Below are 72,089 nucleotides of genomic sequence, written 5' to 3' on the forward strand. Positions count from 1 at the left end.
AAACTAATATTTCTGTCTCTAAAAATAATTCTGTGATTTAGAATTTATCCTAAAAACAAGTCATTTAATCCTATTTGGTATGTGCATGTGCATGCAACAATCAATTAGCATTAAATGTGGCTAATAAATAGGTGCAAGTAAGGTCATTTTAATTACCTCCTTGTTTATATGTTCTAAAATTCATACAATGACTTTTTTTTTGGACGTGGAAGTACACATTAGAGTATTTTACTTTTGTGATAATATAATGTTTAATTTTATGATAACCTTTGATGACATTTACCATTATAGGATAGTTATGGTGGTATATCATAAATTTTCAGACAATTTTGTAGCTGCAGCCATGAATATCATTTGTCGCTGTATATATGCACATGTGGATGCATATATGATTCTTGGGATCACTTAATGCACCCTATGTTTTCTTAAGTCATAAACACAAAGGCATATAGCACAAAAACTAGACCGGTCCACTGCTGAACCGGAAAAACCGTGTCCAGTTCAACTGAAAGACCAAACATGCATTTGGACAGGTTCGAAGTTGGTTGAAGCAATCGGTTTTGCGGAGAACATGTGAACTGGTTTTCTAAGTGAACCAGTTATCGATTGTGATGTTTGGACGACATTAGACTATTGCAACATTGCTATGTTATCTCATCTATTATGTCGTATGTGATATTTGGGTATATTTTATTACATATATTTTCCATACAAGTATAAGAAATAAATAATATGCTAGTAAATTAAAATCACGTTTAATCTCCGCTCCAACTTTTCCTTCTATGCACACATGACTAAGTACACGGGAGGGCAATCGATCAGGTCCACTACTGCGAAATGACAAAAGCACGTAAAGGCACAGAGTGCTGCATAGTAGACCTAGCTGCACATGGGGCAGTGCCTTGTAATGCATGAAATATAACCATGCATTGCGTGCGTAGTTTTACGGCGCCAAAGCTTAGCTAGACCTCCGGCCTGTTCATCAACAGTACTGCGTGCTCGATCATGTGCACCGTGTACTGTGCAGTGAGTGAACAGGACACAGTGGAGTTGATACTGTTACCACTAGCTTGCAGGCCGGCCACCCATATGGGGACGGGGACTGGCTGGGAGATCAGATCATCATATGCAAGTTGATGATGCCCTGTCGATCAGGGCGCCCTGGAACGGGCACATGCACTGAACTTCGCCGACACCCAGGTCCAATAAGCTCCTGCATGCCCGTCAGCAATTATTTGATCCGATCCAAGGCAAATGCCCAAGCTTAAAACTCGCTATTATTTGAACGGCACAACCTGGCCTGGAGCGGATAGGAGAGCAAGCAAGATATTTCCTTGTGCGGTTCAGCATACTTTCCAAACGGTTCGCAGTTGACCGGCATGAATTTAAGTATCAGTTGTCTGAAAAACGTTTGGATTCTCTGGTAGTAGTGAGAGGAAGATGCATGTTTTTGTTTTTTTGGACAGATAACATAGTAACCTCTTTCTGCTAAATTTTTCTAATTTTCTTTAGTATTGATTTTATAGAATCCCCTCCTTATTTAATCCTTGAGTTGTGGGATAGTGATTGTCATTTGAAAATTTCCAAGAACCTTTTTTTTATCTATGAATGCATTACAATACAGATCTACTTAATGAATTTTAGGTACACAAATCAGGGGCATTCACAAAATTTATTGAAACATGCATGGTCACACGAATTATTTAATCTAACCAAGTAACGTATCCACACACACTGAGGAAAATGGTAAGTACCTGCACAAGCCACACTCTGATAGTTAAGTAAATAAATAATATGTGTACAAAGTATAATTCGTGTACATATGTTTTATGTGTGTGGTTGACCTAAAAATATTTTTTTGAGAGTACATAAGACGCACACCACACTCACACCGCACGCGCATACACACGTTCGCTTCCATACACATGCTAGAGAAGAGATTGGAGAGACTACTACTTTCATTGCGTGGTAAACACACAGTACCACTAAATACACACGCGTGTGTATATCCACAACAACCTAGGAATAAATCATGAAAAATCCACTGGAATTCATCCCCACCGGGGTGGGGTCAAACCCATGACCTCCTCTAGAGGCTGGTGCTACTGAGGCTCTGCTGACAAACTGGTCACAGGCCTGTTTGCACCTAAAAATGTTAATATCTACAGCAAGTACTATGCATATACATTTCTCCAAAACGCCTCTTCAATATGTTGTCTCTATATGGATGATTTCACTTTGAGGTGATTTTTAATAAACTATATAAAACACAGGAAAACTCCAAATTGTGCTACAAAATTTTCAGAAAAGTTATAATAGCCAAAGAAACCTTATGGTGACTGGTGAACATTCATAAATCCTACATAGGTTATAAAGTACATTATAAATGTATGTTGAAAGATTAAAAATAAAACTAGGATAATTTTAATTAGGAAGATTCGGTAATTTCTCTAAAATATTGAAAACACAAGTCTGAAATGTTAATGAATCGGAAAGATGAATAAACATGAGAAATAATTTAGAGGAAAATAATATTATCTGATCTCGACACTGTAAATTTAAACTTTTAAATCAAAGTTTAATGAGGTTAAAATTTATGGCAAACAAGATTTTTTTTTCTTAAATTATGCAAGAGTTGGTCACTACATTAGTCCTTCAATTGTTAGATTAATACTTTACTTCTCAAGCAAATCTTATTTTGCAAGTGTGCTAATGATATTTAAGCTTCTTTTACGGGCCCCTCTTTTGGACTTCTTTAATTTATAATGATATTTAACTGATAAAAGTTGTAAAAAGTAATTTACTATTGATGTTCTGTAATTTTTAGGGTTGTAGGGTATGTAAGGTAAATAATTAAAGTGTTTTTCTGTAGATCTGTCTCCAAAATTAAAGCAGAGACGACTATAGTACCTTGACAAGCCAGCCATTTTGAATGGCTGTGACAACACAGGAGGCTGGGATGGTGTTAGAAAATTAGGCCTCCGCAGCGACGAGCCGCCTGCTAATCTCCACCAGCGGAAGCGTCAATTGGATGTACCGAGATGAACTTGTATGATCACAGACGACAACGGAGACACTATCTTTCAGCCTAAGCCTACATCCCCGGGGCAACACCGATCGTTCCGGAGTCCGCCTCCCTCCTGCGAGTCTGTCGCTACGTCATCATGGTTACAATAGTAGCCCTCCTATCATATTTATGAGGAGGCTCAGGTTACATAGTATGAAACAGACTCTACCCTATACTACTAAATACAACTCAAGTCCCATCGTAACCGAACACTTACAAATATTCGACACAATATTGAACAAACTCCACCTTGACGAATATTCCACCATCTTGAAGCTGTCTTGTGTGAACCTCCATGTACACGGGACTTGAGTTGTCTCCTTTTACCGCTCCATCAAGAGCTGCCCGAAGAAACATTGCTATCCTCACAATTCCTAATTCCGTGACTCCACCTGCAACCGTGCACGCTTCTCTTGTATCACCACAATCTCTGCCAAGCAAAATTAGATTCCTCTCTAGCCATAATAGCTAACTGAATCTAACACCCTGCTCCTGTTGACTGCACACATGATACTGATGAGAACCTCAGGGTGAATATACCCTCGAAGTGAACTATCCGCCAGCCATGTTGGACTGCTCGCTATGTGCCGCACGAACTGTCCAGCCCGTTCTGTCCATCACAGGTAGACCACTAGTGAGCTGCTCCACACCTCGACCATGTCAACCTGTGACCTGACTCCGCCGCTTCTGAGCACCCATTGACCGCCATCGAGCTCCAATCAGTTGCCTTGCGCGCCACAACTGAACACCGTCGATAGCTTTCGCTCATTGCCAACGAGCCACAACACCGGCCTGAGGTCTGGTTTGCCAAACACTACCTCTCCTCCTTCGTCTGTTGCAATTTTCCATTAGCTTCTACGACACCCTGTGGTGCCTAGTAGCCCGTTGTGCGCACAACTTTGCTACACCCCCACACGATACACCTTGTTGGCTCGTCGATCACCAGACTATCCACCCTTACCCGCGGACTGTCTGCTTGGATTCGCCGCTGAACCCACTTGTCATCGTCGAAACATCACGTGCAGACCCCTGGTTCCATGTCACCGCCTATCGAGCCGCCCGTTCATTGAGTTCGTCTCGTCGAGCCTCCCAACATGCAACCGAGCACCATTATGTAAATGTGCCTTGGGTTGATCGAGATCTGGCCCTGTTGAATCAGTGCGCATATACTTCTTGAACGTGACTCCAGACAAAATATATTAGACCATCTCACAACATGTTTCCTCTTTGGACTCCAATTTAGCTTTTTCAAACCAGACTCCAATCATAACCACGTATCACATGGCCCTTGTATTCTTCTGTCTCCACGTCATGACGTCACAAAGCACAATCGCACGAGTCCACAACTCCGCCAGCACATGCCCCGCCCATACATGCACGCTTTTCTAGTTTGCACCATAGTTGTGCCCGACTCCAACTCTGAGCTCCATGGCACATCGGCACCTTGGTGACCCTTGCTGCCATACATCGCCAGTATGATCCTCTGCTGTATCCGTCGTGGGTACATCTACTTATGATCACGATGCCCCGCACCAGCCACCTCGTACTCTGCCGATCCAGCCGCGACGGTTCCCAGTACCGTCGACCTGCGATGACATCTGCACCAACCTTTTCAACGACAACCAGCTAGAAAATCTAGCCTCCGCCGATGCTCACGTCGACCCGCCGCGACCATACATCGCGACCACAACCTTACTCCACCTTGCACCGTATCCGCAATGCACCGACCGCACATTGCACGATACCTTGTAGATGCATAACCCTCAAGCGTTCAGGTGATCTTCCGCAGAGCCTCTAGATCCAATCCAAAACCAAAGCTCTGATACTAATTGTTAGAAAATTAGCTCTCCGTGACGATGAGACGCCCGCTAATCTCCACCAGCGGAAGCATCGACTGGATATACCGAGACGAACTTGCATGATCACAGATGACAACGGAGACACTATCTTTGTTGACGAGGTTTAACCTAAGCCTACATCCCCGGGGCATGACTACAGGTGCTCCTCCCCAATATCACAACACCGATCATTCCGGAGTCTCGGCATCATGCCGCCTCCCTCCTACGAGCCTGTCGCTATGTCGTTATGGTTACAACAGAAGTCCTCTCATATTTTACGAGGCTCGAGTTACATAGTATGACACGAACTCTATCCTATACTGCTAAATATAATTCAAGTCCCATCGTAACCGGACACATACAAATATTTGATACAATATCTAACAGATGGCCTACTTTATCACCACTGCCACTGGAAACTTCAACTTGCACACCCCCAGGTGAATTATTGTCTCTGTCCTTTGCTAATTGTCATGTGCAATCGAGCATCTATATAAAGAGGAGGGGAATCCAGGAGCGGCACACAAGTCTCGGTGGCAGCAATGGAGCTGATAGAAGAACGGAGATAAGAGAGAGAGCTAGCTACAGAGGAAAATGTGTCGGGGTGTGTTTGAGAGAGAGATGAACATTCATCAAGGCTAAAGGGAGAAGAGAGAGAGTACAGCCTTAACATGCACGCACTTTAGATTTCATCAGTCTCTTGTGCGGTTATGTGTGTGAGAGTGATGAAGGCTGTACCCTCTCTCTTCTTCTCTTAGCGTTTTTGTTGCAAAGTTTCGGGGAACTCTTGAGAGGAAGCAAGCCTCAGATCTGGATCATACCCATGCATCAGGACCCTGTCCAACTCCTACTTTTTGGTCAGTTTCATTTCCGTTTGTTTCAAATAGCTCATAACACACGCATGCATCTTATATTTTTGTTCCTCAGTATATGCAGATAGTACTTAGCACGGCGGCGTGTATCCACAAGTCTGCTTTTGTGTCACTCCTGTAGATGTTGGTGCTTCTGCTTTTTAATCTGCTAGTTCTCCATAATACAAGAAGGGAAACTTTCTTAATTACCTGCCTAACCACTTTTCATGCACCCCACCCCTTAAAAATACCAACATATCTATTATAATTCAATAACTAGTACATCTCCCTGCTGTTTGCATCTTCTTTCTTCCCCGCAAAAAAAAAAAGAGAGTATATATCTTCTCTCACAAAAAGGATTGGTTTCTTGATAATTGAACGTAGTTTAAAAGTGATTTCCTAAAATTTTAAGGACTTGTAGTTGAGAACCACAAGATCCAACTGAAATCCGATCCCCTCAGCGCGTCTGTGAAGAGAAAGTATATATAGTAGAGAGTAGATAATTTCTCTTATTTAGTAGAGAGTAGTAGAGTCTTGTCTCGTATTGAGACACTCCCATCAACCTATTACAGGCTTCATTGCTAAAATAAGCACGAGCTAATGGACCTATAGCCTGCTCAACTTAACACTAGAAGGATCTCACAAGCTGAATCTTAGGGCTCACTACCGTAATCCCCCTTTAGCACCAAGCGAATGACTGGTACCGCTTGTTCGCCATTTAGTACTCGTCAAAATGCTCGGTACTAAATGAAAGAAATTGACGAACGGAAGGTCCCCGCACACGTGCATAATCACAAGTCACGCGAATTTCACGCGTGCGCGGTCCATGGGATTCGAACCCACGACCTCAAGACTCGCGCGAATCTTCCTTATCATCTCACATACACAGCACATGTGATTGAGTTAGATATGCTTTCCTTTTAAAGTAACCCGTGGAGAGGCCTTTAGTACCGGTCAATAACACTGACCGATACTAAATGTCACCATTTAGTACCGGTCCGTGTCATTGACCGGTACTAAATGGTACTCCATGGGGTACTAGTATTATTGTTGGTACTAGATGGTCGAGGCCTTTTAGTACCATTTAATACTGATTGGTGTTATTGCCTGATACTAAAAGGCCTCCGAGGATCAAAAATTTCTACCCGGTACTAATTTGACACGCAAGTACTGGACGAAAAGCTGTCCGGTACTAACGTCAAGGACGAATACTCATATTGGTTGCGCCTAAAGCTTTCTGTGCATATATGTGCGTGCTACCATTTCATGTTCAAATGTAACAGAATTTCATCTTCTTGAATAAATGAACTCTGCACTGCATACTAAATAGATTGTTGTATATATATGGACTGATGAAAGTGTTTTTGTCACCGAGACTACTCATCGAGACTATGCACTGATACTGTGTTTTTGTATTCCTCCGCTTAGTAAATTGTTTTTGCTCCACCTTTATTTTTTACTCCTCCGAGTCGTTTTGGGTTTTCTAGGTTCATAGATGTTTGTATGCACTTATTGTACGTCTAGATGCATACAAACATCTATGGACCTAGAAAATCTAAAACAACCTACAATTTGAAACGGAGGGAATAATGTGTAATATGAACACATTGGTACTCTCATATTATTTTCATTTGAAAAGAACTATATCTAATATCATCTATAAGCCCTGAAAAATCTATCAAGTTGAGATATATAGATTCATGTTATTTTGTTCTCTTATTTTGAGATATATATCCTTTTGCCATCCATTGAATTTTTGAATATAGAACTTTTCTTTTACTCATCAATTGAGATGCTTGCAATAGATTTTGTTCATTGATATACCATTTGGGCTTAAATTATATAGATTGTCTCAAATTCCTATTAACAAGGGCATGTGCATAAAAGAATATAAATTAATTAACATACAAGTCTTTGAGAACAATAATAATCAATTCAGATGTTAATTTCCTTCTGTAGCTTTCTGTTGGAGACTATGACTGATTTATATCATTAAGTGAAAAATTGTTTGAAAAGTTGTAAACTGAGAGTTTCTTTGTTCAAATTGCAAATAAACACTACAAGATTTCTATGATTTCAAGAGTGCTTTTGCAAATGGGCTAACAGCTATTGGTTTGCTTCTTCTTGTTTTTCAAATAATTAATGCTCTTTTAGCCTAATTGAGGCAATCTCCGAGGATTCTTTTAACACACACCATTTGACCAGTACGTACGTGTTCTTTTCTTTTTGGGAAAGGTTGGCCAGGAATTCAGCTTGATTGCTAATTGTTGTCTCACTCTCGGGAAATGTCCAAATTAGACTACAAAACCCTCTACCACTTGATAAGAAAATTGTGAAGAATAACAATAATTCTCGGCCATTTGAAAAGAACACTAGAGAAATCTTTGATATCATACAGTTAGAAGCATATTGGGCTTAAACTGCCAGGCAACAAATAGAAATTGATCCTTTTAAGTGTCAGAGAACATCATAAACTTACCAAATGATAAATGCATTGTTGTTTGCACAAACAGGACTTATTGTTGTGCATGACTAGACCATCGGTGCAATGAAGGCACACTTTTCGTTTGACTTCATATTAACTCTTTCAATCATGAACGTTCATCCACATGTAACCTATGAAATCTGATATGGTTTACATGGATCTAACTCCAACCTGAAGTCCCCTCAGACACAAGACACCTGCAAATGACTTAAGAATTAAAAGTTGACTCATTGTACAATGTCAAGAAATGCCTTTATACTAGTTTCCATTATAATATTGAATTGCTAACTAATTCCCTGTTTGCAAAAATTGGATCCATTGACAGGGTAGGCTGATGAAATGAAAACAACTTCTTGGAAATCTGTATACATTTTCTTATAGTCATATTTCATGCTCTGATGTGCAGTGGTAGTCCGTGTCGTAAAGGGTTAATGAGAAAGCAAATTGCAATGTAATTCACATTTGAACCAGATATAATTTGATTCTTTCAATGCTCATTACTGCAGTAGTGCAATTGGAAAAGGTATAACATACCTTAAAGAGTACTGAGCTCAATGAGTTCCTCAACATCCTATATATTTGTACTCTTAATTTTGTTCACGATGATGCCTGTGATCTGTGAGCCCGCGACTACATTACTAGAGCATGGAATCTTTGTTTTTCTCTTTTTGTTGGTACCCAAGACCTTGCAGGTTTTATTTTGAAGAAAATAAAAGGCATTTAGACCAGTGGTGTGGAGTCTAGAGTGTGACCAATAAAGGAAGAAGTTATATTAATTGGGAGGGAACCTTACAAACAACATGGTAGAATTATAATTGTGGGAAAAATAGATACCGACGTGGGTAATTGGGTCCCAGCAGAAGTGGTGTATTATAGAAATCGTATCGATAGAACGAACCACGATATATAATTGGGGAACTCTAGGACGCATTGCATTTGGTGATCTTCAAAACTTAAACATGCACATTATTTGTTACCTGCGGAATCTAGAGAAAGTAAGCAAAAAAAAGTTATTTATATCTGTATTGGTGCTAAGAAAGGCCCAGCTTAACCTCCATCATTGATTATACCATTAACACAAATCTACACCTTTGTGCTACTGTGACAAGAACGTGCACCCATGCTATAACCGCACTATATCACGAATTTTCAGCGCTATATCCGGATCGATGTATATATGTACATGTTTTAGAACACGAAAACTTTGAAAATTGAGGATTAACATAGTTATCACTAAGATTTGTGATAATAAAATTTGCTTGTTTTAGAACAAGAAATATAGCTTATTGGGCGACACAATGGATGTCAAAATCCGCCAATCCTGGCAGAATGAAGGACACTATACACTATCACTATATATGATGTTTTATCTGATCAGTCGATCGAGGGTCGGTAAAAAGATGATGTGTTTTACCTTCCCTATGGAGTAATATGCAATGAAGATTATCACGCACATGGGGATATATAAGAGAACGGGATAAAAGTACGAGTGCCGAGCCTGCTTCCTATAGTACGTATTTGCATTGTTTCAGTACGAACATTTCTATATGGTCTGGAAGAACTAGCTAGTAAAATATGTCAGTTGTCGATGCTGTTTTTCATTCAAAATTAACAAGTATATGCTGTTTTTCATTTCTATATGGTCTGGAAGAACTAGCTAGGAAGTATAAGTAGGCTATGGAAGCGTCTCTCACTAGCTCAGAAAAGATTTGTGTTGTCAGCTACAAGTGGTCTGTGCTGCTGGGCCGAGCACCCGCCAGCAACCTTGAGCTAGCACAAATATTATCTGTGCTGGCGGATGCTTGCCCGCTAGCAAAAGCAACTCTCTGATGGCGGACGTCATTAGCCACCCGCCAACACAGATGCTTTCTGTGCTGGTGGGGTGGTTACAACACCCGCCAGCACACATGCTTTCTATGCTGGCGGGTGCTTATGCCGCCCACTAGGAAAATGTATTTTCCCCATTCAATATATTATTTCCTATGAATTTTTTATTATTTCTAATTCCCGCTAGTTTTTAGCCGACAAATCGAAATATGTATCTCCAACCACACGACAAATCGAAATATGTATCTCCAACCACACAACATGACACAACAAACTTGAATAATAAATAATTCACATTATTCAAATTCAAATATGTATCTCCAACCACACAACATGACACAACAAGCTTGAATAATAAATAATTCATATTATTAAACAGTACATAATATATAATTCACATTATTAAAAATCCAACATTTGGAATAGAGCTGTTTTTTGCCACGCTAATATTAAAACTACTAAGCCCATCTACGAAGAGTTGTGCACTCATCCGTCATCAACACGCCATGTTTATTAAAGAATGCTCCATCCTCATGATAAATCTCGCGTAGGATGAATCTCGCCGTGTCCGTACAAATATTGTCGATTTGTTTGTCTTTGATCTTATTGTAGTTACTGTTGATGGTAGACATCTGCAGTTAAACAGTAAGTGAAGATTATGATGTATTACCATTACGAAGTTAGCACATGGCAGTGTATAAGAGACTTATGTCTTCAGGGTTCGTCCGGTACCTCCCATTGTTTTTGATGAACTTGCACACGTAATATCCGCATGGCACAGGGCTGGAAGGTTGCTTGTGGCACTGCAAACAAATAGAAAAATGATACAGTGATGAGTTGTTTTTAATGACAAGTCTGCAATAAAAAAATCAAGTTTTTATATTCTTACGTATTTGTTATATATTATTCTCATAGCTTTTGTCCTTTTTTGGATTGTGGGGTCCATCTTTAAGTATGTTAAGCTTGTACGCGCTTTGAGGATATAAAGACAAGAGTTAGTAATACAACTTAGGTCCACAGAATGTCAACATGCATATAAGTACTGCTAAGGAATGTCTTACTTTTGTATAATGCCTATGAAATTCTTGTACCTATGTCTATCATAGCTGGCTGAGTCTAGGACCACTGCTTCTCCTAGTTTGGGTAGAATCATGATGCAAATCCAGTGGTCTCTGCATTATATTAAAATAATTTATATTATAGATGGCATTAAATAGCACCTAGTATATATATAGTAATTAAAACTAGTTTACTCAAAACTGTAAGGAGCCATGATATAATCCTGGTCAGACCGTAAGGAGCCATGATATAATCCTTGCTAGGCCTTTTCTACATCACTTTAGAAATGTATACGGACACTTTGTGCATTTCTTCTCTGTGGGCTTTATTTTTTTTGTAGTATCTTTCTCCGCTTGTGTCTCTACTGCATCTATTTATGCTTTGATTGTTTCTGTCATTTTGAGCTTCTGCTCTAGCTTGCTTATTCGTGTTGGGTCAAGGTACGTTACCTTGAACCTGTCTTGCATCAATTCTTCCTCCCTCCATTGCATCCTGTAGAATAGGTCGCTCAAGTACTTAACATAAAATACGTATATATTTAAAACTTGTGTATATGGTACATGTGGACTTACAAGCACCATACGGAAATGAGATTCACGTCGAGACATTGTTGACAGTAAAGTCTGTGCAAATCCTCAAAATCGATCACAATCTGGAACGAGAGAACACCAAGGAAAACCTTAGTTGGGACATGCGTGGTGATTACTGGAATGCCTTGCTTCATTGCATTCATGATCCATCCATGCAGCTTATTCAGTTCCCATGGGCCCTCCAGCAGATCCCACCGATACAAGAATGGTTTGTCATGCTCATATTCTATTGGGGCCTTATCTGATCAAAGAAATTAAGGTTTTGATCCTTTTTTCCTTTTTTCGAGAGGCGTTGCGAGTTACAGATTTTTCACCGGAAGATGAAGCCTTCTTCTTGAATATGTTTAAAAACTTATCAATGTTTGCTGATGGAGCCTTTTGATCATATTTGCTGACCATACGAGGTACCGCTGGCCTCTTGGGAGGTGGAGATGCCGGCGAAGGTGATGTTGGATCAGTAACTTCTAAATCTCATTTATCTATTCATCGCCTACTAGTGCTGCTATCCCATTGTCCTCATTGAGAGCTTGTAGGATAGGTGATAGTCGCCGCTCGTCCTCATTGTTAGCTCCCTGCACATGTGACAGAATCAGTTGCTCAGTGTCAACATCTGAATCTAGAAGGGGTAGTTCTTGGCTCGGTCGTGGGGTTTTTGGCGATGCATTCAGAACGATATCTCAGCCATGCACAGTATGTACTGGTTCATCGCATCACCGAGAATCTCAATCCCCTAATCAGTAGGGATGTCTATCTCGCATGACTCATCCAACACTGTAATAACTTGCACCTAGGTGTATTATGGCAGGGGTGCCTTTGGGAATACATGACCTGCTTTGCCGGTTGCAACCTCTCGAAACTTATTTTATTTCCTTCCATAAGGTATAACCAACCTGCATGATGTATCCACTTGTATGTCATCAACGGGATACCTCACTTTTGCAATGGAGCCAGCACTACTTGGAGTAATGAATCTTGTCTGGGCAAGTAGCATGGTTGGTTCTGCTGGTTGTTGACCATCGGATACTATCGGGTCAGCCAATGTTGCTATGTGCTGGTTGGCCAAGAACTCTAAGAACTCCTGCTTGGCGATTTCTCTCTTCTTGTCTTCAAGGTTTTTCTTATAACGGTCACACTTCCTATAGCTTGCTTGGTCGTTGGGGAATGGTTTATCCCAAGGCAATGTTGATGACATCCCTAGAACACGCCCAGAGTGCTTCGCGGTTCTGATCGTGGCGGTTAGCTGATCTTTCTCCCTGTCGGGCCTGAAAAGACCCTTCTTTTCCGCCTCGGCGAGCTGTGCCAACCTCTTGTAAATTAGCTCTGTTGAGGGTTCTTGAATCTAACCTTGTTGTCCGGTGTTACAGTCAGAGTTCAATCTAGTACCCAATTCCCGCTGCGCTCATCCAACCCTGCAAACATATCCAGTAAACTAGCTCTCCTCCATTCTTCTTCCTCTCTCCTCCATTTAGCGATCTTGGCAGCGTACCCACCCGCACCCAAGTGATGGGGTTTCTCTGCGGATTTCATATCCTTCATAGTATTTTCTTCGCTAAGGGTTTTTGCTTCCGACATGTTCTTCTGTTGTTTAAACTCTTCCTACATGTCTGCAGGAATCTTACGAATTCATCCCTAGCATTCTTACCTTTCTGGACATATTCTTTATTAAGATTAGACCTCCAATTCCTAAAACATCTCCCTAGGAGGCCCTTAGCAAAGTGTCTTGCGAATTTCTCTTGACCTTCAGGAAAAGTGAACCTTTCTTTCACTGTGGCCCACAATACATCCTTTTTAGTCTGAGGCACCTTCTTCCAATTACTAGTCGTGATCATGTTCTGCAATTTATTCCTGACAATAGCTCCACATATATTCCGAAACCTTGCAGATATCCCCTCAGGTAATATGGGCTCACCTTTGGTGCCAAGCTCTTCTATTATGAGAGTACTGTTGGGGGGTCCCCAAACAACTGTGAGAACACGATGAACGAAGATAACCGTGGTTCAGACAAATGTTACAGTGGCTGTCCTAACAATGATTCGTGTCCTTAGGGGGGACGGTTCGCCTCCCTTTATAGAGTCACAAAGTTACATTTCCACATCCCCGTTATACCCATACTCAACCACTACATCCTAAGAATATTCCGTACAAGACAGTAACTTGGTTCTCATCTGAGATGTCGCTGTCACGGTAAAATTACATATCCGACCTCATACTAGACTCCTATTACGGAGTCATCCTGCTATAAAGCGATTCCAGGGCCACCTTGACTGTCTTCTTCTTCATTTGTAAGCTCCGTTGAGATCGAGCAGCCTTCAGTAGACTTCCCGCCTTCTTCGGTCGAAGCCAGTTGACTTCGACTTCTGGTAATGGAGTCTTCACGAAGCCGAAACGCTAAGGGCTCCGCGGGGGGTTTAACTTCGCGAGTCCCTTCCTGCAAAACAATAAAGTGGACACCTTCGTGATAGTTAACTTCGGTCGTATGTTAACTTTGTAAGGAGGGGGAAAGTAATGAGGTTGGAATCGGTCCGAAGAAAAAGGTCCCTGTTAGCGCCGTTCAGGGTGTGTTGTGGGGCGGTCCCCAACAGTAGCCCCTTCGTGGGCGAGGTCCGAGGCACCGTCGACCGATCCCGCGAAAAGTGCAAAAACGCCCCCAAAACGTCACCCTGAAGGGTGGTGTGGGCCGAGGCATTTTACCATTATGTGAGGGTATCAAGGTCATTTTCTATGCGGCGGTTGATGTTTCGAGGTGGTTTTTACTATGCCTATATAAGGTTTGCCGGGGGGGTGGGCCATTTTTTACGCTGTCATTTTCGAGCTGTGCTTTTCGCCACTTTCGCCTTCGTTGCGTGTCTTCATTCCGCTTTGTTGGTTCCGTTTCCTTGGTGGGGTGTTGACTTCGTTTGCGCGACAGTTAGCATCAGGCATAGCTGTAAGCAATGTCTTCGGAGGAGCTGGCTCTGCAGATTGCCCCTGGTGGTGGAGGTAGCCCTACCTCGCAGTCAGTGTCTGCGAGCAGTGGCGGGTCTGAGGGGAAGAGGTCAAAGAAACGGATCTATATGAAGGATGGCCTGGTTTTGGCAGAAGAGGGGTCTTCGGGGAGCAGCACGCCAGATTGGTCCTCTGACGGTGATGAAGGCGAAGGTGGACAGGGGCAAACCTCGAAAGGTACTGGGGGAACCGAGGTGCATGTTGTATCCTCGGATGAGGAAGAGGTTGGGGAGGAGGATGTCGAGGTTGAAGTGAGGCCCGAGGCATCCGTCGGGAGGAAGGTTTCGTGCGTCCCTACTCTTTATTTTGGGCGCTCGCAGGTGACCTCGCAAGACATTACATCTTTTGAGGAGAGCCACTTTTTCCCTAAGGGGATGGGCAGAGCCCCCGATAGCGAAGCAGTTCCGACGCCTAAGGTCGGCGAGGCTGTTGTGTTTAGGGATCTGTTTACTGCGAGACTTTGTTTTCCGTGCGATAGGCAGCTACCGGTTATATTGGATCGCTACTGTGTTAGGCTGCATCTGTTGACCCCCAATGCCATTGTGAACTTGTCTAAGTTCTATTGGGTGCAGCGCACATTTGGTGGAAGTGTTGATGTGGAGGGGTTCGCGAGGTTACATGAGCTTCACATTCAGAAGAAAAGAACTTATTCTGAAGAAGGGGTTTGCGAAAATCATTTTGGATGTTGCACCTTCGTGCCTCGTCGGAAGAATGATAAGAGGAATCTGCCGAGGGTAGAGCTTACCTTCGCGCAGAGGAACAAGTGGGACAATGCGTGGCTAACGCATTGGTTTTATGTAAAGATTGAAATGGCCGGTCTCGGCACTGGGTTTCCATTCTACGCACAATATGGGCCGATGGACCTGCTGACAACCCCTTCATTCATCCAGACAGCCCTTGTGACGAAATGCGAAGCTGCCTACAGGGTTGCTAGGCCCTTGATATCTGGGCGTGATCTTGTGGAGGAGTACGTCGCTGCCCGAGTGTGGCCCTTATCTGCTGATTTTGCTAAACCCCTTGAGCTCGTTGAGAAGAAAGTGTCTTGGAGCGAGAAGATTGTGTCGTTCCCTTGTTTTGAGCTTAACAAGGATGAAGTTGGCGACTTGGACTTGTACATACAGTCAGTCGAAGATATGGCTTATGAGATTTTGGGTCCGGTGACCCCACCCGAAAGGCGCTCTTTCGAGGCTGTTGTGAGACACGGGCGGCGTATCAACCAGGTTTTTGATTTTCTTGACATCGTCGTGCCACCTCATCCCGAGGTTATGGGCAAGAGGCGCCATCGGGGTGCCGGTGCTGAGCAGAGGAAGAAGGTGAAATTCGATTCTGCTCGCATGGCAAAACCTGCTGTTGAGTCACAGGCAGCTGCCAAGGCGAAGCAAAAAACCCTTAGCTTGGAGGCGCAGAAACGGAAAGATACTTCTGTTGGAGCTTCGTCTGTTGACTTGAGTAGGCCGGCGTATGTGGTGCCTGTTTCTGTGCGTCCTTCTTCGGATGCGCCTTCGTGCACGGGCCCTGCCATTCGGACTAAATAGGGGGGTAACAAACCTCGCTTTGCACGCGTTGTTGTGCCGGGTGCTATGGCCGAAGCGCCTTCTGGGACCAGCAGCAAGGTTGCACCTTCTTCCTCAGGTGCAAGGGCCCTTGGTGTGCAGTCTATTTTGGCTGCAAATGAGAAACGTGAGGAGAAGGTAGGTGTTGAGAAGGCGAAGCTTGTGGACACGTTTTCGTCTGACCCTAAGGGTGCTGGTGCCGAGGCTATTAGATCCGGTAAGCATGTAGAGGTGGTTTTGCTGAAGCTTCGGTTTTTTGATTGCGGACAGGCTTCGGCGTCATTTTTGAAGGATTTGGAGGCTACTATGGGGGACGTCGGCGAGGTTAGCTGTGAGGATCATGTAAGGCTGAAAGTTAAATGCTATGATGTAGGTGAGAGATTGCCGGCTGGTCTGCAAGGGCTTAATGAAGGCCTGGGCTTGAGCGGGCGCACGGAGGTTCTAGCGACGTGCGCCGAAGGTAGGGTCTATAATCCACATAACCTAATTTTGGACTGGGGAAGGGAGGTGAGGATTGCAAGCGCTGTGCAGATGCCGGAGGTTCAAGGAGGATGGAGAGAACAAGTGCGACGGCTTCGGGTAAAGAGATTGTTCTGGTCGCCGTCGAGGCGCGGGGGTACGAAGGTAATGTCTTTTTGTGAGTGATCATTGTTTGTGGACTTCGTTGCTATTGTGGTGTACTTATAATTGTATGCTTGACCCACAGATTTTTAGCAATCTGTAAGGTCGATGAGCTCGGAGGAGCTTTTGAGCTTGGAGGCTAACCTCGTAAAGAAGGTATGACTACTAGCCGATTTGTTGGTGCGTGCGAGGTTTATTATCTTTACTGTGTCTGCTGCGACTTGGTCTGATGTTTTGTGTTTGGGCTTTGCAGATGTCTTACTCGTCCATGGTTACGAGGGATAGGCTTGTCAAAAGCGAGAAGTCAGCTACAGAACTTGCAAAGAAAGTGGCTTCACTTGAAGCGACTATTGGAGCTATGTCCCTGGAGATGAAGAAGGTTAAAGTCGAGAATGCGGAGTTGAACGAGGACTCTCGCAGACTTGGTGAGAATTACGAGGCCAGGGGCGAGGAGCTTGAGCGCTTGTCAGCAGAGTTTGTAGATCTTGAAATGCTGATTAAAGAGAAGGACAAGACTATCGAAGATTTGTGTGAAAGTGCCAAACGGGATAGTGAGGCTATATCGAGCTTGAAAGCTAATGCCCTGTTTGGCATGGCTCCAACTCTAGGTGGAGCTGCTCCACTCCAGAACTCCACATGGAGCCAGCTCCGCTCCAAAACTCCAGAACTAAAATGGGATGTTTGGCTAGATGGGTGCTCTCAGCTCGAAAAAAGATCGATTTCAGTGTGGATTGCCATTGTTGCCCCCCAATTAAGACCCCACTTGTCATCCTCTCTATCCCATCTTCTTCTTCCCCTTTTAATATGCCAACGGGTTGTGTGTATTTTACATCCATCCATCCCCTTTCAATATCCCAACATATGCTGTAAATGAATGGATGAACATGGTCAGGAGGAGTGAAACTCAAAAGACTTTTGCAAATGTTTTCTTGGTCTGTCAAAATCTTCCACTTTCAATATGCAACCGGGCGGCGAGGCTGGGCGGTGGGGCTGGGCGGCGAGCGGCGGGACAGGCGGCGGGATGGGCGGCAAGCGGCGGGATGGGCGGCGGGGCGGGGCAGCGGGCGGTGTGGTGGACGGCGACGGGGGCGGGGCGGGGCAGCGACGGGCGGCGGGACTGGCGGCGGGGTGGGCGGCGACGGGGACGGCGCGGGGCGGCGACGGGCGGCGGGACTGGCGGCGGGGTGGGCGGCGACGGGGGCGGCGCGGGGGTGGCGACGGGCGGCAGGCGGCGACGGGCGCGGTGCTGGGTGGTGACGGGCGGTGACGGGCGGCGGGCGGCGACGGGCGACGGGCGGTGGGCAGCAACGGGCGGCGGGCGGCAACGGGCGGCGACGGGCGACGGGCACGACGTGGGGTGGCGACGGGCGACGGACGGCAACGAGCGCGGTGCTGGGCGGCGACGGCGGCGGGCGGCGGGCGGCGACGGGCGACGGGCGCGGCTCTGGGCGGCGACGGCGAGGGCGCTGGACGGGCGACTGGCCTTGACGATGGGGAACAATAGAATAGAATGAAACGTTTTTTTTCCATAACCAGTGGCATTGGTGGGTAATTATCCACCAACTCCACGAGGAGGTTCAAAAGAGAGGTTTCTGGAGCAGCAAAAGAGGTGCTCCAAAACTCCACCTCCATTTGCACTACAGCTCCATGGAGTTGGCAACTCCATGGAGTTTTGGAGTTGGGGTGTTTGGCTGAATTTTTTGATGGAATTGCTGGAGTTTAGGAGTGGAGCCGTACCAAACAGGGCCTAAGATTGGCTAGATGGAGCCGGAGCTAGAAACGAGGGCAAAACTTCTGAGCCAGATAGAGGCTACGCTAAGGGAGAGGTTCGAAAAGGTTCACGAAGCTTATAAAAACTCCCTTGGTGTGTTTGGTGTTGAGCCCGATGATTGCCCTCTGGACGAAGGATGCGAGCGCATGTTTGAGTGGCTGCTGGACGAGGTTAAGAGCCTTCCCGAGGTTCTTGAGGGCCTGAACGACTACTTCGCGGTGTTTTGCCTAGAGAGCGCCCTTCACTTGCTGGAGCAACAAGGATGTGAACATATAAAGAATATTTCTGAAGATAATTATGTTGCGTCGGCTGCCCAAGATATTGGATGCGCTCCGAAGTCTTCCATCGTGGAGAATGCAAAGAAAAACTTGTTTGAGCGCATGTGGTTATCCTCTGGGCAGGAGTACGTGAAGAAGCTGGCTTGCGAGCCATTAGCTCAGCTTCGTTCGCAGCCTAGCGCCACTAGTGAGGAGGGGGATGCTGCAAAGTAGATCTTTTTACTCATGGACTTGTTTTTTTATCTTTTGTTTTTATGTAAAGATGACGAGGTCAGATACTTTTAATTGTATATGAGGTTACGCCTTATGAAATATTTGTGTGCATGTGTATCTTGGTTAAAATGCTGTAGTTTTAACTATGTTTATTCATGTGCCAACCGCCAGTTTAGATAAGTCGAAGTTGGGTTGCCATGCGGGGCAACCTGCTAACTTAGTTGTTGCGAGAGCTGGTTGATATGGTGACTTGCAGTCGCTTCAACCATAACTGCATGCGTTGCTGGGTGTGGTGACTTCGCGTGAGATTTGTGTGGTGACTTGTTTTTGGAGATAGGTGTTCTTGAAGATGTTTTCGAAAAACGTCACCCCCCTTTTGCGACATTGCGAGAGAGAGGTTAGATGACTTAAGCTTGCGGGCCCTTCTCTTGCGAGGTCGCAGAGACTTTCCATGTTTTTCGAAAAAGCATTTTTGAAACCTTGCCGAGGCTGCATGGGAGAAGCTTGCTTGTCAGTCTGTTGTTTGTGCCCCAAACAAGAAAATTCCTCCGCGCAGTAGCGCGAGGTTACGCAACTTGTCGTTGCTTTCTTACACGTAAAATTGCTCCGCGCACTAGCGCGAGGTTACGCAACTTGTTGTTGCTTCTTAATCAAAAACCTCCTCCGCGCACTAGCGCGAGGTTTCGCAACTTGTTGTTGCTTTTCAATCGAAAACTTCCTCCGCGTACTAGCGCGAGGTTACGCAACTTGTTGTTGCTTTTCAATCGAAAACCTCCTCCGCGTACTAGCGCGAGGTTACGCAACTTGTTGTTGCTTTTCAATCGAAAACCTCCTCCGCGCACTAGCGCGAGGTTACGCAACTTGTTGTTGCTTCTCAATCAAAAAGTTCCTCCGCGCACTAGCGCGGGGTTACGCAACTTGTTGTTGCTTCTCAATGAAAAAACATTCTTAGGGGAAAACTTTTTCCTTTCTTTATGGGGAAAGGTGTACATAGATCTGCCTCGTTAAAAACCTTGCCTCCGTTATGGAGCCCCTAGCAAGGAAAAGAGTGCAGCCCAGACTCTATGACCTTACAAACGAGGTAAGCTAAAAAGAAAGAAAGAAAGAAAGAAAGGTAAAAATTACTTGTTGCCTTCGGCACTGCTTATAGTTCCGCGGGCCGAAGGTAACGTGTACATTTATGGGTAGTATTTGCGCAAACTGTCGATGTTCCATGTGTGTGGGAGAGCATTTCCTTGTTGATCCGTGAGATGGAAGGAGCCGGGTCTGCTGGCTCTTGCGACAATGTAGGGGCCTTCCCAGGCCTCTTGCAGTTTGCCTGGGTTTTCCCAATTCTTCTTCCTTTTGAGGACAAGGTCACCGACATTGATCTGTCTTTCTCGGATGTGTTGATTCTTCCATCTTCGGGTTTCTCCTTGGTATTTGTCCAGGTTCTCAATGGCTTCGTTGATGTCAAGCTCGATCATGTCTTTTTCTATTCGTGCGATTTCATCAACGTCACCGTGCTTGAGGACTCTTAGGCTTTTGTTTTTTATTTCTTCAGGTGTCACAGCCTCGGCCCCGAATAAGAGTTTGAATGGGGTAAAGCCTGTTGCTCTGGATTGTGTTGTGTTATGGGACCATATGACTCTTGGGAGCTCGTCGACCCATTTTCCCTTTTTCTGGTCGAAGAGACATTTCTTGACTGCTGTACATATCGTGCCGTTGGCTCTTTCTACAGCTCCGTTTGACTGCGGGTGGTATATGGAGGAGAATTTTATCTTCGTGCCTAAGCTGGCGCAAAAGTTTGTGAATGAAATGCAATCAAACTGCTTGCCATTGTCGACGGTTAGTTCCCTTGGGACTCCGAACCGACAGACAATGTTTTGCTGGAAAAACTTTTGCACCGAAGCTGACGTGATGATGGCGAGTGGCTTGGCTTCGGCCCATTTGGTGAAGTAGTCTATTGCCACCGCTGCGAACCTGTAGTTTCCTTGTGCTACTGGGAGTGGGCCAACTAGGTCCATCCCCCATCTCTAGAGAGGCCACGAGGGTGGTATGAGTTGGATGGGGAGTGAGGGTGCATGTGTTTGCCTTGCTATTTTTTGGCATGCTTCGCAGCTTCGTACAAGCAGGTGTGCGTCCGTGTGGATTGATGGCCAGTAGAACCCTTGACGGATCGCTTTTCCTGCCAGGGCTCTTGAGCCAATGTGAGCTCCACAGAAACCGCCGTGTATTTCTTTGAGCAGTTCACTGCCTGTGTCGTAGTCGATGCACCGAAGCCATGGTGTTGAGATGCCTGTTTTGTATAGCTGGCCCTCAATGATTGCGTAGCCCCTTGCTCTTTGCTTTAGGCGTGCGCATTCGGCTTCGTTCTGAGGTTCAAAATGGCCTCTGAGGAAGGCCATTATGCTTGTGCGCCAATCATAACGCTGGATGGCATTGACGGTGGCTGGGTCTTCTTGTTTGATTGACGGCGAAGTTATGACTTCGTAAAATGTATCTGGTGGGATTGGCTTGCCTTCTGTTGCTACCTTTGCAAGCTTGTCAGCTTCGTCATTTTGTGCTCTCGGTATGTTTCTGACATCAAACCCCTTGAAATATTTTTCCATGGCTCGGACTGCCTGGAGGTATTTGACAAGCTCTGGCTCTTTGGCCTCGCTATCCTTCTCGATGTGATCATGGATTACCTTCGAATCCGTTCTGACGACGAATGTTTGCTGCCCTATGGCTTTCATTTTTCTTAGGGCCAGGAGCAGTCCTTCGTATTCTGTGGTGTTGTTGGTTGACTTCGCAGTTGGTGGGAAATCTAGCCTCGCTGCGTACTTGATTCTGACGCCTGTTGGCGAGGTGACCACTGCTGCGACACCTGCTCCTCTACGGCACCATGCTCCATCACAGTGGATGACCCATGGCATTTCTAGCTGCTTTGGTTCTTGCTTAGGCGAGGTCCAATCGATGATGAAGTCAGCCAGCACTTGGGATTTTATAGTTGTGCGCCTTTCAAAATCGACGACGAACTCCAAGAGCTCAGATGCCCATTTGGTGATGCGGCTAGAAGCTTCTCTGTTTGAGAAAAGGTCATGAAGAGGTTGGCTGGTCACCACGACTATTTTGTGCCCCTCAAAGTAGTGTCGTAGCTTCCGTGCTGCCATGACAACCGCATATGCGATTTTTTCTAACTCAGAGTAATGCATCTTTGAACCGCTCAACACCTCGGATGCGAAGTAAACTGGTGTCTGTTTGATTTTTCCTTCGATTTCTTTCTCTTGGATCAATGCAGCACTGACAGCTGTTGCTGAGGCTGATACGTAGAGCAGCAGTGGTGACTTGGGCTCTGGTGGGCATAGCTTCGTCATGGAATGCAGGTAGTCCTTGAGGTCCTGGAATGCTCTGCTTTGCTCGTGTCCCCATTCAAATGTTTTGGAGCTTCGGAGTGTTTTGAAGAAAGGAAGGCTTCGCTCTGCTGCTCTTGGAATAAAGCGGTTTAGTGCTGCAATCCTGCCAGTGAGCCGTTGTATCTGCTTGAGTGATGTTGGCTCTGACATGTTGGTTAGCGCCGTGATTTTGTCTGGGTTGGCTTCGATGCCCTTCGTGGTTACCAAGCAGCCTAAGATCTTTCCCCTTTGGACTCCGAATACATATTTATCCGGGTTTAGCTTTAAGTTGGCTGACCTCAGATTAGCGAATGTTTCTGTGAGGTCCCTGATGTGGTTGCTTCGTTTAGCGCTCTTTACGATGATGTCGTCTACATAGGCCAAAATATTGCGTCGAAGTTGGCTATCCAGGACTGTTGCTGTCATTCTTGAGAATGTTTGGCCTGCGTTTTTTAGCCCCTCTGGCATACGGATGAAACAAAATGTTCCGAAGGGTGTCACGAAACTTGTTTTGCCTTTGTCTTCTTTTTTGATTCTGATCTGGTGGTACCCTGAGAAGAGGTCAAGTAGCGAGAGCATTTCGCTGTTTGCAGCGTCATCTACCACCTTGTCAATTCTTTCGAGGGGGTAGTCATCTTTTGGGCAGGCTTTGTTGAGGTCTGTGAAGTCTATGCACATTCTCCATTCGCCATTTTTCTTTTTAACTGGTACTGTGTTGGCTAGCCAGTCGAGGTACTGTATTGGCCTGATTACGTTGGCTTCGAGTAGCCTGTCAACTTCGACCTTTACTGCTTGGACCTTCTCGTCGAACATTTTTCTTAGCTTCTGTTTCTTTGGCCTAGCTCCTTGTTTAATGTCGAGGCTGTGCTCAATGATTTCCCTATCCACTCCCTTTAGATCACTTGCGGACCAAGCGAAGATGTCCTTGTTCTTATTGAGGCATTCGACGAGGTCACACTCTTCATCTGGGCTGATATTCACCCCAATTGTTACGAATCTGTCTGCGATGTACCCATCTAGGAGTACCCGCTTTGTTTCACCGTCCGCACTAATTTTTACCTTCTCTTTATCTCTCTTAGGCTCATCGTGGGCCCTTTGCTTTGTTAGGCTTTCAGTTTCGTTTGACGAGGCTAGATGGTGGACTTTCTTTTGTCCCGGGGTGTTGACGCAAAATCCTGGCGGTGGTGGACCCTGCATCAGCACATGAGGACCTGGGAGATCTGCTTAACTCCAGTGCAGAATCCAAATCGGCGCGCGTGGTGTGCGCGGGCGTGCCAGTCAGTTTGACCATTCAACTGAGAAGGAGATGATAGTTATTGTGAAGTCCGAGGCAACCTGCCGATCAGGCTGATATAATCTTGGCACAGTAGCGATAATGGTGCAACAAAATAAATCATGACAAATATATCGGCTGTGAAGCCGATTCCAGTACCTTGATGAATGTGAGTGATTCATCGGCCATCCAGCCGATTTAATATAATTTACAATAAATATCGGCCAGACGGCCGATAGAAAACAAGATGCTGTTGAGTTGTTGCCCCGCCATAGCTAGAGCCACAAGCCGATGAGATCTAAACTAACGTTACCACCAATATCTCTAGGTGAAACCACAGCGATACGCCCGGTAGTTGCAGTCTAGAAATATTTAGCAGGACATTAATCTGAACCCCGCTAGCCGATGATCCAATCACAACGGAACTTACTCCCAACAACACTCGAAGGATGGCCAAGATCAAGATGCAACAGGCTATTAAAAATAGATCTATCATCTATTCCGACAGAATTAATAATAATTAATATGTCGTAAACGGCAAGACAATAGAACAGATAAATATCAGCCGATGCAAGCTTAATCAAGGCGGGATAACTGGTGAATACCGTAGATCGAGACAGAAGCGATGCGCCGTAAGTCAAAGATCCAAGATACTCGATAACTGGTAGATGAAACTAGACGAAACCACAGCGATGCGCCCGGTGGTTAAAGCCTAGAACACCTGGTGACGGAACTTGCAGCTCGCCGGAGATCGAGGTCGATGCAGCCCAGCTTGCTAGAAGGAACTCGTCGAGAAGCTACATTACTCCTACTCCTAATGCAATGGCGTGAAGCCGAAAAGGTAAATAAAAGATAAATGTGTTGTATATTGATCGTGTGATGATTCTTTACAATGGCCACGTCCCTTTATATTTATAGGGCGGACGTTACATAATTGGTATCTAACCACGCACAAGGCAAGTCACGTACACAATCTTTTCTAATAAAAAACTCTATCTCTAACTAACCCAACTCTATCTCTAAAATATTTTATTCTATGAAACAACCTCCCGTACAACCTCCCGTACATGCACAGATCAGCATGCATAATTATTCTGGAAGCCTCCCACGCATGGCATGCAAAGTGCACCAGAATCCATGTTGTATATTCTAATCATTTTTATCCATACGTGCTGGCCTTTCCTTTATATCATCCTTGCCTCTCCTTGCCGATCAATCCAATGAAGCCGATTTGGACTCCGTGCCCATGTGCATGCATGCTTGCTTCTTATTGTTGTACGTGACTCCGATTATCTCGTACTCTGAATTTATAGGATTGGTCAAAATCCGGTGTCAACACAGGCCCCCCAGTTTCGGAGTATGAATGCTTCATGTTCCGAAACTAATTAAAGAAGTCTGATACTTGTCTTCAGAGCTAATGACGTCTGATTGCAATATCCAAAGCCACGTCGACTCCTCTTCAAATATAAAGAACACCATCGGCATTGCCGGCAGTAGAAACAACAAATTAGTCACGGCCTTTGCTGATCACCGTACACCGTTATGACCCCTTTGAGGGCGGGTATTTTCATGCATAGGTACAACTGCCTGATTGTTGCGTCCATTTTGGTGATGAAGCCACGGCCGAGTATTCTGTTGTAGGGATAATGCATTTCCACTACGTCAAAGGTGATGTGTTCTGTCCTCGCATTATCGCGGTCCCCGAACGAAACTGGGAGGGCGATTTTTCCCAAGGCCTTCACTGGCTTTCCGCTGAAGCCGAGGAGCGGGAGATTAGCTGGGTCGAGCGTGTTCATGTCAATATTCATTTCTCTGAATGCATTTGCGAAGAGGATGTCCGCGGAGCTGCCTGTGTCTACCAAGACTTTCCCCACTGTCCAGCCTGCTATCAGTGCTTTGATGACCATCGCATCGTTATGCGAGGTTGTCTTGAGGTTGAAATCTTCTCCGGTGAAGGTTATGGGCATGTACGCCCATTCTGGCTTTGCTGGAGGTCCATCGGGAATGAACACGTTGACCTCTCTGAAGTAGTTCCGTCTCTACCTCTTGCTTTCAAATTCTAGTCAGGAGCCCCCGGTGATTGGCATTATCATTCCGAAGGTGGGCAAGGAATTTTGGTTGCTGTTTTGCGTGTTGGGTTCTGGCTTGGGCATTATGGCTGGCATGCTTGGGGGTGGAGGTAGAGTTTCTTGGGGCTTCTAAGGCGGGTTGGGATTGGGGTGGTGTGGAATTGCTTGGTGGTAGGGCTGTATGTGCGGGGGAAGAGGCCAATTCATCGGTTGCGGGAAGTTGGCGAAGCTGGGTTGATTGTGGTAGAAGGTTGGGTGTGGGTAAAAAGCTGTGTGCTGGATTGTTTTGGGCGTCTACGCGGCTGCCTTCGCAGCTTCTTCTGCAGCTTTTCTCTCTTCTTCTTTCTTTTTGGGGCACCACTATGTGTTGTGGTGATTCTGATGGCCGTGGTTGACGCAGTAAAATGACTTTGGTTGTCTGCCTCGACCTCGTCCTCTAGCAGAGTGGCCCCCTCTTTGGGTGCTGTTGTTTTGATTTTGGCTCTGGCTTTGGTTTTGGCTTCCCTCGATGTTCATGATACGGTTTTGGTTTTGGTTTGGGTTTTGAGGCTTGTTGTAAGGCGAAGGTTGCCAACTTCGATTTTGGTTTGTTTGTCTCTCTTTGTTGCGCTCCGCCACTCTTCTGCGGTGGTCCTCGTCGGACCTGATGTATTCATCAAGTTTGCTGAAGAGGGCAGTCATGGTTTTGGGCTCCTTCCTTGACAATTTTGACGCTGTTGGGCCGGGGGTTAGGCCTGCAATGCAAGCGGATATTGCTACAGATTCCTTAATGTGCGATGCTTGAGAACGAAGTTGGACGTATCTTCTTACATACTCTGTAAGTGGTTCCTTGTCCTTTTGCTTGCGCTGAAAGAGGTCTGCCTGGGCCGTGTGAGGGTGGTGGAAACCTTGGAAATTTTGAGTGACCTTCATCTTGAGGTCGTGCCAGCTGATCACCGTGTGTGGAGGGAGCAGCGAATACCAATTTAGCGCCGCGCCCTCGCAGGCAATTATGAAGGATTTGGCGAGGACGACATCATCCCCTCCGGCCGGAGCTACTGCGGCTTCATAACTCATTAAGAATTGCCGTGGCTCAGTGCGCCCGTTGAATTTGGGCAAGGTGGTTGGTTTGTACGTTGTTGGCCATGGTGCAGTTTGTAGCCCTATTGAGAGCGGTGAAGTTGTGTCAACCACAAGGGACACCCCCGGTGAGTGGTGCTGGGTGCCTTGGCCGAGGTTGAGACTGGGTTGAAGCTGTGCTTGATCGATAGTGGGACTTTGATAAAAATAAGTTGTGGCCTGGTTTGCATTCTCGAGCGGGCTTTCGAGCTCTGCGACTTCTTTCTGTAGTGCTTCTAGTTGCCGCCTAGCTTCGTTCAACTTTGATAGCCTGGTTGTAGCCTCTTTCTGGTGTTGCACTTGTCGTGCCAACTGTTCCTTCTTTCTTTTGACCTCTTCTATCTCTCGGAGAACTAAATCCAGTTCATTGTCGAGGCTGGATGGGCCAGTAGCTTCGGGTGTTGCAGGCTGGTGGGCATCAATGCGGTTGGCAGCTTCGTTTGCCACAGGTTGGTGGCTTTGGCGGTTGACTTCGTCTGTGGGCTGGTTGCTCATTGCCTTGGCCCTCAGGGCTTGCTCGACTCTTGCAAGACGCTCCGCCTTGTCGGGGAGGATTTGATGTGTGGCTTCGGGGACCGTGAGTTGGTTGGCTTCTTCTGTGTTGTCTTCCCTCTGAGCTGCGGGTCTCTTTTTGCGTTGTGGTGGCATCGTGGGCTGTTTAATGAGTTAAACCACAGTGGGTGCCAAATGTTGGGGGGTCCCCAAACAACTGTGAGAACACGATGAACGAAGATAACCGTGGTTCAGACAAATGTTACAGTGGCTGTCCTAACAATGATTCGTGTCCTTAGGGGGGACGGTTCGCCTCCCTTTATAGAGTCACAAAGTTACATTTCCACATCCACGTTATACCCATACTCAACCACTACATCCTAAGAATATTCCGTACAAGACAGTAACTTGGTTCTCATCTGAGATGTCGCTGTCACGGTAAAATTACATATCCGACCTCATACTAGACTCCTATTACGGAGTCGTCCTGCTATAAAGCGATTCCAGGGCCACCTTGACTGTCTTCTTCTTCATTTGTAAGCTCCATTGAGATTGAGCAGCCTTCAGTAGACTTCCCGCCTTCTTCGGTCAAAGCGAGTTGACTTCGACTTCTGGTAATGGAGTCTTCGCGAAGCCGAAACGCTGAGGGCTCCGCGGGGGGTTTAACTTCGCGAGTCCCTTCCTGCAAAACAATAAAGTGGACACCTTCGTGATAGTTAACTTCGGTCGTATGCTAACTTCGTAAGGAGGGGGAAAGTAATGAGGTTAGAATCGGTCCGGAGAAAAAGGTCCCTGTTAGCGCCGTTCAGGGTGTGTTGCGGGGCGGTCCCCAACAAGTACCTTTATCAGGGATCTAGTTTCGGCTTCATTCCCCACGTTTCCTTTTGGGATTACTACTAAAAGCAGTAGTAGCCCAAGGTTGTGGTGTAGAGGTAGCTACCTCCTCTTCATGCACAATAGATGTTCTACGACGTCACGGTGGGGAATGCACCGGGGATTGGTCATTGTTCTATAGAGAAAATAATAGTTGGAGTTTAGGTCTTCATGTGACCAACATACCTATCACGTGTATATGTATGTGCATGCGATATATACCTGATGATCCGCGGCTGGATCGAATTCGGGGACATCTTCTTCTAGACGCCTACGAGGCCTTGGTGGGCTGGTTCATACTAAGGTGGAGTAGAATACGATCCACAATCGTTGTCAAAATCGTAGTCCTCCTTCTCCGAGGATTCAACATCCGGTCCGGGCTACTGTTATCCCCCATCTTGCAATGGAGGGTTGACTAATTTGGTGGCATCTGGTTCTATGACATTGTTCTCATTGTTGGTCCCGTTGTTTTCGTTGTTGTTCATGACTTTTAATATGCAAAATTGTAATACTTGCAATTAGAAATTATTTCTATCGCAATTTGTATACATAAAAATTATTTCTAACACAATTTGTATCCTATATACATAAAAAAATTATTTCTACAACAGTTTGTATACTAAATCCAACTATTTTTCTATCACAATTTATACAAATTTACTATTCCTGAAAATTGCAATCAAAAAAAATTTATACACCAAATTTTCCTATCATAATTTGTATCCTGTATGCAAAATTGTTTCCAAACACAATTTGTATCCTATATACATAAAAATTATTCCTATCAAAAATTTTAACCTATATACATAAAAATTATTTCTACAACAACTTTTATATTGTATGCAACTATTTTTCTATCACAATTTATACAAATTTCTTATTCCTAAAAATTGCAATCAATAAATATTTATACACCAAATTTTCCTATCACAATTTTCACTACAATAATTATAATTGAATTAAATTAAAAAAACGAACCATCGGGGAGGGGTCTTGGGAGCCTCCCCCGACGGGGAGGCGCTGGGGGAGGAGGGGGAGGCGCAGCGGCGCTCGTGGAGGGGGAGGCGCGGTGGAGGAGGTCGGGGATGGGGAGGCTGTACAACCCAAAATACGCAAAGGATAAAATACACTTTGTATGTTGGAATACGTAAATATGGTAGCCAAAAGTTGACTTCAAGATCCATCTCTCGGATGGACGAACGGAGACCATGGTTGCATAGAGCTCGTTGAATCCATTCCGTTTGATCATTCATATGTCTCGTTTGGACTTTGGATTACAAAGTTTTGGCAGCCAGGGGATTCACGCTACGGTACCTTTGCAGCTACAGTAACAGAGTTCCTTTTTTCATGTTTTTCCCTAGTCGGCCCACCTCTCCTTTCTAAACCCTACAACCCTACCGTCTCCTACCCTTGCGCTGCCACTCCCCGTCTGCCCGTGATCCAAAGGGGAGAGAGGGAGAATAAGAGAGGAGGGAAACACTACAAGGATTTGATCCTTTTAGCACCACTTTTTTTCACAACACCACATATTTGGTTGCAATATTTAGTTCTATGGCAACCAACGGCGTAATTGGTAGTGATATATGGGCCTTATGACCACAAAAATTGTGCGTTGCATTAGTCATAAGCTCTATCGCAATATGGAGACGCTGATGCTACGGTGGAAAAGGTGGTTGCGAGTATGGGTTCCTATTGCCACGACTAGTGTTGAGTTGTGATAATATAGATTTTGTGTTGCGATAGCTAGGTGTTGTTGCCATCATTGTAAAGTTGGTTGCAAGTAGCTGCACTTATGGCCACGGTGTAATTACATCATCTCAATCTTGTCCTGCATTGCAATAGCTGTTGCTATATTGCATCCAAAAAAAGATTAGTTGCAAGTAATTATGGATATGCCCATGATGAAATTGTGTTGCTTTAATCTTGCCCTGCATTGCAAAAGATCTTATTATATTGCATTGAAAAAGTCATTCGTTGCATTCGTTGAGGTTCTATTTCCACCAACATCATGTGGCAACATTTGAGTATATTTGGTTGCCACAATATTTGTATTGCCACTAAAATTTATTCATGGGCATCGTGTATCATATACATGGGTCTAACGTAAAAGGGGTATGGCTAGCCAGTCCACTGGGAAATTAAACTTTTTCTTTCCTTAAAAACATAACAGTTGCGGAGGGAATGATACAGTGAAATCAAATGAATGGTTTCATGAATTTCTCTCTCTACAGATGTAGTACATGATGATAGGCTAGATGTACTAGACAATGAAAGCAGGAGGCATCAAGTGAGAACAGCAGAAAGTTTTCTCGAGTTGATTTTTTTCAGTTTTGTAAATCAAATACTAGGAAACCAGCCATCATTCAAAACAAAGAGTGAAAAAAAGACTCAGGATACGAATACTCGTATCTAGTTGAATACTCGTATCTAGTTGTTTAGTCCTTTATGAGATGGCTAACTAGTTTTGGTTCTTTCTTAGTATTTGTTGAATTAGTTGCCCTGAAATTTACGAAATGGCTAACTAGTCTTGTGTAGTGCACATAATGAATGGGACTTCAAATAAGAATTGTAATTATTTTTATCAGTTTGATTGATATTTATGCCGGCTAATCCACTACCCATTCACAAATTGGACAATTTCTTCCTCACATAAGGCAGCAAGCCAGCAGCAAGTAAGCAATGTACGACAGCAGCCCTGCATGCAGTTCGACCCCTGGCTACACACGGGTCATGAGGGTCAGGTGTGCAAGCGGGGCGCGATTTGACCCCTGACCCTCATTTGCCACTGATGTGGTGGCAAGTCAGTGCATTAACTACAATATCATTACTTCATTGCAGCCAAAAGATGCTTGACAACACAAGCTAAATTGATGCAACCTACATGCGGTCTGATGCAGCTCTTGCTTTCTTCCTCAGTATGCATATTCAGAAATAGTGAATATTATTCAGAAAAATGGGTACTTGTAGACAAAGAATGAAGTAGAGGTAGCACCTTCTGGAAACATGATATGTGCATCACATGTTGATAAGTTAAATATTCAGGCAATATCTGACAATGCACAACCTCAAAGTTATGCGACAAGTGACATAGATAAGTTAAATATTGCCTAACTAAATTACAGGATACCTACTCATAGACATCAAATTCTCAGCTGGTCAAGAATGCTATAACTATCTGTGGCCTCATATTATACATAGAGCAGAAAGCAGAGTTTTACTTTGCGAGGATGCTAGAACAGAGATTGAATTATAGACTGACATCATATAGTTATGTTAGCCACGCAAACGCTAGTAATATGCTAGGTAAGACATCTGTTACTGTATCATTATGTGTTCCAATTACAGAACTGAGTACTGCAGAATACAAATTCATATACTCATGCTAAGAACACAGTACTATGATTACCTTGTTCTGTGACTTGGGAAAATCTTCACACAAAGCAAATGTTCAGAAGATCTGCCACTTGTTTCCACGAGTTCAGCAACTGCAGGAACAATCACCTCAAGGAGAAATCAGCGTTTATTGAATCAAAGTGAGATTAGGGATTAAAAGATCTAGAAGAATTTCTTACCCTTCTGCGAAAGCACCAACAGTCAGTAGTTTGATCCCCTCTGCAAGGCTACCATGAACGAACGAGGTGCTGCTCTGTCCATAATAATATTGCACACCTCATGAACTGTGCCTTAAATCAAACAAAAATTGCACAGCTCATGAACCAAGCCTTCAATTAACAAAAAAAAACACACACACACACACAAACACATATATCTATATATATATATGCCCATAACAATATTTGAGTTCAATATTTCACAGCTCATGAACCAAGCCTTCAATTAAAAAAATCACACCAATACACATATAATTACATTTATGTAAAAAACTCATCATCCTGTTCTTGGCCTAAAGAATTGATAGGTGCAACATGTCCATCGTCGATGTAGGTGTCATCGTTATCATCGTGTCTATTAACTAAGTATTCATCATTTGGTTATGGCACAGGTATAGCTTTTTCAATGATCTTAGCATCTCTAGTCACTCCTTGAAGGTCATTCCTTGCCCAATTTGTCAACTCTTCATGTTGGCTAGAAATGTTCATGACCTCCACACCAACGTCGAGTAAGTCAATATCAATATGTCCTTGTTGGTCAGTCTCTTCTAGTTCTAGCATGGAAAACAAAGTCCTAGGTTTCATTCTAACAACACTACTCCAGTTGGATTTATTTGCGCATTTGACATGGAAGGTAACACTACTTGATTCTAACAACACTGCTCAGTAGTTACATGGAAGGTAATCTGAGTCGGACTACAGTACGTGTCCTGCAATATCCGAGTTCATTTGAACTGTCTAGTGTACTCCAAATATTTTCGTGTCCTTGGCCCACACGCCCTGGTCGGGCAGGCCCACTTGTCAGGTCCGGCCAGTATCTTGGTCGGTAGGGACCCGTGGGGTACCCATATCCATCAAGCCTTTGAGCGATGTGTAGGCAAACAAGAACTTGAGGTCATCACAGCGAAGCTTGAAATGAAGTCGGATGAAGCTGCAATGGCATCATGGTGACGGAGAGGCTGCGCAGTGCTCAAAAAAGAAGAAAATCCAAGCAAATGTAGAGCCAATGCGCAGAGCAAAGTCGAGTGCCGAGTTGATGGATGTCGGGCATCCAGCAGGTCGAAGTGAAGGATATGAAGGGCGTTGCAAGACGCACTCCATAGGAGTAGCCCTCGAGCATTGAAGCTATTAGGATAATCGGTCCAATGGTCAAAGAAGAAAAAAGTTGATCCCTGAAGCAAATCCTAGTGCTCGAGCACAAGGATAGGTGCAGCCACGGAGGCCTGCCAACCAAGATTACATGCCCAAATCTCGAAAGATAAGGACTCGTGCAGCGATAGAGACACGACAAAGATGCCTGTCCACAATTACTGCACCGCCTGAGCGACTGCAAGATTCCTGTCGGCCCTTATGGAGGTCAGGCCAAGCATCACCTGAAGACTGTGCAACCTTATCGCATGGGGAGAATCTTGTCGTGAAAACCTTAAGGTGTATAAATCTTTGTGACGAAACATGTGATGCAATGTACTTAATCATATGCGGAGAAAAGAGGCTCCATCCCTTCCTTGGTGTATATGACATGACAGCGTGTAGCTAAGGCCTGTAGCTGCTAAGCACCTAACCTTATCTGACTAGCGTCCTGCTGAGATCGGATCTTGAGCTTGTAGGAGGGGTGAACGCAAGGTTGTCTAGGTTTCGTGAGCTAGGATGTCGGCCACACATAGTTAGTCGTATAGCCTCGAGAGGGGGAGGAGCGGGATGCAGGACCCGAGGTCAGCACCTGGGGGAAGCCCATGAGGTTGAGAGTGACGGGCTGTTGAACAAGTTGGATAGCCCGCGAGTGTTAGGAACAGCTCGGGAAAAAGAACAGTAAGGCAGTAGGTACACAAAGAACCTCAAAGGTTTTGTTTATTCAATATCAAAGGGAGAAACAGTACATAGCTTTTAAATCTAAGGGTAGAAGCACCGTAGATGCTCGATGTTCCACGGATTGGGGACGTCAGAGCTGTCTGCCCATTGGAGTCGATAGGTGCCTAGCTGGATGATTTCTTTGATGATAAAGGGGCCCTCCTAGGGGGCGGCCAACTTGTGCATGTCCTTGTTAGACTGGACCCGGCGAAGCACCAGGTCACCCACGTTGAAGGAGCGTTCCTTGACATTCCGATCATGGTAGCGTCGTATTTGCTTCTCGTGGCGTGCATGCTGAATGAGGGCCGCCACGCGATGCTCTTCAAGGTTGTCGATGTCGATCTGCCAACTTTTTTCTACCTCGCCTTCCTCATAGTACTGGATGCATGGGGCGCCAAAGGCCACATCGGATGGTAGGACGGCTTCGAAGCCATACACCATGAAGAAAGGGGTGTAGCCGGTAGCCCGGCTCTTTTGTGTTCGTAGGCCCCAGATGACATGGGGTAGCTTGCGTAGCCACTTGATGGCATACTTGGACGTTTCGTTGAAAATACGAGACTTAAGGGACTGGAGGACCACCCCGTTCGCACGTTTGACGTGACCGTTGCTGCGCGGGTGCGCTACTGAGGAGTAGTACACATCGATTAGGTTGTCTTGACAAAAATCCTAGAACTCGGAGCCTGTGAATTGTTTGCCAAGGTTGGTAATGATTTTGTTTGGCACTCCAAAGTGGTGTGTGATTTCCTCCATGAATTGAGCGGCTTTAGCCGACTCGATGCTGGTGATAGCCTTGACCTCAATCCACTTGGTGAATTTATCAACTGCCACAAAGATGTGCGTGTAGCCGCCCGAAGCGGTCTTGAAGGGTCCTACCATATCCAGCCCCCAGCATGCAAAGGACCTGGATAGTGGGATGGTGCGCAGGGCCTGAGCTAGTAGATGTTGCTGCTTGGAGAAGAATTGACACCCTTTGCACCTTTGGACGAGCTCCTTTGCATCGGTTACCACTGTTGGCTAGTAGAAACCAGAGCGGAAGGTTTTGCCGACCAATGTGCCCGAGGCGGCATGGTTACCACATGTTCCTGAGTGAATCTCGTGCAGGAGGTCGAGACCCTCGCTGTGCAGAATACACTTCATCAGGATTCATGTGGATGCAGTTTTCCTGTAGACCTCCTTGTTGATGACGATGTAGTTTGCACAACACCGAGCTAATTTTTCGTGCTCTTTCTTGTCCTCTGGCGCCATCGAGTTGGTGATCAAGGCTATGAACGGGGCACGCCAGTCTTATTTTGCCTCAATCATCTGACATTATTGGATTTTGGGTCAGCCAGAGCCTGAGTGCCAGCATCGTCGACCTGATCCAGGTCTAGGACCTTGATAGAAGGTTTCTGGAGGTCTTGTACGAATACGCCGACCGGAATCTGTGCACGCTTGGAGCTGAGCTTGGACAGGACATCGGCGGCGATGTTGTGGTCCCTAGGGACATGGTGGAACTAAAGACCATCGAAGTGGGCCTCAATTTTGTGAATTTTCATGCAATAAGCATACATGGACTTCTTGGTGCAGTTCTAGTTCTTGTTGACTTGCTCGATGACAACCTTGGAGTTGCCATAAGCAAGGATGCGTTTGATTCCAAGGGAGACGGCGATGCTGAGGTTGTGGATGAGGGCTTCATACTTGACGCTGTTGTTGGTGGCCTTGTAGTGGATCTGGAGCACGTACTTAAGTTGTTCGCCTTTGGGGGATATGAAGAGGACCCTCGCGCCGGATCCTTCAAGGTTGAGGGCACCGTCAAAGTACATAGTTCAGTGTTCTGGTCTCTCCAGGGAGGGCGGTTTCTGAATCTCCGTCCACTCAGTCACGAAGTCAGCCAAGATCTGCGAATTGATCGCATGACACGGGCAGAAATCGAGGTCGAACTCGCCAAGCTTCACGGACCACTTGACAACTCGGCCGTTGACGTCCCTGTTGTGGAGGATTTCGCCAATGGGGTATGATGACACCACCCAGATCTTTTGCGCCTGGAAGTAGTGGTGCAACTTTCTTGACGAGATCAGAATTGCGTAGAGAAATTCTGAACTTGCATGTAGCGGATCTTTGAGTCGCTGAGGACCTCGCTGACGTAATACACCGTTCGTTGCACCGGCCCCTACCTGGCGCGCCAACTGTCGGATTTATAAGCCCGGCAGTCCACCAGGGGGTTACCCAAGTGGTTGATTTGTAGGCGAGGGCGATTGCGAAACCAAGAACTCGAAGGTGATCGTGAGAACACAAGGGACACAAGGAGTTTTAAACAGGTTCGAGCCTCCGGAGTATAATACCCTACATCCTGTATGCTGATGGATTGTATTGCTCAATGGTTCGATACCCTTGAGGGGCTCCCTTAGCCGCCTTATATAGGCTGACGACCTAGGGTTACAAGTCAGTTTGAATCTAATCTACTCGGTAGTTACATGGAAGGTAATTTGAGTCGGACTACAATACGTGTCCCGCAATATCCGAGTCGATTTGAACTGTCTAGTATACTCCAAGTATCTTCGTGTCCTTGGTCCGCACGTCCTGGTCAGGCGGACCCACTTGTCATGTCCGGCTAGTATCCTGGTCGGTAGGGACCCGTGAGGTACTCATATCCCTCACAATTATATATTAAATTCAATCAACCTCATTAAGTAAAACTATGGAACTAATAATTAATAAGTAGGAAAAATATAATCAAACTCAATTCTATATTACAAACATAGCATTGTAATGCTTATAATATGACCATAGAATTTTATTTACAAAAATAATCCAGCTCTAATTATTTTCTCTCTCTTCCCTCCTCTCTCTTCTAGGTCTAGATCTAGATCTAGATGATAATATAATGAAGCTAGAAACGATGGATAGAAGTTGAAAAAAAAGGTTGGAACAGCACAAACTCACCTTTTATAGCCACCTCCTCCAAAGAAAACAAGAGCAAAATCTTCCCCTTAGATTTGGTGTTTTTGGAGCTTTTTTCGAACGAGCAAGCTCCAAATGGAAGGTTAGCGGGGAAGAAGCTGTCCGCAGCCTTATCTGGGTGGCATCTATGCTGGCGGGCCACCTAACGCAGCCGCTAGCACAGATGCATCCCATCTGTGCTGGCAGGCGCTCGCCTGGCAGCTCTGGTTACCTTTATGCTGGCGGGTGCCAATTCCGCCCGCCAGCATGGTAATTTCGACGTGCCAACACAAATCGTTTCTGGCGTAGTATCTCTCTAATTGTCGTGACTGGCTTCAGTGGGTAAATCTTTAAAAAATTAATTGATAAAGGTGTCAGTCAGACATGTTGTCCATGCATGTATTACTTGGAATATTGCTGGGGTTTGATAATGTGTTTTCGCCTGTTTAAACTATGAGTAGGGAGTTACACAGGAATGAATTCAATGACAATGATAAGAGGAAATTCCCCTGCGTTCTAAACATGTGGGACAAACTTGAGAGGGGAAAGATTTTCTTATAGGAAGTACTAGCTAGGACATACAGTTTTCTCGTGCTTGAATTAATTAATGTGACAAAATAACGTAAACTTTGAAGTTCTAAAAATTCAAAACCAGATATTGTTTCTATAAATCGCACAAAAGATATTGAAAATGTTATAAAAATCATTAAAACCTGTCTCACAAAATTGTTAAACATGCCTTTGTTTTTTGAGACAAATAAATTCATTATATGTTTTAAAAATTGTTTAGAAAAGACTTCTGAATCTTTTTTCAAAGGAAGTGTCTTGAATTGTTGAGTGCACAAGGAAGACATCTTTTGTGAGTTTGCACAAGGAAGACAAATAACTTTTTTCTAGAGCAAGACAGACAAATAATTAGTAAAGGATACCATATTCATGGGCCCTCACTGATGAGATGACGGGCTGACTGGGGGAGCACGCAATTCATGCATGACGCTTCAGGCAACAGGCCGATGCAGCGCTTCTGGACTTCTGGGCCGCACTCTTCACTCCAATTAGTTTCTTTCACATAGATTAACTAGCTTGGACCGGTGCTGCAGCACCCCATATCACGCTGGTCCGGGCTCTGCCTAATTATAGGGCCAACTGAGGTGAGAATTTTTAAATTGTAATGCCTCGCATAGGAAAACGAAGCATGGTCATATGCATACCAGCCTGTCTGTCGTGGGTGTGTTTACTTTATTTGTGGAGCTTGCAATCTTGATCTGGTGTGTGCTGTGCCTGCGCCTCCTGCATTGATTTGAAACATCTGGTACTATTTCACATTACAACCCAGGCCTGGGAGACATTTTAATTGATCATGGATTGTGCCTTTCATTAGATAATGTGTGTGTTCCCTCTGTCACAAATAGTTGGCAATTTGGTATGATAAATACGCAATCTAGTATAACTTTAAAACTTCAGTTATAAGCAACTTTTATAAGGTCCATTTGATCCCACCAACTAAAATTTATTTGGCTAAACTTTAGCTGAGAATCTATTTGAATCCCTAGTTAAAGTTTAGCTAGTGTCTTACCTACCACTCAATTAAAGTTTAAGCTTTTAGCTAGGTACTCCCAAGCTAGACAGCTAAATTTTAGGTGTGGGATCCTGACAGGGTCTGAAACGCAGAAAATCCTATGGGTAGATATCTTAGTTCTGAAAATTAATACTTTCATATATAACGTCTCGATTTTTAAAACTTCTAAAAATATAGTGTGGTATAAAATAGTTGACAAAGCTAACATTAGAGAGATGTTACTCTCTTCCTCTTCTAGCGTGGCCGAGCCAGCTCCGTTGTCTGTATCTGAAAGATATTTGCACCAGATATTTTGCCAACGTTGCAAGCACTTGGAGAAAAACGTACGAGTGATTATTGACAATCCATGTTTCATCCCTGTCAGGCTACCCTGAAATTTTGAATCAGTCGGGTGCTGTCTCTATGCAAAGACTACCGGCCGGCGCCCGAGTGCCAATGGCACGTCGCCACCGCTGGTCGCTGACATATCCATCCGGAACTCCTTGCATGCACACAATGCGAACAAGGCATGCCGCTCTGTCAGCGTCACCCCGCCCTGCCGTTCTGGTCAACATGGGCCGAAGCGATATGATCTGACAGCGCCCTGGTCTTTTTAACCTAGGCGCCTAGCTTGTGATCCATCATCGATGTGACTTGTTGCTTGTGTATGCGGCTGTCAGGAAACTAGTTGCCAAAGTTTGGAGGTGTCAAATTATTGTTATAGCACTATAGCACACTGTAGCGTTTCGTTTGTATTTGTGAATTATTGTCCAAACATTGACTAATTAGGCTTAAAAGATTCGTCTCGCAAAGTACAACAAAACTGTGCAATTAGTTTTTTTTAATTTCGTTTACATTTAGTACTCCATGCATGTATCGTAAGTTTGATGTGATGGGGAATCTTCTTTTTACATAGTGCTAAAGTTGGGAGTTGGGGGTGAACTAAATAAGGGCTAGGTGAGCATCATGCAAGCAAAAAGTCTTGATTATTTGCGTACGACTGATTGTCATCTTCACTTCTAGCCCTTGTTTACTTCGCGAATTTGGGAGGTGTCAAATTACTAGAGCAACACTGTAGCGTTTCGTTTGTATTTGTGAATTATTGTCCAAATATTGACTAATTAGGCTCAAAAGATTCGTCTCGCAAAGTACAACAAAACTGTGCAAATAGTTTTTGATTTCGTCTACATTTAGTACTCCATGCATGTACCGCAAGTTTGATGTGATGGAGAATCTTCTTTTTGCATAGTGTCAAAATTGGAAGTTTGGAGGTAAGAAAACAAGGACCTAGAGAGAGTGTGTGTACGTGTGCGTGCATTCAGTAGTCATACTCGAGTCCACACGGCAGCCCGGTGGTCAGCGAATTGATTAGGGGTCGCTGTCATGGTTGCTTGCGTTGCTCGAGAGGACTGTGACCTAGCGCTGCCTCGTCTCCGGGGAAACCCAAAAAGAAACGATAAGAAACAAAAAGCATCAATATATCCGGTCTGCCAATCACAGGTAAGTTTGACGCGATACATAGGGCTGTTTAATTCCGGAGCTAAAGTTTAGTCTGTATCACAACAGACATTCAGATGCTAATTAGGAGGACTAAACATGAGCTAATTACAAAACTAATTGCAGAATCCCTAGGCTAAATCGCGAGATGAATCTATTAAGCCTAATTAATCCATCATTAGCGAATGCTTACTATAGCATCATATTGTCAAATCATGGACTAATTAGGCTTAATAGATTCGTCTCGTGATTTAGTCTAGAGGTTGCGAAATTGGTTTTGTAATTAGCCTATGTTTAATACTCCTAATTAGTGTCCAAACATTCAATGTGACAGGGGCTAAAATTTAGTCTGGGGATCCAAACACGCCCATAGTTTGTGGCAATCCATGCATGTTCCCACGCGCTAACGCATTCCGCCGTCAGCAGTTCAGCGCTGTATCAGATGCTGAATAAAGGTATTTAGGCTACTCCTGGTGGAAGTTTTAGGAGGTTTCATTCTCATTAGTTAGTATGCTACATAGGATTAAATTAAAGAAGAGGGAGGGAACCAGCTTCATCTGGATGAAACCAACTGTATACAAATACCAACTCTCCATGAGTCATAAAATTAAATGCAATTTTAATCCTATGAAACCACATCATAAAATTGTGCATTGAGGAGGGTAATTTTAAATACCATTTCATTCCATTCTTATATGACTGTTTTGGAAACATTAATATTAAACTTTTCATTAGAATTAGCCTTAGGCTGTGCTGATCTTTTCTATCCATTCTCCGAGAAGTTGAAATTGATGCTCCCCGAGGTATATTTCCAAAGTCAGACACCTCGAACGGTACCGGAGCTTAGTGGATGTAGGCCAACATGGGACATGGCCCCGGGCCTTTCCAAATGCATTTTTCATCTTCATATGCATTATTGTAGTTGAGAATCTAATGATCTACCACGTGTTTAGTTTCAAGACAACCTAATCTTTCGTACTTAGGGCTTATTCGGTTAGAGCGCTTTTAATGAGGATAGGATCGAAGGAGGGAGGAATTAAATCCCCTCAATCCTCCTCAATCTCCTCGGGGAGGGATTAACCGAACAAGATTTAGATGTTTGGTTTTTGAGATGGAATCATCCAAGTTTTTAATTTGGCAAGAAGGATGTATTGGATAGAGTTTCTTGTCTATCAGCTGCCATCAACCGTGGAGCCCAATAGTTAGCCACTCAAAATAGAGGCAGGTAGGAGGAGAAGGCCATGATGCCGCTGAGGCACGTCCTGCCTGCTGCCCGGCCACGCGTGTCGCCCCACCAACGCTACAGTTTGTACCAGATCTTGTTTTCCCACGGCGGAGCTTGAGCTTGCCCTCACTCACGTTGGAGCACCGATGCTTAATCATTTATGAAGTGTGCATTTAAGATTTCAAAAGTACAAACTCACTATATATAAAGTGTCCGTTTATAATTTATGAAGTAGGGGGTAGGATTAAAAAACATGGATCGAAGTTGTCTTGAGTTTAAAGAAAGTATTTTAAAAATAGGAACTAAGCATAGCTTACGCTCACCTTGGGCCTGTTCGCTTCAGCTTATAAGCCAGCTGAAAAGTTGAAACGGCTGATTTGTTGTGAGAGGAAAACACTGTTTGGTGGCTGCTAAGCTGGCTGAATAAGCTGAAGCGAACAGACCTCTTGTAGAATTCGAACCTATTTGAGTCCTCGACTCGCCACTGGTACTCGTATTTTTCTGAATTTATTAGACGACGTGCCCATTGAATAGTGAAGCGTCGATGGTACTTCATAAATCTTAAGGATGCTCATAGGGATAGGGTTGTGTACGTGTATTCATAGGATTGAGTATGCATGTATTTGTGTGCATCTACGTGTACGTGTTTTGCAAAAAGAAAAGTTAATACTTTAAAGCGTTAAGTCATAGTGCGTTTCTAAGCGTACACTTGGGCATTTTAAAGAAAAAAATCCCAGATGTTTCATATATAGATATAGAACGCGCACGCTCACTGGCTCGTCCAGCGCAAAACCACAAGTTCAGCATATTGGCTTTGGTTTTGAGCAAGTCATCGTGTAAGTCAACTACCTAATGACCCTTTCGGTCCATCGGCGTGACTTCCGTTTCAAAACTTTATTAGTGCGATTCCAGCAGTGGATACCCATCCATACGGCTCGATTAGCATGCCTAGAGCGTTGATGCTGTTAATGGATGATTGATAGACTATATAGTAGTAAATCCAGTTAAATCTTGCCTATTTTACCTCTGAATCCAAGCGTCTGAAGAAAAAAGTCAATCCCTTTCGTTTTCAGCAACATTCTGTGGCGCTGAAGCTCTAGCCACTCCAGGACAGGCTCTGTTGCTCTGCTTGACCTGAGCATCTCTGCTTCTTCTGAGTGTTCAGACACCAAAGTGTCCCTCAAAGTCCAACATGGATGGCCATAACAAACACATCCACTGCCTCGTCGCGGCAAAGAGCATAAATTTATACTATTACAATATTATTGTCTGAAACAAAAAGGAAAACCTAGGGAAAAAATGCTTAACGATACAACTATTTCCTGACAGGTTTGTATAATCTTTTGTTTTAAACTAACCTTTGTACACATGCAACACTGATATGTCAAGATTTCCTTGGATTAATCTTTGTTTCTTAGCAGTATACAGCCTGGTCACATACAGTAGACCTTACTGAGATGCCCTGTTTGTTCTCATGACTACTGATCTTATCCCCACTCTACCAACAATTCTTTAGAACTGAATGTATTTAGTGGTTCGAAGTTATGTATATAGGGATCTTTACCGGCTTAAAGCCACAAAAAAAATGACGTGTTGTAAAATCCTAATTAATCTGCCAAAAATAAGAGTTGGCTGCAAGAGACAAAAATGGTAAAAAGTTAATACTTGCACTTTTACCAACCCACCTAATTATTGACTTTTTTAAGATTGATCGTTTGGTATTTATCGAAGGACATGCTCTGGCCAATCTCATAAAAACTGAAGGGGAGGGGAGGCAAAGATAGCAAGAGGACTTACGTATTGGACTAGATTGTAAACGAAACTTACGAAGGGGAGAGAACTGTACTTATGATATTGCTTGCACCTGCAAGTAACCTTTTTGGATTTCTTTTTCCAATAGAAAAACTCTCTTCAACGAGGAAAGATCATTCTCGATCCTCCAGCTTTTAACTAAGTACACCAACTTGTCAAGATTGGAAATGTTTACTCGGCAGAAGCTCCAGCGAACGGCCAAGACTAAAATAGGAACAAAGCTAATCTTTTTGACAACTTGCATGATTAGAGTCAGACTATATATATTACTCTATTTGTTCCAAATTGTAGATCCTTTTGACTTTTCTAGATGTATAGATATTATTATGCATCTAGATATAATGTATGTCTAGATGTTTAGATGTACCTAAAAAACCAAAACAACCTACAATTTGAAGGTCATATATCAACCAGTCCACTACTATACTAACCAGGGTACTAACTACTAACACATTTCTAGGTCCCCAACTGTGCATTTGCTCATTAACAAGTTGCATAAACCTGCCAACTGGAGTGAATATTCCAACCAAACCCAAATATTCCATCCACTGACTTCAAAATCAAAGCTCAACGAAATAGAATAGGTTAAATTGATTCGATATGATAGCAGCTTCCAAGAAATCTTACGAATCAATAAAAATCAGTAAACTTATTCAGCTAATTCTGCCAGCAGTTTGTGAACTTTGCACAGTGCATGGCTATCTGGCATAGTTCTATGCATGATACACATTTGTGGTTCATATATCAAACATTTTTCAAACTTGATTGGTACTAGTATTTTCCTCTTATCAAGATAATGTTATGTAATTCTTTTTTTGTCATAAAAAGGCAAATGACCAAGGTAAAGACTGATGGATGTTGGGAGTTGGGACTATGTAACTCACTTCTTAAAACACCAGCCAGACAATATTTTGAAGCAGAATTGTGCTAATTAAATACAGTTGTTGGCTGGACAGATTAAGCATCTTTCTTAGTCTACCTTAATCCGATCGTGGGATGCACGACCATTGAGTAATTTACTGGTTAAGCTAAGAAATAGTTTTTCAGGTTTTCAGCTTAGAAATAGTTGACCAGCAATAGTTTAGGTTTCGGACTCGTCTGGAGACTTTGTCTAAATCTAACAACCACGCCTCTGCACGAGCATGGATGGATAAAAAGGCAAAAAAATGGATCAATTAGTCTTGGTCACTTGTATTTTTTTTCTTTCTTGTATTATTGTTTTTAGAAGTGTGCCTTAGAGCATCTCCAACAGATTGATCTTCCCGTTTCCCCTTTATATATCTGTAGGGGAATCCTCTTTCTCAATTTTAGAATTTTAAGGAGATGTGTTACAGCAGATCCCTTTTCCCCTTTTCCCTTTCTTCTCTCCTGATGCATGGGACTCACGTGTCAATGAGTAAAACCCTTTCTTCTTCCTCCCCCTCTCTCTTCTCTCTCCCTTCTCTCTCCAGGTCAGGGACGAGCGACGATGGTGCAACGAGCCAAGCTTGGGCGGGCGGCGGTGTTCGGATGGAGTCCAACACGGGTAGAGGTGCGGCTGTGGCGACGGAGCTGCGGGCGGCGACCAGGTGGAGCACGGGGATGACGCGAAGGGAGGTTGGTGGTAGGGGCGCTTGCTGGGCCGGCGACGGGTGCGCTCAGTTAGGTTGGTAGGGGCCGCTCGGCTGGGGCGCACACAGTATCCATGGCGGCCCTGCCCGTAGCGCGAAGCACGGGCGGCGACCATAGCGCCCCGCCGCAGCCCCCAACGGCAACCATGGCACCCCGCCGCGACACATAGGTGGCGCCCAGCTGCGGCCCCTGGCGCCTGATGGCATATGGGCGGTGGCGCACGGACGGAATCCAACGCGTGAGAGGTGGTGTCGGGTTCGGGAGAGGAGCGGGAGGAGGTACAGGAGGAAGGAATTCCTCTTTAGGAAGGGGAGCGATGAGAGATCAAAGGGGATTGAGAAAAATAAATGGGAAAAGGGAATGGAAAGAAAATCTGCTGGAGGAGGATTTTCTCCCCTAAATCCCTTTTATGGCTGAAAAGAGGAAAGGGAATCTGCTGAAGAAGCTCTTAGTCACTTGCATTGAAGGGTAGAATCGAATCTCAATATATTCACTCTCGAGATAAAGAATGGTGAAAGCGTCAATACCAAACATGGGACTGCAAGATTTACTATGCAAATTCGATCAACATTGTATTGCCTTCTATAGTCCTCAAGGGTGCCCGTTCAGTTTTCAGAAAATGGTTGGATCGAGGCAGTCAATAGAGAGTGTTTGGTTGGTTGTATCATTTGATTCATGTATGGAATGATTCAAAATAATAATGATCCTTTTGTTTGGTTGGGTGAATTGGACCAACTCATCCAGGATGAGGCCATCCCACTTAATACATTATTCTACTAATTAGAGTGAACCATATGGTACAAGTAAATTGGTTGGACCATCCCATCCAGGATCATCCATGCATGCATCATGTGGTGCATGCAACCAAACACACCCAGAGTGTTCCAAATGACGGTCGTCGTCGCCGGCTGACATGTTGACATCTGATTAATTTGATGTCGAGCTAAGAGACTAAGGAAAAGTAGAACCCTAGGGCGCCTGCAAGCGTTAGTTTCACACGAGTGACGCTCGTGGAACGTCTGGGCTGCACGCGCAGGATGGAATGGAGTGCCGCTACCTCCATTCTTAAACATATTACACCGTTAATTTTCTTTATCAAACTTTGACTAATAATGTCTATTCAATGAATTAGTTAAATAAAGTAAACCGAGTACTATTACTACTACATTCATATCATGAGGATTTTAAACTTAACTTGTGGATATATATCTATTAGTGTAAATATTTATAGAAAAGATGAATAGTTAAATAAATGAAAAAAAGTTGATGATGTGGTTCTTTTAACTCTCACCTCCCACGTCCATATCAGCTGGCCATGCCGCCGGTCATATTGGGAACCCTCATAGAAGCAGGGGTCGATGCTAGGTAGGTAGCTAGAAATGGACTAACCTCTAAGATGGGTTCTTTATCAAAAAAAAAAACTCTAAGATGGGTTAGATTTTTTTCATCTTGTTTTATCTCTTCTTTTTATCCCATTAAAATTATACTCCCTTTATTGTTATAGAAGAGACAGAGTATTTCGGCAACAACTTCATTAAACCAGTCTATGGGGTTTATTCTCGTTAAATCATGTGTTGATGACATGGTATCAGTTACGAGAAGATACATGAGAGATTTCATCCAGATGATTTGAAACTGTTCCGTGTTAGCAATGGGTCCAAAAATTCGTGCAATATATGCTCACTCAGCCTACGTAGAATCAATGTTACCCTAAACGCTAAACAGTCGGTCACCTACCGTTTAGCTCTTTATTCGGACTAAATGGCCATTAAACAGACTAAACGGATGATTAAACGGATAGGGCTAGGCACTGTGTAGCGTGTAAACTGCTTGTAAATGGACTAAACGGCCGTGTATGAGAACACTGCGTAGAATGCTATTGAAGGAAGTTGTTTCATTAATAGGCCAGTCTTAACGGGTTCAGAGGAGCTTCATGATCATTAATTTTTTTTCGCTACATCAACAATTTTACTGATTTGGCAAGGTTATTATGAGAGAGAGTTCAATCAGATGAGAGAGGAGTTTCATCCCCATGATAGATGGATCTAGTGGTGGGGCGAGCGGGGTTCAAGGTCCTCCCCCCCTATTTTTGGGGAAGAACAAGAGGAGCGAGGAGAAAAAAACTAGGAGGAAGAAGAACAAGCCCTTGCTTGGTTCATGAGCTGCATCTGCCACTGACCGTTACCAAGTTTTCAGTCTTAGTAACAGGGTAGTGAAACTATACACTGAGACTGGTTTTAGAGCATTCTAAATAATGCACCACTCTCGGAAAATGAGAAAATAGAACACCCATCAAGATCAATACAAATCCTAATCTACTTGTTAAGAGCAGAAACAACGACAGAAAGAATGAATATGAGGATTCTCTTCTATTGATTGAATGAATGGGCATCATGTCCTTTGGGAGTTGGCCCCTTCCTGAAAGGGCCACATCCTTTCATGAAAGGTCCTCTACAATTATCTATAATATTAGTTGATCACTAATAATGTGTTTCAGAACACTCCCCATTGATCAATTATCTCCTTATAAGCTTCATGTAATCCTTGTTCAATCATCTTTGATTATCATATGGGAAAAACTCCTCCAAAAAATTCTATGGGAAAAATATTGAGGAGAAACCAATCTGTATGTCCATATGCCATTAAAACTCCTCTAAAACCTAGTGGAAAAATATAAGGAGAAAATGATATAGCATATTTAGATTATTGTCTCATTGTAAACTCATATGAGAAAAACCTTGAAAAGGAAAACTCATAAGTAAGTTTGGAGATCAATAATATTATGATCTGAAGATCATATTCGAATAACCTTCCCCAAAACCCAATGGAAAAATATGAGAAGGAATTGTATGTCTTTTATACCTCCTTGAAAACTCTTGTAGATAAAACAGAAGGTATGACATGTAATATGTCTTGAATACCACCTTTGAAAATCCCAGTGGGGAAAATAGGTGATATGACATATATTTTTGTACTGATATTGCCTCATTAAAACCTTTGATGAGAAACCTTTGTGAGGAAAAACTCATATAGGTAAATGAAATGACCCGAATTCCCATTTCAGATAATTCAAGCCTACGCACCTCCGTGATAGTCCTAGGAAGGCTATCACGTGCGAATCTCTATCTCAGATAGTATAAATCCATACCAACATATAAATATAGAATACCAACAGAGAAACAATATCGTAAATACGAGTACAACTCTTCGGCTCATGCTGGTACAAATCCATCAGGACTGAATCATAAAAGATAAAACATCTACGCAACGGAAACATGTAGCGTGGTGAACAACATCTCTAGAGGCGACTTGAGCGAGGGATCATCCCTAGTGTAACATTCCATATTTTTACAAGATGTTTGAATTTGCAAAAATGTGGATTTCAAAAATTTTATGTTTGTGGAGTGAAAATTTCCAAACTATAAGAGTGTTTATATTGAATCTCTCCCAAAATTCCTAGAATTAATTTATAAAATAAATTGAATTGCTAATGTGTATTATGTGCTAGTGTAAATATTTGGAGTTCATTTGGAATTTATTCGGATTTGTTTGAGTGGGATTTGCAAATACAAATCAAAATAGAAAAGCTAACTAAACCTAGGCCCAAACCTAACTAAACCTAGCTAACCTCACTAGCCCACCTAACTAACTACCCAAACTAAGGTAGATGCAAAAACCGAAACTTCCGGTTTTCTAACAACCCAGCGCCAAACCGCCTCCACGCCGCAGCCGCTGACCTCCAGGCCCACAAAATAGCCGCCCGCGCCACTATTCCCTTTTTTTCCCCGCGGCACTCACACGCACGGCACGAGCGCGACAGCGACGTGCGCTCCACGCACGACGCTGGCCGCGCCTGCACCGCTTTTGCACTGGCACCCGTGGATGCATGCCATGCCGCCCGGCCACATCCCCTGCCATCCATCGCCGCCCAGAAGCCCTAGCTGCCACCTACTTGAGCCTTTGCACCAGCCACTCCCGGCTGCCGCCGCAATTAGGGTTTTCCCCTTCACCGCCGCCGTTTGGAGAAGAGGAGATGGAAGGAGGGGGTGCAAGAGGTGGGGAGAAGATGCCGGAGGAGGAGGAGACTGCTATCCCCATCGGAACATCGTCGAGCCCGCACCCGTATGACTATGCCGACGCTGCCGCTCTCCCTGCATGGCGCCGCCTCGTCACAGCTACACCTCACCACCGCACCGCCATCCTCTCGCCAGCAAGCTCACCAGGTGAGCTTCATAGCCCCGCTCGCCTGCATGACCCACCAGCCTTCGAGCCGTCCTGCCATGATCCCCGCAGCCTTGGAAAGCCCAGGTGCCCGCGCACACGACAAACCTCGCCACGGTTAAACCCTGTGGAAACTGGAGCTTCCTATTTTCCAAACAGGAACTTTCGGTTTTGATCAGTCAACCTGCAAGAGCTCCAGAAACAATAGAAAGACCCAACCAAACAAACTCCAACCCCACGGGTTGTGAACCATAACTTCCCAGGACCGTCCAGAGTCTTTCCGAGGAGACCTCCCCAAGAGAGCTAAAACCAGAACATCCAGTTATCCTAAACCCGAACTTCCTTTTTCAAAATGGAACTTCCGATTCTCCAAAGTCGAAACTTCCGGTTTTAATCCCCAAAAACCAGAAACTCCCCACGTCAGCTTAACCACCAGCCTATAGACCTCCAAAGCTACCTATAAACCCTTTGTAGCAGCTTGCATCTAGACTGCAGCTGACCTACAGCCAGTTAACAACTAACTCCTTTTATTTCATGTTTTCGCCTATCATATCAAAATTCCAGAAAATGTTTTCAACTTCAAAAATTCATAACTAATTCCTTCTAATTCCAAAAATTATGAAACAATTTCCATAATTTTTCTAAAATCATCCAGCACGCGTTAGACTAGGCTTTGTTCTTGTTTGATTCTTCTATGGATCTCTTTGTGGTGTACTTTGCAACTGGACCCTTGGTAATTATGGTAATTGCATAATTAGGAGCTGCTGGAGACTCGGAGTTGAACCCAGAGTTGGAGCCGTTCAAGGACTACTACGAGGAGGAAGACTGCTCAGGTTCATGTCCATTCGATTTGAGTACCCATTAGGCATTGCTAAATTAGTATGCTAGCACTTTATTCCTCGCATGATGATGATAAACCTTGCATAGCCTTCTTTATGCCTTGTATCCTTGTTTGACCTACTACTATACTACTTATATATGCAATGTGCAATGCTTGCCTGTGTTTGGGATATTGTGAATAGAATTCTTGGCGTGTGTGGCGTTAAAACCGGCAGGAGAAGGTGTTTTTGGGATACTTGATGGGAGTGAGCTTTACACAACCCAATCTTCGGATTGCGGGCTTTGGGTCCACTCCCGGGTGTTCCCTGTTTAGTACCTATTGCGAGTACACAGTTGAGGAACATAGGAGTTAGTGGTGACAACTATTATGGGTGCAGTTGCGGACCATATTATGGAGATGCTTTTGCGAGTTAGGAGCTCGCTCCGGTCTGAAACCGAGTGGGTCGCCATGCTTCACGGGAATATGTTAAATGTGCACTCCACTCTCTGAATTATGGGTCTAGGCCCGGGTCGAGATTGGCAAGTGTGGTACCATACCTGCTGTAGGATAGAGTACCAGTGTAGGGGGGAGTGGTGCTGACCTTTTGCTCCCTGATTTGCTTTTGCCCCGATTGGCCCTGGTGGGAGTGCTTCACAGTTCTGGGGTGGTCCTCTGTGGGGGATTCCACTGGGGTGGTCCTCTGTGGGGGATTGCATCCGAACCCGGATGCAGAATGGTATCGTAACTTCCAGGTTCTTTGCCCAGGAGGGTGATGTTCAGTCGGCTGATCCCCGACTGTCTCACTCTGAGATGGGTCCAGGTGTACACACTCTGCAGAGTTAAAACTATACGTATAGCCGCGTCCTCGGTCATGGAAAACCCTCTGTCGCAACGACTCTCCATTGTTTTTGGGAAATCTCTACCTCTCCCTTATAGCTACTTGAGTGTTGCGAGCCGCAATTGCAGTCGGGAAGAGGGAAAGTTGCTCCCTTCCCCTTTAGGATCTAGCTGTAGTTGTTGAGAGGTGAAGACACCTCGACCCTAGTATGGAGTTAGAATGTTGGTGATAGGGACCCTATCAAGGCAGGTGTACCTGATGTGATAAGAGATTGGGATGATGGGAATGGATTTTTATTCTTATGCTTGCTGCTGTATAGGAAACCGAGCCTATTCCTTGACTATATTTTTAACCACTAGTAATAGACCACTTAAAGCTTGCATACGGATGGTGATGTGAACCTGTCCCAATCCTTGGGGACATCTCGTGAGTTTGCATGTTACGAGTTTGACTTCGATAACAACCACGATAGTTGGTACGACTGAGGGTTGAGGTGCTACGCTCAAGAATGCCTGTGGAGGTGATCGTGATGATGGAGATGTTTCCAGAAGCTAGCTACCGCTACATTTGTTAAGGGGCATGTACCATATCGTACTCTCATATTCTAGAATGTAATAAATAAAATTGTAATGTTATCGTGGTATGGATTTGATGTTATGCTGAAATGAATTCTGTATGTGATAGCTACTGATCCAGAGACTATCACAAGGATATAAGGAGTAGGATTCTCCTCATGGAAATCCGGTTCGTTTCAGTTGGTACCAGAGCCATACTTGACTGTAGCATGTGGCCCTAGACATGGTCGTTAGCAATAAGGATTTCCCTATGCTCCGTTGCTATATATACTTGAACTATATTACAAAAACTCTTCCTCATTTGAAAACTGCTTACTTACCTATGCTGACTCAAATTTTTCTTTCATGTCACAGGAAGCAATGGCAGAGGAAATCGAGATCTTGCCTGAGTACTAACGGGAGATCACAAGGTGGCTGGAAAAAGCCATGATGAAGCTCGGAATTCCATCAACCCACGTCCACTACCATGCTATTTGGGTGTACCCCGCAGTCACCCCTTACGTGCACGGTACGATTGTGGTGACCCCGCACCCGTCCCGACCCAACTTCGCTGGAGAGGTGTTGCATCGGATGGGATTCTCCGTGAAGACTGCACTCGACTTCGCAAGCTGAAGACTGTTAGAGAAGGTGTTGGCTCGGTACCTAGGGGAGTTCGAGTCCACGAACTTTCAACTCCTTCCTCGAGGGTACTTGGGCATGCCTAACCTTGAGGACCTGCAGGAGGAGGTGTGGATTGCGCCTCTCCGATAGAAGGACGAGATGTTGTCTACCACCAGGTCTTTCCTGGTCGACCTCTACAACCATGTCCACCAACTCGAGTCTGAGGCACTAGACTTCCACGGCACCTTCGACCAGACCACCGCAAGGGCCCGTGAGTACCTCCCTCAATGTCAGGCTCTCGAGAGGGAGAACTACACTCTCCGTTGCCAACTCCAGCAGCTTGAGGGTGCTCTCAACACTTCCACCGCTACCCTGATCCCTGTGGAGAAGGAACATGCAGATATCAACGATGTACTGATTCATACCATGGAGGACAAGAGGAAGCTTCATGGGATTCAGGACCGACTAAAGCAACAGATGGAGGGAAAGGATGACCTCCTGACTATTCATGGACACCTACTTGGCTGCGCGCAAGAAAAGATCAAGGAGTTGGAAACCAACCAGAAGCACAATGCGGCAAACATAGCCGTGCTCACTTGTATTGTGTTGTACCTTCAAGATAAGTCCAAGATGCTACTTAAGACTTGGATGGATGCGGATTCGCTCTGTGTGGATGAGTTCCTGGAGACAAGCAGCGAGCTTCCACCCGAGTCTTAGCGTGCCATACGCAAGGAGGACTTCACCGTGTACCCAACCATGCTTAAGCTCCACTTGTGTCTATCCAAGGACATGCCCACCCCCGTGGAGACTGAGGAGGTGAAGGCTGCACAGGCAATGGTTGAGAAGATGTTCACCCCCGAGCACACCCCTGAGGATCACTGCCTTATCACTTACAAGAAGGCTCGCACCTAGGGGCGTGCTTGAGCGATGTCACCGAATAAGAATAAAAGTAGAGTTGTAATATAGTAGTTCCTAGGAGTTTTTCCATGTTAGCCGTGAGCATGTTCTAGCACATGAAGAGTCATGAATACCATGAATCACCATGAGTAGGCATTATCCCTTTTGAAATCTTTCATGATGTACTTAGATCGATGGTGTTTGTGAGACCTCCAAGGCTTAGGAGTTAGCCTCGAGGTAGCATGTGTCTATAATGTAATGCTGAATGAAAGATATGGGTTTTCTTGGAGTAATCGAGTTTTATTGCTTTTTCCCATTGAGTGTTGGATTATAAATTTAGTATTATATTTCGTGCTTCTACTTGACTCCCATCTTAGTTGGTGAGTGACGATTACCAATGCCTATCTAACCCCATAACCGTTGTTTTAGCGACATGTCGATGAGAAGGTCTAGACGCCTGATGGCGCGCTTCGAGTAAGTCATCCACGAGGAAGTCGCTCGAGATAAAGAAGCCCTACCAGCACATGGTCATGGATGTGCTGCTGTTCGTGGCGTGGACGCGGACGCACCCATGCCCGTGCACCAGTCTGCGGAAGAGGTCGAGGCCATACCGCTGGTGCAGCCGTGCAGCCGCCCATCAGCCTAGGAGCTGAAGGTGAGGACCAATGGATGGTCACCCTTGGATGATGAGTGATTGACAATGTTGTGTTAGATTGATGTGCTCTTGGTTTGTGATGCGCAGGTGTAGAGCTCGGAGGCGGTGATCAATTTCGAGGTGAAGGTCAAGTAGAGATGGGCCGTGCCGATGGACTGGGAGCGGTGAAGGGTGGACGTGAGGCTTGGATTGAGGGACCAGAGCATCGGAGGATCAGCCACGGTGGCTGACACTTGGGGACATCGACAAGCGCAAGTGTACATGGAGGAGTGACCGTGTTGACCAAGTCAAGATAGTGGATGTGCAAGTCAAGCATGGGCGCTAGAAGACTTGGCGGTCGGGCGGTCGAGGACGGTGGTGACACGTGTCAAGGAGCGGGTTTGGTGGTTTGGGCTGAAAAAACCATAGGCAGATGGTTTCCGGGTTTGGGCCGCAAAACCCCGGGCGGAGGTTCCAAGGAGGAACACGGAGGCACGTGGCGGAATCACAGAGGTTGCGTTGAGACGAAGCAAGTCTGTGTAGGAAGCGTGGCCGTCCGATAGCAAAGCGACCATACCATGTGTCAGTTGAGGAACTTGAGTTGTTGAAGGCAGAATTGAAGACTCTCCTCGACAAGAAGTACATAAGACCGAGTGCCTCACCTTGGGATTCACCGGTCCTGTTCGTGAAGAAAAAGGATGGATCGATGCGTTTGTGTGTCAACTACCACGCACTTAATGCAGTGACCATCAAGAACAAGTACCAGTTGCCACAAATTGATGACATGCTTGATCAGTTGAAGAAGGCCAAATATTTTAGCAAAATTGATCTCCGGTCTGGCTACCATCAAATAAATATTAGACCGGAGGATATTCACAAGACCACATTTGTGACCCGGTACGGGCAGTTTGAGTTCACTATCATATCATTTGGTCTCACAAACGCGCCGGCTTATTTCATGAACATGATGAATAAAGTGTTCATGAAGGAGTTGGATAAGTTTGTCATTGTCTTCATTGATGACATCTTGATCTACTCCAAGACTATTGAGGAGCATGAAGAGCACCTGAGGATTGTGTTGGAGAAGCTGAGGCAACACCAGTTGTACGCCAAGTTCAGCAAGTGTGAGTCCTGGCTTGAGAAAGTTGCTTTTCTCGGCCATGTGTTGACAGCAAAGGGAGTTGCTATAGATCTGGAGAAGATTGAGGCCGTGTCAGAATGGCAACAACTGAAGAATGTGATAGAAATTGGAAGTTTTCTCGGTTTGGCAGGGTACTACCGCAGATTCATTGAGAACTTCTCTAAGATTGCAAAGCTGATGACAGAACTGCTGAAGAGCAACATGCCATTTGTTTGGTCACACAAATGTGAAGAAAGCTTACAAGAACTCAAGACCTGACTCACTACCACCCGAGTTTTGACTCTTTCCGACGTCAAAAAGGACTTCGTGGTGTATTGTGACGCCTCAAGATAGGGTCTCAGATGTGTGTTGATGCAGGAGGGTAAGGTTGTGGCATATGCTTCTCACCAGCTGCGGAAACATGAGGAGAACTATCCTATGCATAACCTAGAGTTAGCTGCAGTTGTTCACACTCTGAAGATCTGGAGGCACTACTTGATTGGCAACAAGTGTGACATTTACACATATCACAAGAGTCTGAAGTACATCTTTACCCAGTGAGAGCTGAATATGAGGCAAAGGAGATGGCTAGAGTTGATCAAGGATTACGACCTGAACATTCAATACCACCTAGGCAAGGCAAACATTGTGGCAGATGCTCTAAGCCGATGCAGTTGTTGCAACAACTTAATGGTACAAAATCAATAGCTCGAACAACATGAAGAGCTTGAGATGCTACAGCTTGAGATCCTGGAGAGTGGGCAGTTGAATGAGATGAGGGTGAAGTACAAATTGGAAGACTAAGTCCAGCAAGCCCAAAAGAGTTGCCCGGAGATCGAGGGTCTGAAGGACCTCATGGTTAGGGGATTAGCTCAAGATTACCGTATTGATGACCAAGGCACTATTTGGTTGAAAGACCGCATATGCGTACCCCGAGACGGGAAGATCAGACAGGCTATCCTGAAAGAAGCTCATAAATCCCAGTATTCCATTCACCCGGGATGCACAAAGATGTACCAAGAACTGGAGTATCGATTCTAGTGGGAGAAGATGAGGGTGGACATAGAAAAGTACGTTGCTTGATGCGATACATGCCAGAGGGTGAAGGAAGAACACCAGAGGCCAGCGGGTATGTTGAAACCGTTGGACATTCCAATTTGGAAGTGGGATGACATCAGCATGAACTTTGTGGTAGGACTACCTCGCACACAGAAAGGTCATGATTCCATTTGGGTGATTGTTGATCGATTGACCAAGGTAGCACACTTTATACCCGTGAGAACTGTATACAGCGTGAGCAAGTTGGCCGAACTTTTTGTCAAGCACATTTTGATGCTACATAGAGCTCCACGAAGTTTTGTGTCTGATAGAGGCCCGCAGTTCACAGCTCAGTTTTGGAAGAGTCTGCATGAGTCCATTGGTACTAGCTTAGAGTACAGCTTAGCCTTCCACCCCCAAATCGATGGGCAGACTGAAAGAGTGAACCAACTCTTAGAAGACCTGCTGAGAGCTTGTGTATTGACTTATGGCTTTGATTGGGAGAAGAGGTTGCCGTATGCAGAGTTCTCGTACAACAACAACTATCAACCGAGCATACATATGTCACCATTTGAAGCGTTGTACAGAAGGAAGTGCAGGACCCTGTTGATGTCGTTCGAGGTGGGGAAGAGGACCTTCTTCGGTCTAGCCACCATTGTTGAAGCTGAGGAAAATGTGGCCAAGGTTAGAGGGAACCTAAAGGCTACCCATAGTAGGCAGAAGAGTTATGTAGACAAGAGAAGGAGGGATCTATCCTTTGAAGTTGGGGATTACATCTATCTGAAATTATCCCCACTGCGAGGAACGAAGAGATTCTATGTGAAGGGTAAACTGGCACCAAGGTTTGTAGGACCTTTTTGGATTACAAGGAGAATTGGGAAAGTTGCTTATGAGTTTGAGTTACCCCAAGAACTTGCGGGAGTGCACCCCGTGTTTCACGTATCCCAACTTCGTAAATGTCTTAGAGTTCCAGAAGAGCAAGTCCAGATAGGAGCACTTGATTTGCAAGACACCCTCGAGTACTTAGAGTATCCTGTGGAGATTCTTGACAGGGCTGAGAAGGTAACAAGGAGGACCACTATTCCGTATTGTAAGGTGTTGTGGAGCAACCACACTGAACGTGAGGCAACTTGGGAAAAAGAGACTGATTTAAAGGAGAAGTACCCACACCTTTTTGAGCACGTGGTAAATCCTTAATCTTAGGGATAAGATTCTTGTGAGAGTGGGAGACTGTAACATCCCGTAGTTTTACGAGATGTTTGAATTTGCAAAAATATGGATTTTAAAAATTTTGTGGTTGTGGAGTAAAAATTTTCAAACTATAAGAGTGTCTTCATTGAATCTCTCCCAAAATTCTTACAATTAATTTATAAAATAAATGTAATTGCCAAGGTGTATTATGTGCTAGTGTGAATATTTGGAGTTCATTTGGAATTTATTCGGATTTGTTTCAGTGGGATTTGTATTTGAATTGAAATTCAAATACAAATCAAAATAGAAAAGCTAACTAAACCTAACTTGGGCCCAAACCTAACTAAACCCAGCTAACCTCACCAACGCACCTAACTAACTACCCAAACTAAGGTAGATGCAAAAACCGGAACTTCCGGTTTTCCAAACTCGGAACTTCTGGTTTTCTAACAAAACAATGCCAAACTGCCTCCACGCCGCAGCCTCTGACCGCCAGGCCCCACATGTCAGCCGCCTGCGCCACTAATCCCTTTTCTTTCTCGTGGCGCCCACGCGCGTGGCACGAGCACGACAGCGACATGCGCGCACGACACTGGCCGCGCCCGCACTGCTTTTGCGCTGGTGCCCGTGGATGCATGCCACGTCGCCTAGCTATATCCCCTGCCATGCATCACCACCCAGAAGCCCTAGCCACTGCCTAGTTGAGCCTTTGCACCAGCCACTCCCGGCCACCACCGCAATTGGGGTTTTACCCTTCACTGCCGCCATTTGGAGAAGAGGAGAGGGAAAGAGGGGGCACAAGATGCAGAGAGAGGACGCCGGAGGAGGAGGAGACCGTTGTCCCCGTCGGAACATCGCGGAGCCCATGCCCATAGGACTACGCCGACACTGCCACGCTCCCTGCATGGCACCACCTCGTCACTGTTACACCTCGCCACCGCACTGCCATCCTCTCGCTAGCAAGCCCACCATGTGAGCTTCACGGCCTCACTCACATGGATGACCCGCCAGCCTTCGAGCCGTCCTGCCGCGATCCCCGCAGCCGTGCGTGCCGCGGCCCTGGAAAGCCCAAGTGCCCATGCACACGACATGGCTGTGTCGCATCTATGGCCTGAGCCGCACACTCACGCGCGCACAAGCCTCGCCGTAGTCAAACCCTGTGGAAAACTGGAGCTTCCGGTTTTCCATACCAGAACTTTCGATTTTGATTAGTCAACTTGCAGGAGCTCCAGAAACAATAGAAAGACCCAACCAAATAAACTCCAAACCCACGAGTTGTGAACCATAACTTCCCAGGACCGTCTAGAGTCTTTCCGATGAGACCTCCCCAAGAGAGCTAAAACCAGAACGTTCGGTTATCCTATACCGGAACTTCCTTTTTGAAACTAGAACTTCTGGTTCTCCAAAGTCGGAACTTCCGTTTTTTATCCCCAGAAACCAAAAACTCCCCACGTCAACTTAACCACCAACCTATAGACCTCCAAAGCTACCTGTAAACCCTTTGTGGCAGCTTCCATGAAGACTGGAGCTAACCTACAGCCAGTTAACAGCTAACTCCTTTTATTTCCTATTTTCGCCTATCATATCAAAATTCCAAAAAATGTTTTCAACTTCAAAATTTCATAACTAATTCTAATTCCAAAAATTATGAAACCAGTTCCATAATTTTTCTAAAATCATGCAGCACGTGTGAGACTAGGCTTTATTCTTGTTTGGTTCTTCTATTAATCTCTTTGTGGTGTACTTTGCAACTAGACCCTCGGTAATTATGGTAATTGCATAATTAGGAGCTGTCGGAGACTCGGAGTTGAACCTAGAGGTGGAGCGATTTCAGGACTACTACGAGGAGGAAGACTAATCAGGTTCACGCCTATTCGATTTGAACACCCATTAGGCATTGCTAAATTAGTATGCTATAGCTTTATTCCTCGCATGATGATGATGAACCTTGCATAGCCTTCTTTATGCCTTATATCCTTGTTTGACCTACTACTATACTACTTATATATGCGATGTGTGATGTTTGCATGTGTATGGGATATTGTGAATAGGATTCTTGGCGTGTGTGGGGTTAAACCCAGCAGGAGAAGGCGTTTTTGGGATACTTGACGGGGGTGAGCTTTACACAAACCAATCTTTGGATTGGGGGTTTGCGGTCCAGTCTCGGGCATTCCCTGTTTGGTACCTGTTGCGAGTACATAGTTGAGGAGCATAGGAGTTGGTGGCGATTCCGGTTATGGGTGCAGTTTCGGACCACGTTGTGCATACACTTTTGGGAGTTAGGAGCTCACCCCGGTCTGAAACCAAGTGGGTCTCCATGCTTCACGGGAATATGTTAAACGTGCACGCCACTCGCCGAATTATGGGTCTAGGCCCGGGTCGAGACTGGCAAGTGCGGTACCATACCTGCTGTAGGATAGAGTATCAATGTAGGCGGGAGTGGTGCTGACCTTTTGCCTCCTTATTTGCTTTTGCCCCTAATTGGCCCAAGTGGGAGTACTTCACAGTTCTGGGGTGGTTCTCTGTGGGGGGTCGCATCTAAGCCCAAATGCAGGTTGGTATAGTAACTCCCAGGTTCTTCGCCCGGTAGGGTGATATTCACTCGGCTAATCCCCAGCTGTCTTACTCTGAGATGGGTCCAGGTGTACACACTCTGCAGAGTTAAAACTATACGTATAGCCGCGTCCTCGGTCATGGACAACCCTGTGTCGCGACGATTCTCCAATGTTTTTGGGAAATCTCTACTTCTCCCTTATAGCTACTTGAGTGTTGCGAGCCACAATTGCAGTCGGGATGAGGAAAGGTTGTTCCCTTCCCCTTTAGGATCCGGTTGTAGTTGTTGGGAGGCGAAGAGAGGGAGTCTTCGCCTTGACACTAGTATGGAGTTAGGATGTTGGTGATAGGGACCCTGTCGAGGCAAGTGTACCCGATGTGATGAGAGATTGGGATGATAGGAATGGAGTTTTATTCTTTATGCTTGCTACTGCATAGGAAACTCGAGCCTATTCCTTGACTATATTTTTGACCACTAGTAATAGGCCACGTAAAGCTTGCATACAGATGGTGACGTGAACCTGTCCCAATCCTTGGGCACAGCTCGTGAGTTTGCAGGTTACGAGTCTAACTTTGACAACAACCATGATGGTTGGTACGACTGAGGGTTGAGGTGTTACGCACAAGAATGCCTGTGGAGATGATCGTGATGATAGAGATGCTTCCAGAAGCTAGCTACCACTGCGTTGGTTTTATTCATGTCGTTTAGCCCAAGGGGCTTGTACCAGATCATACTCCGACATTATGGGATGTAATAAATAAAACTATATTTTTATTGTGGTATGGATGTGATGTTATGATGAAATAAGTTCTATATGTGATAGCTACTGATCCGGGGACTATCATGAGGATACAGGGAGTCAGATTCTCCTCACAGAAATTTGTTTCATTTCACCTAGTCTTCGCATCCGTCGTTGTCGAAGTAGTATTCGGGCTCCGACCCTGAAAAGCCACCATCTACCTGAGAAGTGGGTAGGCTGTGTCAACTCCCAAAAGCAGCAAGCCAAGGAAATAGGAGAATAATACTATATGCATGGATCAACCTATATATGGCTGTAGAGGTATATGAAGTAGCATTAGCAGCAATCAAGGATTTTACATAACAATACCATCTCCGAGGTCAACACCTCTCAACAAGGAAGTTGTCACAAACCACCAGATCCTTTACCCAATAATCCAGCACCCAAACAATCCAGGCGATGTCAGAGCTCCGTCCTCTCACATCTCCATGGAAAATGCTAGCCTATCTCAAAAGGGAAGGTAGAAGTATAAATAAAGTCTAGTCAGAAGTAGCGGTAGTCAACAACACTGTCCATAACCAGTGGGCAGGGACTATAGCTATAGGTTTATACACTCTATAAAGGTTGTACATGTGTACCCGCACGGATGGAGCCTGGACGGTAGCGATTCATCTAAACCCCACCTAATAGTCGAAGCCCTAGTAAGTGGATAGTACTCTCCTATTTCCTCGAGTCTGGAACCATCCTCAACTACAGGGCATACTGTCACCAGTTGAGGACCTTGAAGCTTTGAAACCTACCCACGCCGGAGTGCAGTCTGGTCAGAGCAGGTCAACGCCTCAAACTCGTTACACTTATCCTCCAATCCGCCTACAGGATGAGCACTATCCACCACTAGTCTCTGACCGAACCCCGCCCATAACAAGGCGAACGGTATGTACGGAAATAGATGTTGTGACTGGTGGTAAACTAACTCGGTCCTTAGGGGTCGAGAGCGAACACTCAACTCCACAAATATGTGCCAAAGCACCTAAAATGTACAAGTACGCCACCTGCTCCTCAGTCTCAAACAAGGTACCCGCCATAGGCACGGCGGGGTGGAGAGAGTTCAGAATGCTCTCCCGTGGCAAGGCACTCCCCAGTACCAACTGCGGTTCGGTCCTGCCAAAACATGTCAAGGAATCACACTCACCCAAAACACACACAAGAGTGTATAAGGAATCCCATCATCAAAGCCATGGCATATGCCCATCCATAACTCAAAAGCATGTATATAGATATAAGTAAGGTGGACTAGCTAGGGGTTTGTAGCTAGTCCACAAGTAGGTAACAAGAAAAAATAGGATGAACAATTATCAAGGCATGGCTAGAAACATAAGCTATGCAATAAATCATCATCCAAGCATTATAAATAAATTGCTAGAAATTAAGCATGCATAGGATCTATATGATTAGGAGTGGCACGACACCTTGTCTCTAGTCGTTGGGATCCTCCTTGGTGTAGTTGGGGTCTTGAGAGACTTCCGGGTCGTAGCTCGGGTCTGATAAAATGAGACAATATAAATTATACAGCATTACATCTAGGAAAAAACTCCAAGAAAGCCAAATTTAGAAGATCCAAATAACATCAAATAGCACGAGCTCAATTTTACGAATTTAATGCAACTTGTTTCATATTTTTTGGAGTTCAAATGAATTAGTTATGAATTTTTAAAGATTAAATGATTTATTTAATTATATAGTTAATTTCGAAAAATCATTAATTAGGGTGACACGTGTCAGCTTCTGGTTACGCCACATGGTAGCACGGGAGAGTGTCACGTGTTGGCTGACGTCAGCATTGACCCAGTCACCAGTCAACTAGGCCCCACTAGTCAGTGGACCCCATGAGTGGGCCTGGCCCATGCCACGTTAGCCCCACGTGGCTCCACGTGGCCAACCTATCCTATGTGGCACTACCACGTGGCGCACACATGGCCACACATGGTTAGCCCAGGATCCGGTGTGCTGGCCGGATCCTGTGCAACACGCTCGTGTGGCTGAGCGTGTGGCACGCGTTGGTTGGCCACGGGTGAAGCGATAGTGCTTGTGATGTCGCGGCAAATGGCGGTAGTGACCGCGCCAACAGTGTCGTGGCATGGTACAGCTAGCGTGCGGCGGGTTGCAGGCGACGCGGTGTAGTAGCGGCGAGGCTGCGGCTCGGCCAAAGGCCAAACCTTGGGTCACGGCAAGGCAGGCGCGAGGCGGCTGTGCGTGCACGGCGCAGGGGAACTCCCTGCCCATGACACGCCCTTGGCTGTGCGCGGGGTTCTAGCACCCTGGACCCGTGGTGGCCATGGCGACAGCGAGTGATGGTTGCGACTTGAAGGCCGGTCAGGCAGAGCTATTGTGGCAGCGGCACGAAGGCCGGACAGAGTGCCAAGAGAAAGGAAGAAGAGACGGTGGCGCTCACGGTGAGGATAGGAAGAAGAGGTGGCCGACGTTGGTGAAGACTCGTGGTGCGGTGGCGGCGGCTTCCGGCTCCTCCTTGGGCGCGTCGGCGATGAGCAGCTCCTCCTCCAAGCGCGGCGCTCGGCTTCTCCTCTGGTGCAGTCTCCTTCTCCTTCTATCTTCTTCTCTCCTCCTTTCCTCCTCTTCCCCTTTCTTCTATATGGTTGGTGGTGGCAGCTAGGGGGAGAATCCCTGATGGATTAGGATGGTGAGGGGAGGTTGCTGTATAGCCCACGACCAGAGCTAGGGTAGCACACCAAAGGTTGCGCGCTGTCAATCCTCGATGGGCGCGTCGGGGCATGGCGTGGCATGGCGGCCATCTAGCGGCTTGGCGCTAGGGTTTGCAGTGCAAGGCAAGGGCAAGGCGGGCATTTCCCCGCGGTGGAAGGTTCTAGAATGGGGGTCACGGATGCGTGTGGTCGCAATAGCGCGCGCGCCAGTTCGGCGAGCTTGTCCCGTCATACCCGCACACGCCGCACACGTGAGGTGTACGACGCTAGGAGGAAGAAGGAGAACCGGGCCACCGGCTGACGGGCAGGTCCCGCCTAGTGCTAAGGGAGAGACGGGAGGGGGTGCGGCGGTCTAGCGGGCCTGCTGGGCTTTCTAGCCGGGCCGGCCTACTAGGCATGTTTACGAGTGAGGTCGGTTAGCGGGCTAGGCCGGTTTGGCTACGGGCTAGCCTGGTTCAGTTAGATGTTAGGTTAGCTTTATTTTTATTTATATTTAGTTTGAGTTTTGAATTATATTCAAAATTCAAACCCACTCATTTTCTAAAACTAGCACATATTTTCTAAAATTAAATTGAGATTTAATTTATTAGGGAATTTCTAGAAGAGAGTAGAATTTGTCTTCCATTTTCAAATGAGCACACAATTCAAATTTTTTGAAATTTCACTCAATTTAATATTTCAAATTTTTGGAATATTACAGTAAAAGAGTACAATATGATGTATGGATAGATTAGAATTTTAGGAGAGTCTCCTCCTGAGCCTTGCAAAATTTAAAGTTGTCACTCACCACTTACCATGAACACCATTCTATGATGTAGTGATGGATAAGTACATTAGTGAGTATATTTTGCAAGATGTTTATTCCCACATTTTAGGCAATAAGTTAATGATATTGCTCATATGTAATATGGTTTCATCCAAGCACTACAAGTTGCATTATCATTTATGGATAATGTTTAGTGATTTGATTGAATCATATTTTATAATTCACAAAGTCATACATATACATGTGATGCTTCAGAATGATAGATAATTTTTGCTATAGCAAGGTATCTACAAATGTAGTATCATGCCTGTTGCAATTTGTATAATACACAAGCACTTTGTTGGCACTAAGTTTATCATCCTAGGGTCTAAATGGATATCGATCCATCTTTAGGGACTGAATGACCATAAGTGTTGATGGATATGCTTGTCCAATATGATTTGAATATTGGTACAATATCAATTGAACATTGATAAACTGGTATATATGCATAAGTTGTAAACTTAAGAATAGTTTGATTTTACCTAAATTTGCATCTCAAATTCAATCATAAAATGATTGCATGTTTATTTTTGGTTGAGATGATGGAAAATCCAAGTCGGATTTATTTATGAACACACATGCAATCATAGTGATTGCAATAATTCTTCTATGGAAGATACTCTCTTAGTTAGTTGTACCACAATTAATTAGACTGTTTCAAGCCATGTAGTGACTTGAGTTATATGCAATATATGTTGCGATTTCTATTTAGATTTAGAATGTGAAGTCTGTTCAGGACTTGTATATCCAAATCTATCAAAGTTATTTAAACTGCCAATGATTAAATATGGGAACATAATTTTCATATATACCGTGAGGGTATGTTGCTCGATCTCTGCGTGAAACCATTGCTACAATCTCTCATTATCTCACCACCTTACTTTCATAAAGAATGCATTTGTGAGAAGATGATATTACTGTGGTAAATACCTCTCACCAGTGAACGAGAGTTCTCCATAATTGCCACCTTTTCTTTGACCCAATTTGAGTGTTGATACACTCTGCCTTGGACTTTTGGTCTGGATATAGTTTAAGGTGTAAAACAATTTTGAGGAGCATATGTCGACAATTTGTAGTCTTTGTATAATTGATTCAATGGAACCAATATAGCATGTGAAAAATTAACCCTTTAGAATCTGATCTCATTTCCCACGATGATAGAGTTAGGGTGTTCCATTGATCTAGTGCATGAATTTATGTGCACATGTACTGGGCTTTTGAATGTTGAACATTCACAGGCTTTGGATTTTCAATATCCATAAAGTGTCTGACAACATGCATGATGTTGATTTGCATTTACTATCTTGGAGGATGTCTCCCCCTATTTTCTCGAATGCTTGTAATAAGCTATATCCCTAGTGACCATACTTCCACCCCAGGCTATTTGTAATGTGTTACAAATATAAGATATTCTGAACTGGTTGTTCAGATATTCTTTGTTATGTATGTGGATGTGAGGACTGAATATGTGTAACATTCATTTTGGATTCCTGGCATTCTATGTGTGGTACTAATCTCCCCTTAATGCCTAGAATTATCCTCAAACTATGATCAACATACGAGCTGTGTGTAAATTCCCATAAGAGACCTGAGGTATTATATGAATGATGAATAATAATCACTGCTAGGGAAAGCCCTATCAGTACCGGCTGATAACCACCCTTTAGTACTGGTTGCGCAACCGGTATTGCTAGTTCGGTACTAAAGCGGGGGCCTTTAGTACCGGTTGAAATAACCGGTACTAAAGGGGGTGCTTTAGTACTGGTTGGGGAGACCAACCGGTACTAAATGGCCTGCCACGTCACGCGTGGCCGCGACCAATTTAGTACTGGTTGGTCTCCCCAACCGGTACTAATTTATTTATTTATTATATTTATTTTCTCATTTTCTTTTCTATTTCTTTATTCTATATTAGTATTTTGTATTTGTTTCCTTTACATATAATAGTTCTAATATGCTAATATATATAAAGTTGTATTTATCTATAATATTACATTTGAGATACTATTATATATACACACACACATATAATGTGCATACACATATATGAATAATATTACATTGCATCAACTTTCCAAGTTCAACATTTCGGACCAACTATTCTGAAAGTCGAGTCCTAACGGTGATGCAAATTTGGTCCATCATTATGGAACTCCCCTGTTGGAGTTACTACCTCGTCTAGAAAAAATCCACAGAGTTGTTCTTGAATTTCCCTGATTTTTTCCGTGTCGAGGAGTGCTTCCTTCATTTTCATCATCTATGTCATTGGCAAAGGTTATTATATAGTAGATCAATGGATCTGCACAATTAGAACTAATTTATTGTTAAGAATTTTTTATACATACTCTTAATTCGTGGTCGGTCACACGTGGTGGACCTACAAAGCCGTGGATGAACTCACAGACGTAGTATCCGCATAAATTATTCCCCGGCTCCTATCTCAAACAATATATATATGGCAAAAGAAGTTATGAAATATTTGTTGTATTCAAGGAAGTGTCATGAGATGTGAAGATTCAACACATACCGGGAATTCAGGCTTCAAATCAAGTTCCTCCTTGACTTCACCCGCATGACGTCGACGGAATCGAGCCCACGCTTTGTTCAAAACATCTATGAGGTTTTTGTGTTGATCTCTTGGTTTCCTCAAAGAGTCCATGACATAGACCGCGCTTTGATCAACCACGACAATAAGGAGTATCCAATGGAAGCTGTACATATATGCATAGCTAAATCTAGTTAGTCTTATGTTTAACTGCTAGTTCAAAAAAAAAGAGAGATGGGAAACACGCTCACTTGAAATTGTACCGTAGAACTATGTACTTCTTGTAATGTTGGTTGTCAAGGAACTTATATATGTTCTTCAATGTCCGACTTGGTCTATCTCTTAGAGTTGACTCGTTTACAACATTAGGGATTGCTACATCCATTCTCTTATAATTGTATAGCTAGAGTTTGACTCGTTTGCAACATTTCAGAAAGATCCTTCGGCCGTTGCCTTTATTAAGTCAACAAGCCTCGTAGCCACTTCTCTTAATTCTTGGCTGAACACAAATGATCCATCTTTGGGATTGAGCATCCTGCCATGAGCACAATACCAATTCTTTGCTTGCTCCGGCCATTCGAGAGCCTGCGGTACTATTCCCCGAGCAATTATGTCATCTTCCGTCCTCTACCATTTCATGATCCCCTTCTTGTAACCTCCTGGCCCAAGACGATGAAAGTATTTCTTCTTCTGAGCATTGTTGGTGTTGGTTTGAGTTGCCTTAGCGCTCTTTTGCAACTGCTTGAATTGCACACACGAATCCGAGTGATCTCTTAACTTCGGGTGCTTGGTGAAATTAGGTGTAAGCCCCTTCTTATGTAGTCTTTGTTCAAGTTCTTCTTGTACGTCTGAAAAGAAATTGCACCCTTCTTCAAGCTCCAATCTTTCACATTTGCTTCATCTACACCTTCGAATGTGAAGTTTTCTTTTATCTGATCCCATATCACTTCCTTCTCTCGATCAAGGACCACGCTTATGGGGACCGTGCTTGTGGAAGCGACGTTGTCATCGATTTCAGGGCTTTTCCAATTCTGAAAGCTTATTGGGATGTTATCTCTAACTAGAAACCCAATTTGATTCACCAATTTAGTCTTAGCATTGGAATGAGCAAATGGTTCACCATCTTCTTCAATTTCCATGATGATGATACAGCCCTCTAACTTCTTCTTCTTGACTCATTTCCGTTTAGGCCTGCTGCTCGATCCAGATGGCTGAAAAATAAAAGAACTATTAATTCTCAATAATATTGATAAGTAGAGAATTCAAATCATGTTTACATATAATAATTGCTATACATTGCCTTGTTACCCATCATTGCCTTCCTTGGTAATTGGTTGCTCCTCATTGCCAACAGCAGACATGTTGAGGTAGATGTTAGTCTGGCTGTGATCCACCTCCTCATTTCGTTGATCGTCCGTGCCACCTTCTGCAATCAACTTCATTAGGTATTCCTCATCCAATCGGTTCTGCTCACGCTCTACTCGTGCCATTGTAACTAGTATAATATAAAAGGAATTATTCTAAGAAATAGTAGGATTTAATCTAAGAATGACTAGAACTTATACAATTTTCAAACAATAAATGACTACACTTATACAATTTGTTACAATATAAATGACTAATATAACATAAAATAAATTATTCTAAGAAATAGTAGGATTTAATCTAAGAATCACTAGAAACTATACAATTTTCAAACAATAAATGACTACACTTACACAATTTGTCATTGTTACAATATAAATGACTAATATAATATAAAAGGAATTATTTATAGTGAATTGCTAGAAAATGACAACAAAAAAGAATGAAACACTTATACAATAATTGACTACAAAAATATTTACAGTGAATTGCGCATTTCTATAATTGATTGAACTATTTGATGAATTTTGTAACAATAAATGACAACATCCTAAAATTACTTGGTAATTTCTAAAAGTATCAAAGTAATTTTCACTTATTTTTATACATTTCTAAGAATTAACAGGATTTTCTATAATTTCTAGCTACTTCAAGAATTTTTCTAAGAATTAACAGGATTTTCCACAATTTTTCCTACAATTTTAGATAATTTTTAATACTGCAGAAATGAAAAAAAAGATGACATGAGCGGCCGGCTACGTGGAGGCAGCCGGCGGCAGCGTCGGGCCGGGGGAGGTGTCGGCCATACATCTATGGGCCCACCGGGAGGTTGGACGGTCCTAGATACGGGGCTGTACACCAAGACGTGTCAGACATGCAAACTACGGCGTAGGACGGAGTGGTCTACGTGGAGGACAAGGACTAGTTGAGGATTAGGAAACTACTCATAGCAATTAGAGTAGGACTCTCTAGTCGAATCCGACTAATACTCTTGTATAACAACCAACCTGTAACCCTGTCTCCGGCAATATAAGGCAAGGCAGGGACCCCCTCCAAAAATCATCAATCAATACAATGCAACCAACACACAGGACGTAGGGTATTACGCGACATAAGTGGCCCGAACCTGTCTAAATCGTGTGTTCGAGTTCACGTTTGAGTTCCTGGTCTTCGGCGAGCCCCACGCGTAAAACACTACCTCGGGTACTCCCTCGGTAGGTTGCAGGGTCTAAACACCGATAGGAGGAGCCAACGCGGCAGAATGGGGGACGGTCGGGGGCATACAGCAGTCGATGTATGGGCCGGGGGCGGTGATAGTGGTCGACGTACGGGTCGGGAGCGGTGGCAGTGGTCGACGTACAGGCCGGGAGAGGTGGCAGCGATCGACGGGGGTGGTGGCGGCGGCGATCGAGGGGGGGGCGACAAGTGTATTGGTTGGGGCAGAGACAAGGTGGGGTGGCACTAGAAGAGGCGGGGCGGCGACGGACAAGGCAGGGCGAGTGCGGTGGACGAGGAGAGGCGGCGGCGTACGATGGCGACGGGGGCGCGCGGCGTGCGGGGTTGGCGGCAGATTCGGGAGGAGGAAGAAAATGCGCTAAGTGTTGTGGGAATGACGATCGCGCTGCAGTGTAAACCCCCCTAGTACCGGGTGTAGCTACCACCCGGTACTAAAGGGGGGTGCGCGCGCGCGAAACGAAATCTACCCCTTTAGTACCGGGTGAACCTACCACCCGGTACTAAATGGGTTGCATCTTACTGTTTCATTTCCCGCCTAATTATCTTTTTATTTTCCTTTCTTTTACCATTGCTATTGTATTAATTTATTACGTATTAAATCAAATAACATTCATAAAAATTACAAAAATAATTGTTAGCTTGATGTTGATTAGATATACACTATAAAAATATTAGATGCGGTAAAATATCAAACATAGGAAAGTTATTAATTTTAACTTACTAATATGTTATAATGGTCATAATACTTATGTTAACTTTAAAATTCAAAAAAATAGATATTTTGATCATGCAAAAATTTAGAAGAATAGTGCATGTAGTGTTATTAACATGTTTACCATGATTTAATCATGTACTTGTTTAATTGTACATGAATTTATTGTTTAATATTTAATGGTGCTAAAAAATCAAAATATTTAATATTTTAACCATGCAAAAATTAGTTCTTGTTTAATAGGGTGACATTTTTGCCAATAGTATTGTTAATAAACCCAACATGGATACATGACATATCATTACAATATGTTATTACATTAATTTATTTCTTTGTTGATAACCACAAAATACAGCATATATAATCGTTCTAATACATTACACATCATCATCTAATGGAATGTTATTAACCTTCCTCTTAACGAACGTCCCTTGGTTGTGATCGTGGCATAAGTATGGAGCGTCCTCTTTAGCTAATAGGATGCTTGGGTCAAACTCGAATGAAAATGGAGGAAGATCATCGAACTGATCATAATCTTCTGAAATGTCAGCCTTGTCCTCAACTCCAACGATTTTTCTTTTCCCTCAAAGAACTATGTGGTGCTTTGGCTAGTCATCTGACTTATTAGCACCCTTCCTTATTGGTTTGCTTGACATGTCCTTCACGTAGAAAACTTGAGTCACATCATTAGCTAGGACGAATGGTTCGTCTCTGTATCCAATCTTTTTCAGGTCCACTATTATCATCCCATAGTTGTCTGTCATTACGCCTCCTCCAGTAAGTTTCACCCATTGGCACTGAAACAGAGGGATTTTCAAAGGTCCATAGTGCAATTCTCATATCTCCTAAATGACACCATAGTATCTATCTTTTTTTCCATTGTTGTCTATTGCATCTATACGGACACCACTATTTTGGTTTGTGCTCTTTTGGTCTTGGACTCTAGTGTAAAATGTGTACCCATTTATCTCATATCCTTGGAATGTCGATACTGAGATAGATGGACCCCTAGCCAACCATGCTTGTTGTTCTTCAATCGTGTCATCACCCATCAGTCGTCGCCGCAACCAAGAGGCGAAAGTGTCAAGGTGATGACGTGTAATCCAGGCCTTAGCCTTCCCTTAGTTTGAGGACTGTACAATAATCTTGTGCTCCTCCATATATGGAGCGATTAGGGATGATTGTTGTAGGACCATGAAGTGTGCTTTATGAAATGTATCCTCATCAATGTCCATTCGAGATTTCGTCCCTAGTGTGCCCATTCCCTTCAGTCTCCACTCATGGCGTGATACATAGACTCCAATCGAACTTAGATCGTCAATAAAGTCAACACAAAACTCAATGACCTCCTTTGTTGCATATCCTTTTGCGATGTTTCCATCTAGATAGGTACGATTACGAACATACTTCTACAGAACTGCCATAAACCTCTCAAAAGGGAACATATTGTGTAGAAATACATGACCGAGAACAAAAATCTCTTCAACAAAGTGGACTAGAAGGTGGGTCGTGATATTAAAGAAAGGTGGAAATACCATCTCAAACCTAACAAGGCATTGCACCACGTCATTCTATAGCTTTAGTAGATTATTTGGATGGATTGCCTTATGAGAAATCATTTTGAGGAATGCACATAGCTTCACGATTGCCATTCTCACATTCTGTGGTAGAATACCCCTCAGTGCAACAGGCAGCCATTGTGTCATCAGGACGTGGTAATCATGAGCCTTTAGATTTATGATTTTCTTCTCTTTAAAATTTATTATTGCCTGTATATTCAAGGAGTAGCCCGATGGGACCTTGATACTATTCAAGAACTCAAACATGCTTTCCTTCTCTTCCTTGCTGAGAGTGTAACTCGCAGGATGCAAGTAATGTCCATCATCTCTCTTTTTCGAATGTAGGCCATCTCATTGTTTCATACGTTTCAGGTCTTGATGTGCTTCAATTGTATCCTGTGCCTCTCCATATGTACCTAGAAGCCAAGCACGTTCACACAAAGATTTTTCATCAGGTGCATCACATCGATTGCATTACGGACCTCAAGGACTTCCCATTAAGGTAGCTCCCAAAATATAGACTTCTTCTTTCACATGGGTGCATGTCCATCCTCGTCGTTCGCAACAGGTTGGCTACCAGAGCCCTTGCCAAAGACTACCCTCACATCCTTTATCATAGAAAATACACGTTTACCATTATAGTGAACGGGCTTAGTACGTTTTTCTTCCTCCACTTCAAAATGCTTCCCTTTCTTTCTTAACGGGTGCCTTGCAGGAAGAAATCAAATACATGTTGCAATTATCATCTAGACAGTGTGTGCAGGCTTGATATCCCTTGTTTGACTATCTAGACAGATTACCAAGCGCCAGCCAATCATTGATGGTTACAAACAAAACTGCGCATAGATTAAAAGTCTCCTTTTTATTCTCATCCCATACACGTACACCTTCTTCCTTCTATAATAATAAAATTTCATCAACCAATAGTCTTAAGTAAACATCAATGTTGCTGCTAGGTTGTTTTGGGCCTTGGATAATTACTGGCATCCTAATGAACTTCCACTTCATGCACACTCAGGGCGGAAGGTTGAACATACATAAGGTCACAGGCCAAGTGCTATGAGCACTACTGAACTCACCGAATGAATTGAATCCATCTGTACTTAAACCAAACCGTATGTTCCTTGCATCCTTTTCAAACAGGGAAATTCTCGATCTACTATTATCCACTGGGACACATCAGCGGGGTGTCTGATCATTTCATCTTGCTTATATTCTTTTTTGTGCCAATGCATCAACTTTGCATGTGCCTTGTTTCCGAAAAAAATGCTTCAACCGTGGTACTATAGGGGAATACCACATTACCTTCGTAGGAAATTTCTTCTTGTTGGCCTACCCCTCAACATCACTGGGGTTATCTCGCCTAATCTTATAATGCAGTGCTTTGCACACAGGACAAGCCTCCAATTTCTCGTATTCCTCACCGTGATAGAGGATACAATCATTAGGACATGCATGTATATTTTGTACCTCCAAACCCAGAGGGCAAACAATCTTTTTCACTTCGTACGTTGAGGATGGCAATTCATTTCCCTCG

The 72,089-nt window shown here is 44.4% G+C and overlaps 1 protein-coding gene and 1 long non-coding RNA gene across 2 annotated transcripts; one reads left to right on the plus strand and one right to left on the minus strand.

Annotated features, from left to right (window-relative positions):
* The first annotated feature begins 5,444 nt into the window (after positions 1-5,444).
* Positions 5,445-9,877, plus strand: LOC117854236 (uncharacterized). Its single transcript, XR_004640211.2, has 2 exons — positions 5,445-5,762; positions 5,833-9,877. It is a non-coding gene; the product is annotated as an uncharacterized lncRNA (long non-coding RNA).
* A 15,401-nt stretch (positions 9,878-25,278) lies between these two features.
* LOC140221627 (uncharacterized) lies at positions 25,279-25,734 on the minus strand. The gene has a single exon (XM_072291368.1). The coding sequence runs from the start codon at positions 25,732-25,734 to the stop codon at positions 25,279-25,281; it is 456 nt and encodes a 151-aa protein (XP_072147469.1).
* Positions 25,735-72,089: the final 46,355 nt, after the last annotated feature.

The sequence above is a fragment of the Setaria viridis genome, chromosome 1 (assembly GCF_005286985.2).
Source record: "Setaria viridis chromosome 1, Setaria_viridis_v4.0, whole genome shotgun sequence".
Classification (NCBI taxonomy): Eukaryota; Viridiplantae; Streptophyta; class Magnoliopsida; order Poales; family Poaceae; genus Setaria; species Setaria viridis.

Bases quoted from the DNA above. Each gene is read 5' to 3' on its own strand.
- LOC140221627 (XM_072291368.1), bottom strand. From the start codon at position 25,734: ATGCCCATAACCTTCACCGGAGAAGATTTCAACCTCAAGACAACCTCG.